The 57,851-nt window shown below is 46.2% G+C and overlaps 2 protein-coding genes across 3 annotated transcripts; both read right to left on the bottom strand.

Moving 5' to 3' along the window:
* Nucleotides 1-1,089: 1,089 nt before the first annotated feature.
* GOSR1 (golgi SNAP receptor complex member 1) lies at nucleotides 1,090-30,114 on the bottom strand. 2 transcript variants are annotated; one of them, XM_058817646.1, is made up of 8 exons: nucleotides 29,923-30,114; nucleotides 28,225-28,312; nucleotides 27,921-28,028; nucleotides 26,757-26,848; nucleotides 26,545-26,619; nucleotides 12,149-12,178; nucleotides 6,523-6,605; nucleotides 1,090-5,003 (listed from the first exon to the last, which is right to left on the bottom strand). In XM_058817646.1, exons 2-8 carry the CDS (start codon nucleotides 28,267-28,269, stop codon nucleotides 4,879-4,881), a joined length of 558 nt encoding a protein of 185 aa, XP_058673629.1. In that variant the 5' UTR covers nucleotides 28,270-28,312; nucleotides 29,923-30,114; the 3' UTR covers nucleotides 1,090-4,878. The 2 variants fall into 2 exon arrangements, with proteins under 2 accessions (XP_058673629.1, XP_058673630.1); XM_058817647.1 differs by having other exon boundaries at nucleotides 29,929-30,033.
* A 656-nt stretch (nucleotides 30,115-30,770) lies between these two features.
* Nucleotides 30,771-56,352, bottom strand: CPD (carboxypeptidase D). The gene is made up of 21 exons (XM_058817632.1): nucleotides 55,667-56,352; nucleotides 53,333-53,580; nucleotides 46,658-46,800; nucleotides 45,754-45,923; nucleotides 44,845-45,212; nucleotides 43,903-44,094; nucleotides 42,900-43,067; nucleotides 41,800-41,909; nucleotides 41,279-41,381; nucleotides 40,702-40,844; nucleotides 40,010-40,179; nucleotides 39,123-39,434; nucleotides 37,768-37,963; nucleotides 37,398-37,533; nucleotides 36,545-36,694; nucleotides 36,047-36,142; nucleotides 35,890-35,954; nucleotides 35,604-35,735; nucleotides 35,100-35,285; nucleotides 34,706-34,805; nucleotides 30,771-33,670 (listed from the first exon to the last, which is right to left on the bottom strand). The coding sequence occupies exons 1-21, from the start codon at nucleotides 56,350-56,352 to the stop codon at nucleotides 33,444-33,446; spliced, it is 4,101 nt and encodes a 1,366-aa protein (XP_058673615.1). The 3' UTR covers nucleotides 30,771-33,443.
* Nucleotides 56,353-57,851: the final 1,499 nt, after the last annotated feature.

The raw sequence follows: 57,851 nt of genomic DNA, 5'->3' as shown, positions 1-57,851 counted from the left end.
AGGAAAGCTGCTGGGGAAAGGCTCATCCATAATGCAGAACAGCCACTGCGCCCAGGCTGTCAGCAAGGACAGCGCTTCCCAACGCCAACAACGCTGCTCTGGGAGGGGGATGGTTAAAAATATATATCCTATGCCTGTGCCACTATAAATTATTGACTGTACAGGGAGCAGGAAAAAAGGATTCAGCGCCATTAATAATTAATTTTCTAATCCAAACGAAGATGGAATTTTATGCACCACTTATTACCAGCGCCGCAACTGGAAAAACTCACTGCACTCCCACTGTCTGGAACCAGAACTGCCTTTCCATTTTCAGAAGTTTTTTTGAAGTTTCTCCCTTTAGCTTGAGCCATACAGTCAAAGCTTTCCCTTGGGAGAGCATCTGGTCACTCTTGAATATTTAGCAGGCATTAAGGATACAGAGATGCATCCCTGCTTTAAGGCAGCGTTTACAGGCACAGCACGACAGCTCTGCAAGGAGAAATCCCTCTCTTCACTCCCAGGTACCACAACAGCAGGCAGCTCTGCTGCTCTGAGAATACAGATTTGGAGTGGCACTGAAAGATTTAGCATTGATTGCAAAAGCAGCAGGCACAAGGTGGATCCTTCAGGCACAATGCTGCCTGGCTGGAACAATGAGGGAGATAGACCAGAGCACAGTGGGGCTGGAAAACCACAGGGTCATAGAGTCCCTCCTGTCCTGAAAACAGAAATTCACAGAGAGAGATCTTCCTTTTAACACTTACCTCTAAAGGAAACCATCCCTGTCCCACCTGGTGAAGAAACCAAAAAAATAAATCCAGGGAAAACCACCACGAGTATAACCAGCCCCCTCCCAGGCAGGAGAAACACAATCATTTTGGGTCAGGAAAGGTTCCACCACGTCTGATATTTGACATAAAACCTGAGAACACAGGTTTTGTGTCAGAACACACTGATTTGTATGTCCAGAGACAATTCCAAAGGGTGAGATGAATCCCCTCTGCATCTTCCCTGAAGTTTAGGTAGGCAGAGATTGTCAAGGGGAGAAAGAAGCAAGCACCTTGCTTAGAATTCTAATTTATTATTAAATTACATATCAAAGCCTTTTTTTAAATTTAATACATACAGAGAATGCACAATAGGTGAGAACAAAAATAATTACAGTTACAATAGAAGTTTCAATAACGTGTATGAAAAAGAAAAAAAAAATATCAGAAAGTGCAATCAGAAACTCATTTACAAGGTATGGGACGTTTTGTGAGAAAGGGCTTTGTTTTGGGTGTAGAGTGTTTATTGAACTGCTTTCCTCACTCAGTACCACACTGACCAACAGCTGCTTCTATACTCAGAATTCAAACATCACCACTCAAATGTGCAGTGCCAGGAGAGGTGCAGGGCACAGAGGGCACTGGAGATGTGACCTGGCTCAGCTGTGGCTCACTGTGCCTCTCACTGCATTCTCCTGTCCTGCACATTCCACAATCCATTCTGCTATAAGGAATTTCAGAACTTCCAGAATTTCCTCCTTCAGCAGTGACAGCTGTTACCCTCTCCTTCCTGTCTCAAATGAAAGCTTTGGGACAAAACCCAGTAAAAATAGGAAAAGGTTATGCCTCAGGTGATCTTGGGAAACAAGTTGCTACATTTAGAGAGTTAAAACTCTCATTTAGTCGTGACTAAATGAGCTGCACCATCAGAAGGGGTGGAGCAGCCCCAGCTCCCTGTGCAGCTCTGGGAAAGCAGCACCTCAGGGGACACAGCAGGACAGCAGTGAACATTGCACCTGACACCTGCACATCACCTAAAAATCTACTTCTGCTCTTTCATTGCCAACATCCAGCAAGGAACTGACTCTTCTCACATTTACCTTAATGCAATGAAAGGACTTGTGAGCTACGAATGAAAATTCTTGTCGATTACTCAGTAATCCAGCAGTAATTTATACCTAACTTTGATATGCAAAACTCCTGAAATCAATACTGGTTAAGAAAAAAGTGTTGCCCAGGAAGGTCAAAGCCCTGGCAGTGCCCTGGGGAGAAGCCACAGCTGTGGACACAGTTCTGGGTGTTGCCCAAATGCTCTGCTGCAGCACCAGAGACTGAGGATCTGGTGAACAGGTGAAAAATAACCTAAAGAACAGGGATAAAAATATTCCCACATGTGTGAAGTGTGGCACCAACATTACCAACACCATCCTTTGTGCTCCAGTGCCTGGCCAGGTTTGGAGAAGCTGCTTATCTGCTGGGAAGGATGAAGCAGAAACTGAAAAAGAGTGTCTGTGTGTGTGAAACACATCCTGTAAAATACCCTGGATTTCCCCCCTTCAATCCAGTGCTCAGCAATGATTTTCTTAGCACACTTCTGTTGGGCTGAGTTAGGAAACCGCCACTTTGGCAGGAATTGCAGGAATGAGGATTCTTTAACCACATCTTTTCTCCTCAGAGCAGGAGGAACCACACAGAATGAAAAACTCCAAGAACACATTTAGCAACAGGAGACACACAAACCTGTATTTTGGGATGTGAAGCAGAATGCTACCAATCCACTGTGTTCATTTCCCAGTCCATTGTCCTGACCAAGGTCCAGGCTGTTAGAGATGAATTGTGAGGCTGATTCTCCTGAATTTGGAAGCCTTTCCCTGGGCCAGATGCAAACACATCCCTCCAGGGAGCACAGCACAACACCCGCTCACTCTGCCAGATGATGATGAAGGGAAAACTCCAAAGATAATTAAATGTATTTTTCAACACAAAACTGACTCAAAACCAGCACAAACAAAAACCATGGAGGGGCTGCCAACACCGAAACCGTTTCCAGTAAAGCTTTATCAGAGATAATTCAGCATATTTCCATTATTTTATACTAAAATATATCAGTTCCTCCAGAACATTTTCATAACATGAAAAATCAATTATGTTTACATATTTATTATAATCTACATATTTTCCATAGCAGCTTTTTCACAATAAGATTAAATATATGCACCAAATAATCAGTTAAGTCCAATAAAAAGACTTGTTATAAGATTAAATAAATGAATTTATTTATGGTACTGAAGATCTTATATTGCCAACTATAGAGCAACCAAATCCTACAAATCCTAAACAGATGCACAAGTGCTGATCAGGGTCCCTCAGGGTGGAGGAGGAATCAAAGAAAAGGCAACAGGGAGAGTTTGATCTCCCAACACACAGACCCATGAATAACCCTCCTTTATCCATCAAGCTTTTTCATAAACCCCCTTAATAAACACTTCATTTTGAAATGAGAACGTTCCCAAATCAACCAAATAATCACCCTTTATTTCAAATTCAAGCCCCACAGTTTTACACATCTTAATTCCAAATGCTTCCAAATCCCAATGGCAGGATGGCTGATTAGAAGCCCTTGTTGACTTTTTAGCACAGGGTTATTAAGTCTGCAAAGAAGCCTTTAAATCCAGACATTTTGGGTGTAACAGCGTGGGTTTGCACACTACACAAGTCTCTATTCCCTCCAGCTCACAGGCACTATAAAATGAAGTAAAAAATTGTGTCCATCCCACTGGACTCTGCTCCAGAGGAGAACATGAGGACTGTGTGACATTTGTGGGAGATGGAACACATGGAATCTGTTAGGAGCACTCTAAGTGGATTGTGAAAAGAGTTAATCAAGTTCTTAGAAAGGTATTTCAGTGCCAAGGCTCGAATTTATTGGGTTATGATATGACAGATGGAAAAGTGTTGTTGAAAGAGCAGAAAAAGCTGTGATCTGGGAAGCTGCAGGACCAAAGCCACTGCAGATGTCAGCTTTGTTTACAGACAAACAACAGGGTTCTTTTTGCCTGTCCAGACCAAGAAAAAGTTTTTCCCCCCCAGAAAATGGTAAATAACACTTGTTTCACTATTCATACAGTCAGCTCTTTGCTAGGAGGAGTTATGTCCAAAACCTTTGTTATAACCATCATCATTTTCATTTCCAATCAACAGTTTAGATCATATCCTTCTTACCTGCACTATCAGAATAACTTCACCTAAATTACAGTATAGGCTTTGTAAACTGCTTATTGTGTCTTTATAAAGATCTTTTATGATGCCAGCCAAAATGAAAGCATTTGCACCCAAAAGATTCCTTCAGGTGAACTCATGTTTGGTCACTTTTCAGATGACTGAACACTTGAGTAAACAGCTGCTGGGACACTGTGCTCCCTTTTTACACAGTGGGACTTTGTCAGTCCCTTTAAAGCCACAAAAAATCTTATGATCTCCCTCAGAGGGTACTTTCATATTCAAGTTCTGTGCAAAAAGTGAACACAAACCCCCTTTTTTTTTTGTTAACTTTGAGGAATTTGTGTGAAGCACAGTTTTCACAGCATGAATTATGCAGAAATAACTAGAATCTCAACCAGGAGTTAAAAAGAATTACAGAACATGTATTTAGTAGTAAAGCAACCTGAAGGCTTAAAGCTGCAATATTCATCTCTCAGGGTGAAATTCAGTACTGGGCTGGGATTAGAGGGAAAAGCCTTCCTGCTGAGCTTCCACACAAGGAAAACTTAATCCTCTCCCACTCCCCAGCCAGCACCAAACCTCCCCAGCACTGCTGAGCACTGGAACTGCTGCCCCAGTCCTGGTTAAGCATCCCACGGGCACTTACCTTGCAGTGAGAAAGGGAATTAAAGACAAACAAATCCCACCAAATTTAACCCAAAGGAAGGTGAACAGGGGAGGAGAAACACTGCAGCTTCAGCCCGAGCCCAGTGCCAGTGGCTACCATCAGAAGCTCCAGACACCCATGCTGACAGCCCCAGCCAGGAGCAGGCTGTGCGAGTCTGATGCTTCCCCCAAGTCCCTTTTCCTTGGCTGGGAGAAGGGAAGGGTGTGATGAGGTTTGGCAGAGTCCAGGGGGGAGCAGCCATCAATGGAAGGCGTAGAGGAGCAGCAGGATGGTGCAGACGCCGATGACGCCGCCCAGGATGAGGGAATCGCGGCGCTTGCGCAGGTTGATCCTTTGGATCAGGCTGTTCACGGCTGGAAAACGGTCTGGGAGGGCTCTGAGTCAAGGGCACAGCACAAACAGGGATTCACCAACAAGCCCCAAAGGCTGGATGGGGCAATGCCAACACCGGGACCATTCCCAAGCTGGGAGAAGCTGGAGCAGTAAAGGCTGCTGGATGGAGAGCAGAATTACAACTGCACTCCACTGACTGCAGACCAGCAGAGAAAAGGGAACAGCCCAGAGCTCACAGTTACACACAATTCACCACCTGACCACCTCTGTCACTCTGAGTTTTTAAGATTTTCTAAGCCTTCTGATGTTTACATTCTTGTAGCAAACTTTCTCACACACTTTCTGTAAATAACTTATTGGTTTGCGTTCTTTTGTGGAGGAGGAGAATTTGATGGACTGTTGGTTTGTCCAGTGTCATTGGAGAGGTGGCACTTTCACCCTCCAATCCACTGTCACTTTTGGAAATCTATAAATGTTGGAGTCAGAAAATAAACTTGCCTTTTCTTTACCTTGAGAGCAACAGTGTGTGCTCGTGTTGTTTCATGTCCTACAGCAGCAACCTCAATCACCATTTTAATCTCCACTATGTGAGGCTTAGTTACTTTTATTAATCATGTTTAAATGAGAATGAAAAAAAACTGGGGTGGTTACATGAAACATCTGTGGAATTTCTTCAATGGGATTCTGTTACTGGTGAAGAGACAACCAAAGGAATTTCTTCAATGGGATTCTGCTACTGGTGAAGAGAACAACCAAAGGCATTTGACTGAGAAAATCCTGCACATTGCATGACCCACACACTGTGCAAGCTCTGTAAAACCACCAGGGTGTAAATCTATCTCTTAATGTACAAAATACAACTGCCAACAGGACAATCAGAGCTTTGTGTCTTTGGAATTGAGAATCTTTTTAAGGTCAAAGCCTACTGAGATTTTATTGGAATGTTCTTGCCAGCTGCTAAGAAACGTAATGAAATTTCTGGGTTACCAAGATGCATCTTTCCAGGATGTCATGTGTCTGACCAAACAGTGCTGACATTGTCTATTGAAGAAGGGAAGGAATAAGTGGGAAAACCACAAACGTGCCTGACTTGACAACGTGGCACAATCTTCAGCCCTGAGACAGAACATGCACAGAAACCAACAAGCCAAAATCTCACAAAAGTGTGACAGACAAGAGGATGCTCAGGCCCTCACTTCTCTTAGCTGCAAACCACAGCAAGCAGTGAGGAACACCAAGCTTCAGCTGTTTTGAAAGCAAAAAGCAGGACCTGAAATGAAATTGCACTTCTAGAACAGCATACAGCAGGGAAGGAAGGCCAGGAAATGCTGTTGCAGGCCTCGACCTGAAATGAAATTCTGTTAATTTATATGCAATGCCCAAATTTGACCAAAACCAACTTACCACATTTCCCATTAAGATGCTTCAGTCAGGTTATCAGGTGAGCCTGATAAAAACCTGACCTGTTTGTCACTGCTGATGACAGAGTGAAACATTGTGCCACAACTCTTCTGAGGCACAGGCAGCACCAATACTCAGGAAAAAGGATACTTGCCAAGGTATTCATCTTGCTTTGTATTGACTTCAACATCCCTCTCTGAGAAGTCATATTTTCTTTTGTTGCCATGGCAATGCTGGGGAAAGAAAGAAGATCAAGTTGTTGGTGCTAAGAATAATCCACAGCTCCCACAAGAGGAGAACAAGCAGGGAATGCTTCTTCAGAGGCCAATGAATGGCGTGAAGCAACATGAATGAAACCACAATTTTCCCATTAATCTCCCTCTTTTACAGTTAAATGATTTCAGTTTTATGTGAACTGTTAACAGTGTGAAACTCTGAGATTTCTTGAAACAGGCAGGGTTTGACTTTTCTCCTCCAGCCCCCATGAAAACTGGTATTACCTTACAAGCAACATAAGAATGATGCTCTCATGGCTTAAGCTTTAAATTTAGAAGTTTCTTTCATCCCAAATAATGCTTCCATCACAGCACAGAAAAAAATCAGTTTCTGAAATCTGGTCCTAATTAAGAATATCCCCCATGGTATATAAGTTTTCATTTTCTTTGTTTCTTTACCAATACAAAACTGAATTTCCCATTTCAAATTTAAACTGTTTTGAAGGTCAGAAAAAAAGCAACCCTGCTCTTAAAAACAAGATATTAAATGAAATTATAAAGAATTGTTCAGTTGACAAAGCTTGAAGACACAGTGCCTGAGAAAGAAAAATATGGCAAATACTGTTCTCCTTGCTGGCACGTGTTTCAAAAATACATAAAGCAGGACAGAAATACAACAAGGCTTCATAATAACTCAGAAAAGTCACCTCTGCTGCTATTGACTTCATCTACAGGAATAATAATGATTAAAATAAGTCCTTGGATGAGTTTATGAGCCTTAAATATGGAGGGGAAATGTTCTGGAGGAGTAAAAGTAAAGTGGAAAAACACAACAGAAAAATATAAAAGGAAACCAAAGCTGTCATTTCAGAGGGAGGAAAATGTGAAATGCTGCTTTTACCTGATACAAACATACAATTTTTCAATGCAGGTATTTTAGTCCTCTAAAGTAAAAAACAACAAACTCACAAAACCACTAAAAATTTGCTGTTAAGAAGAGCACTCAGGGAATTTTGAATTACTAAGAATCAAGTTAGGAAAAAAAAAATCCTATCTGCACACAGGAAAGTTTGTTCAGTAACCTACAGATTCCCATCTCCCACCCCCACACTGACTTGATATTTGTCCAGATGAGTTTTTAATACAGTGTCTCTCAAAGCACTTCTGAATTAAGTCCCATATTTTTGTAAGATGCATCCAATGACTCATTAAAACATCCATTCATTTACAGAAGTGAAAACACAAAATGATTTCCAGTATATAAAGTGCTCCTGAGCCACCTCCAAAATGCCTTTAGAAATAATTATTCAGGGAACACAAGGTTCCTACTTTAATATCTGGGGAGTGAAACTGTCCATTTCATATAAAAAGGCAGTATGTAAAGGGTTAAGAGATTGAAACCAATTTAATTTTTTTTAATCCAATATTTTCAAGATATATATCCAATTTTTTAGCTCAAAGGGCTAGGTTTTACTGGAGAGCTCTGAAGGAAAAAAACCTGGGGTAATTATAATTTTTAATATGATATGGTCTAGTAATGAAATGTAATTGTGATATTCATGAACAAGAGCTTAACTGGATTCCAGCTACTATTAACAAATCAAAATTCAAGCAAAAAGCAATGTTGTTCACGTATAATTTGATTATTCAACCCTTGAGCTGGTTTATCTAAGCCTTCAGATCTGTAAAGGAGATTATTAAATCTAAGAAGCAGCAGAAATCAGAGTTCCTGGGGACCAGTCCAGAGATTGGTTCTGTATCTTGAGCACTGCAGATTCCTCATATCCTCCATCAGACAGTTTTGGTTCCATTCCCATCCCTGACATATGTTCATTGACTTGCTGCTGCCTCACTGACAAATGCAGATTTTAAAAAATGAATCCCATCCTTGCCATTCACAAGATTGGCCCCATTTAGTCACTCCCAGCCCAACCCCAGATCTCAGGACCTGGTTCTGCTGTTCCAGAACTCGTGTGGACCTTTCCCATCAAAAGATGAAACATTTCTGACTGGAACAGGGATGACCCCAATTCCACATTTCACTTGGAAGCCAGCAGGAACTATTCTCAGTGCTGCACTGGCTGGAACTACCAGAGCTGGGTGCAAACCAAGTTTCTAAAACCAGATGGTATCTGGCCTGCTCTCTATATTTAATATTAAAGCCCTGCTCAAGCACAATGCTCAGCATTGCTGCACTTCTGGAGAAATCTCTCCCAGCTAAGCCCAAGGTCACAGCCATAAAAACCCCACCTATCTCCTCCCCAGAGCAGCAGGAGAATCTCAAATTCCTGTGCTTGCAGTCATATTTCCCTCAAAAGTTCTGCCACATTCCAAGTTTGCCCTTGATTGTTCAGCAGTGCCGTGGGTATGAGAGCAGCCAAACCTCCCTCCAAAGCAAACTCAACTGATATTTGTACTCAGTCTGCTCTTTTCACTGGCATAAAACCCCTCAGGGTAATAAACACTTCCAGGCATTATCCCAGATGGACAAGTCTAACATGCAGAAATACACTTTTAATGCTGCCTGAGTTGGAAGCAAAGATTTTTGAGTTAAATTAATGTTTAAGCTGTTATTTCACCCCACGCTGCAGCCACATCCATCCAGCATCACTGAGGGAAATGTAGCAAAAAATCAACTCCTGGCTTCACCCATTGAGACACATCAGTCAAATCTACACTGCTGGAGAACTGAAACAAAAATCTAAAGAAAGAAGTTGTGTTATTAAAAATCAAATAATCCACGTATTACTAGAACTCCTGCTTCATTTTGCATGCCATGAATCATACTTGCTCATTGAAATTCATGACAAGGTCTATGATTAGGGAATGGACTCTGTGACTGTGCATAGAAATGAAAGCTCTAGGTTTAAATTGGTAAAAATTCTGATTGCATCACTTATTCTTTGTCTGGAGATACATTTCTATCTTTGTATCTCTAAATATACACATATGTGTATGCATCAATGCATACCTACACTCACACCCTGGCAAATTCCTTTATTCTTTTATTTATTCCATTGTTTCCTTTGATGAAACCTAAGATAAAAACAGAAGAAACATTTCCCCAGGAATGCAAGTGATTTTGCCTGGACACTCTGGCAAGGTGGTTGTGAAATGAGAGAATTCTCCAAACGTGGCTCATGCCTTTAAGAAGTCAACACTCAGTGCTAGGCTTTTCCCTTTTATTAAATCCTAATTACTACCTAAAGAGATAGACCAAATACATAAGGAGACCATTTTAAAAAATGGAATTTATGGCTTTGGTCTGGCTTCAGTCCAATCTGCCAATATTCAAACATTGATGGATCAGGTCTCAGAAATAGAATTACAATAAAATCCTAAGAACTTGTCACACCGTACAGACAAAACTACAAAAAATATTCCAACTGAGCCAACATAAAAACAGAAATTGTTAGAAAACAATAAGTAAATGGTCTGCTATTTTGGAGGAGTGATAATGTTTGAAAATGAAAACCTGAGAACTCCAAACATATTAAGCAAAATCTCTGCTTATATTTAAATCTGGCCAAGGGAAGCGAAGGCTGCTCCAAAAGAACTGCAGTACAAAGTAGCACATCCCACTCGCTTCTGGAGAGAAATATGCTGCAGTAAGAACCCATGGCACATAATTCATTTAAAAATTGATTAAAAGTTTAGTAATAATGACACATCTGGAGTGACAGCCCTGCTCAGTGCTGTGGTTACTGAATCATTTCAGCTCAGGTGCCCATGCACTCCCTGGCACGGATGTTTGCTCCATGGAGAGCGAGAGTCAGACTCCTCACTTCTCTTAATGACAGAAAATCAGAGCAAGGGCTCACAATTAGTGGCTGCAGCTCGTCAACAAAAGCCTCTGCACACACAAAAATGTGCTTCTCAATGTTTGGAATCAGTGCTTAGTAACAAAGCCTAAGGAAATAAAAGTGTGAAGGAAATAAAACGTGATTTCCTGACTGGCTTAATTAAAAAATGAGTAATGAACTGCAGCAGATGTAAACCTTGAAGACAGAGCAGTAGCCAGAATAAGCTAATTACATCTCAAGGAATCTGTCCTCAAACAGCTTCTTCTGCACAATTCCCTCTTTTATTTGGGTTACAATAGATAAAAACAATTGGTGAATTGGGTAAACTCCCATCTGGTAAATTCACTTGGGAGGCAGCAGGATTTGCCATCAATTAATGTCACACCCAAACACTTGTCATTACTGGGGACCACAAGGAAAAAGAATTCAACAAAAAATTCACCCTGGTTTTAACAGAGGCAGAATTCAACTCAGATTTAAGTGGAATTACATTTCCTACTCCATGTCGTTACCAAACCAGCTCTTTTTGTACCAAAAAACTGTAAAACATTTCTGGCAACAACTCAAGCAAGAATTTACTTCAGATAACAAACTGTGCAAGGTTGAGAGCTCCGAACTCCTCTGATGACACAGAATCCAGAAGCCAGGCCAATGACATAATTACCAGTAATTACATGTAATTTTGCAGGATATTAAGAGTAATAAATCACCATATGCTGCTTAATGTTCTGCTTACTTGAAGTGGCAGCAAAAAAGAAATTCACCCAACACTGAGCATTTCTGAGATGGAAAAGTAAGATTACAAGCATGACAATAAAGGAGAGGAAAGGACTAGAACCCAAAACAAATACAGCTGGGCTAAGCTGGAGAAATATTTTTGTGAGGCTGTGCTGAAATTGCACCACATTTTCAGGTATTACTGCACTGATCTGGCTCATCACTGCACACTGATGTGGTTTAACACATTCTTCCTCCATGTTAATTATCCTGAGCCCACTGTGTGTACTTAAACCAGCCCTTAATGGACACAGCCCTGCTGCAGCTCTAATTATTCTTCTTGATCATTTATGTCAGTACATGCATTGTCTGAAAGCATATCTTACTTGACTTCTTACCTTTTTTTTCTTCTCTTTTGTTTTAAAGCAATAATCTAAAATTTAAAACCATTAAATTGGGCATTATTACAGTTTGAGTTATTGGTCTGCAAAAGGTTGGCTTGGAAAAGGCACAGATAATAAAATTTGTGTTGCTGCAGTTCTGTAATGTCTAGATTAGTTAGAGAAGGTATCATTTAAGTATCCAAACAATGTAAGAAAAGATAAATAAATGTACAACAGCAATAACCTCTCAAGCAGTTGTGGTAAAAGCCCTCACCTCTATCAGCTGCATACTGGGTGCTGCATATTCTGAATACATTGAAAGGCACAGAAATTTTTTTTACAGGAGTGTCACTGTGAGAAGGAACATCCTGACTACAGGAATAGCCCTCAGCAGCTCAGCCTGGGATTCACTCTGCTCCAAAGGTGATTCACCCAAATTTTCTAAGCTAGGGTGAATAAAATATTTAAGCAACATTCCTATGTCAATATTGAATAGAAAAAACCCAAACCAAGCCCAGCAGCAATTCATTGTAGTACTGCCAAGGAGCTGGAAACAATACAGTTACTCTATAAATATAGGGACTGATATATTTAGACACAATTTAATGGAAATGCTGATTGTATGGAAAATAATGAAAATTTTTACATTCATTCCTACCTTATTGTTTCTTCTATCAGTCGATCTGAGCTGAAAGCCAAAAGAAAAAAAACAAGTTAAAGAAAGTAACAAGCACTAAGTACTACTTTAGATCACTAATCAATGATCCCAATCATCATCCTAATAAATTTGCTCTTAGAATGTTTTATTTCTGGATGTTGTCATATTTTGCTGCTACACGGGTTTGGTTTATACAGAGTTTGGAGAAGATGCACTGGAGGAGTGTGACCATGCTCACAGGGGTCTGAGGATGAGGGAAGAGATGAGGATCTGACTCCATGTTTCAGAAAGCTTGATTTATTATTTTATGATATATATTACATTAAAACTATACTAAAATAATAGAAGAAAGGATTTCATCAGAAGGCTGGCTAAGAATAGGAAAAGAAGGAATGATAACAAAGGTTTGTGGCTCGGACACACTGTCCAAGCCAGCTGACTGTGATTGGCCATTAATTAGAAACAACCATGGGCCAATCACAGATGCACCTGTTGCATTCCACAGCAGCAGATAATCAATGTTTGCATTTTGTTCCTGAGGCGCCTCAGCTTCTCAGGAGGAAAAATCTTAAGGAAAGGATTTTTCATAAAAGATGTTTGCAACAGAGGAGCATTTCCTAAGTGTAGCAAGAGCAGCTGCTGAGGAGAACATAAAACACTGAGAAAACAAGAAAAGGGGAAATAGCTCTGTGATTTATGGAGGTCTGTTTAGAAAGGAGTATTAGAGAAAGGAGCAGCTAATTTTATTGCTTTTTAATCCTGCCCACCCCTTCAAAAAATATCATTAACGATGAAAAAGATGAGATTGGGTCCATCTCAGAGCCCTGCTCAGGATCAGCTCCCCAGACCCTGGTTCATGCTGGCAGAGCCCTTCTGTGGAACAGCAGCTGGATGAGAGCTGAGCTGATGGAACTCAGCACAGCCCATGTGTCACACACAGCCCTGGTGACAGTGGCCCTGTCCTGCCTGTCACACATTGATCCAGCCCTGTGCAGAAAGGGCAGCCCCAAGCACAGCCCAGAAGGGACATTTCATTTAAAAACCCAACACACACCACTAAAGAGAGTAACAAGATCCTTGGAGGAGTGCAGCTATTTCCCCTTTTCTGTGCTCAGCTTTCACACAGGGTTTTCATCACTGCTTTGCAGGCAGTTGTGAAATGTCACAAAAACCCCTCTTGTCACAGCAATCAATATCTGCAATGTAACCCTGCCATGGAACAGGTGCCTGCATCATTCCCACAGTGCACCCCTACAACTGCTCTGTTTATCTCACAGATTCACACAAATTCTTGAAGGAAAATGGTAAAAAAAAATTCAGTTTGCAGTTTGAGGAGGAAATCAGCCGGACAGAAAAGCAGTTTGATGTTGTACTGGCTACTGCTTCCAGTAGTAAATCAGAATTGATTGCTTCCAAACTCCAAGATGCCAGCAGGGCATGGCCACCTCCATCCTGCACCCTCCTCATCCCAAGTGTTTTGCCAGCCCCCAGAGCAGCACAGCTCTGCCTCTGACTCAGCCTGAGCTGCCTGATTTGGAACTTTTCTCCTTCCCACAGGAATTCTGGAGATCCCCCCACAGCTCCAGCTGGAGGAACGTGCTGGGCCACGTGTGTGACCTGCTGGGGAGGGGGACAGGCAAACACAATGACTTTATTCCTCCGTGCAGAGATCTGAAAACACCAAGGTTGCTATTTCAGGCTGCCCATGGCTTGAAATACAGACACAGAACAGAGCACTAAAAATATTTTGCTCAATTTTAAGCTGCCAGGGACTTGACTGGGGCAGCAAACAGAGCTGCACTCTAAGATTCACATCAGCTGTGAGCACGCTGGTTTAAGCAAATAAAATCAGTTTTATTCACAGTGTGGTGTTTATTCCACTGGCACAGAGAAGGGAAACACCCTAGCTGTGTACACAGAGCAGTCTCACAGCATCTCCTCATGTCCCCAAGGCAGGCAGAACAGGAAAGCAATGCATTAAAGATTTCTGTAATCACTGAGACTCCCAGAGACACAATCCAGCTGAGAATGTGCCTTTCATAGATAGTCTCTAACAGACAAGTGTGTTATGTGGGCAGGGCATAATCAGAATAAACTGCAAAACCATTAGAAAACAGCCTCAAAAGCAAGAGCAGTGCACAAGAATGAATCAGTTTAGAAAAGGTTCAATTCTTTTTAAAAAATATCAATGAAAAGGTAATAAAAACCTTGCTGGTAACAGGTTACACTTAAAAAAATTCTGCGGAAGAAAATGTTACAACAGCCCTATTAAAAAACCTACCTTAGAAAAATCATTACCAGCTCTTTGTCCATTTAACTGATGAAATGATAGAATTTTTATGCTGATGAACTGAAGATGACAGAGAAGCTGAACACTTTTACAGACCTCAAGTGAACTAGGATGTCCTCCAAGGCTTTTAGAGCACCCAAATTAGGCTTGCCAGTGTGCAGCAGGGACACTCACTGCTTTTTATGCTAGAGAAAGCTGTAGATGGGCAGTTTTATTCCTTACTCAGACACATAAACACAAAAAGTGACTTAAAAGCTTCAGATGACATGACACTGCTTTATTTTTCTATGTGTATGTATGTTTATACACACACAAAAATAAACTCTGGGAATGTGGCTACCTGTAAAATGATGATAGAAAGTCACAAAATGTATAAACCAGTAAAAACCAGTTCTGAACACCAGCACAAACAGGCATGAGCTGCAAATGCCAACACAGGGCATTTAGCAGGCATCTGAAACCTCAGCATCAAATGTTTCTCAATTGATGTGGAGTGACCCCAAATATTTAAAAGGATGAGATGCACAGGAATTTTCCTCAGAATGAAGATGTGTAGGTGAGGGCAGACTAAAGGAAGCACAGATTTATTAGCACAGCTTTCAAGCACAAGAACAATCAGCTCTTGAGAGGATTTCCAAACTCATGCCTCCTTGCAATGTGAACAAAGCCCACAGGAATGGCCATGACAATCCCTGGTAAAGGCAGGCACCCTGAGCAGGAACATTGCAGGGATTCTGCTCTGCAGGTTTGGATTGCTTGGCAAATACAGATTGTAAAGTTCACTCACAGTGACACCCAAACAGAAGCATCTGTTTCATTCATTTCACAGCTCATAACCATAAAAATAAGTCAGATTTGAGGAAGATAAGGAACACAAAGTACAACAGGGCCCAGAGACACAAGGGAAGTTTGCAGATCTCTGACTATTAATAACCTGTTCTCCACAAATAGAAGCTGTTCTCACAATTCAAAATAATGTTCATTTCCCAGAATAAAAAACTAACATTGAACGAGGCAATTGTGCTTAACTTACATATTCAAAACACTACAAAAAAAAAAGCTCTTAAATTAAAATCTATTGACTTTGTTCTTCTGCTGTCCAAGCAAAGACAACAAATCCAGTGGACATTTCCTCATGAACATCCAAGCAAAAAATGGTTCTGGGCATTATTAATCTGACTTGCCATCTGTTTCAATAAACTCTGCATTTTCACCTGTGCAGACAGACAAAGGTTTTTAAAAATCCTACAGGAAAGAAAGGCTGGAAGCTGCTGAGGCAATCAGCTCCTGTAGGAATGGCACAAACCCAGCAGCAGCCATGCATATGGAATAGCCAGGCCCCTGTGCAACTGCTGTCTGCAGAGGGTGGCACAGCTTGTCCCTTAAATATGCAGACAGGTAAATTAATCAGAAGGAGAAATTAAGTGAAATATGCCCCTCATGATAGAAAAAAGCCCTGCTCACAATATCAGGCTTTTAGAATTAAAAGAAAGCATTTTATGTTGTTTGTAAGGCAAATCTGTGTGTCTGTACTTCAATAAAATTCATTAATGGAGATGAATATTTAGCTGAGTAAAACTCATCTGCACACAACTCCTCTCACAACATGCTTTAAACCCTTCAGATGAAATTAAGGGCAATATTATCATATAGACTAATTTAAAAGGGACAGGGAAAACCCTGTAGAATAAACTAATATAGCACCTGATAACTATTTTCGTCCTTTCAGAAAGAATAACTACAGAAATAATTTTACGTTGTTCTTTCTCCAACAGCAAGATAAATCACTAAGTCTCTGCTCTCTCAAACTGCCTCCAATAAATCTTTCGGATTTTCACAGTCCTGGATCACCAGGCAATGTGGAGCTTCCAGGAATGCAAATCCTGCAAAACACACTGTAATACAAATCTACAGGTATAAAGCAAATCTGATTTATACACTCAGTTATTTTCATCACCATAATAACAGAAAAATAATAAAAAACCACTGTGCACACATACACACCAAAAAAAAACCCCCATCTCCAACTCATTTTTTCTGCTTGCCATCAACATTCCTTATAATATTAAAAATTCATAAAGTCATTAAGCTCTTTAAAAACTTAAGTAGAAGAATGTAAAGCAGAACACTTTTTTTCCCCTCCCTGTGATATTCCAGATATTTTAAGACCTGTCCCAAGTTGCTAAAGAAGACAAGAATTGGTGTAAAGTGTATTTATTTATTAAGAGCAATATATCTGACCATGAAGCATACATCTTCCACTTCCAGCATAAGAAAACCTGGCTGGCCAAAAACAAAGGCATGAGGCATTTTCAGGGATGAACACTTTCCCCACAGAAACCACTCCAAAAGCAAAGAAAGGTTCCAATACTGACCCAAACTGCTCTCTTTTGTTGGTTTTCTTTGAGTGCTAATTCAAGCACAAATCAGGATGCTAAGGAAATGCAATTTTGTCACATTGTCTGTTGCAGAAGGCAACAATCAAACACAAAACCCAGCACAAATGTGAGCATTAATCAATGTATAAATTTGCTGAACATCATCACACCTACAATCTCTGAACAGCTCAGTGAGCTTATTTCTGCACATCTCAGAAATCACCTTCAGTAAGAATGAGGAATAGTTGCAAAATTGGAAAAGAAAAAAGCAAAATATCACATTGCTTTTCATCAATGCAAGCAGTTTGTTAAATCTAGAATGAAAGGCACTGGAACAGAATCCATTGCTCTAGGCAAGAGTAAACCAACATTGGCTGGTGCTGAATTTCTTTCCAGATGGAAAGAAATTGTACATGAGGGCAGAAAATACACAGAAGGCATCTCTTTTCACTGTAGGGAAAAATCTGCCAAAGGATTTCCAGGAAAATAATCTGGTGAAACCTCCTCCAACTGCAACCCTGTAACACAAATTCAGCAAAAAATCCAACTTCTAGCTACATCACTAAGTAAATACCTCACCAGCTCATCAATTCCAGCCATTTGGAGTTTAGATACACTAAGAAAAGCACTTTCTTTGCAGCTAACACCTGTAAACACATAACCAATAAAAAAATTAATTGTTCTAACTCAGTTTAAAGGAGGCAAACAGGTACCATGGGATTTTCTCCCTTAAAACAGTGATCCACCTTCACGACATCTGTTTCTCCTGGATGTCCAAAGGGTATAGCCTGGATGTCGAAAGGGTATAGCCTGCACCTCCACTGAACTGCATGGAGTTGTGTGGGAATGGTCAGAGTGGAAGAACTGTTTCTCTAAAAGAGGAGTTAGCCAAGAAAGCTCTTTGGCATGCAGACGACTGGGAAAGTGCCTGAGAGCCCCAAGAGGGTGACCAGCAGCAATACTCCTTCCCTTAGAGCAAATCTATAAGGGAATAAGAGCTTCTCAATAACCTGCAGGGTTCAGTTTACCCAAAGAAGTCAGGTAAAAACTTTAAAAATGAGAGCAGCTCCTGCTCTGCACATGAAGGGCACAAACCAGTGCCAGGGTGGCACCACCAGGGTGGTGGGAGAAGTTCTTGGAGAGCCTGACCCTCCCCTATAATTGCTCCATATTACCCATAGGAACAAAGTGAAATGAAGTGAGCATGGCAGGCCTTACTGTAAGTCATTATCAGCAACCACAACTGTCAGAACAATTCCAGTAACTTCCTAATGGACTCCATCGGCATTTCCTCAAATTTTACATCTGCACGCTCTGCCAGCAGCCAGGGCAGGGCTGCCTGCACCATTCCCCTGGTTTCAAACATGGAATTTGGATGGGACCTTGAACCAAAGGGAAAATCCCTCCAAAGGAAGCAGCACAGGCTCTGCTGTCTGCCATGACGGGCGACAACGGATAGAACAAGAGGACACAGTCTCAAGTTGCGTCAAGCTAGATGTAAGTTAGAAGTAAGAAGGAAATACTTCACAGAAAGAGTGGTCAGAAACTGGAATCATTTACCCAGTGAGGTGGTAGAGGCATCATCCCTTGAAGAATTTAAAAAAAGACTGGATGTGGCACTTGCTGCCATGATCTAGCTGAACAGTTAGAACATCGGCTGGACTAGATGATCTTATAGGTCTCTTCCAGTCTTGAAAATTCTGTGATTCTGTGACCTGGGTGCAATGGAGCTCTCCCAGGATAACCTGGCACGGCTGATTTGTTGGGCACACACACACAGGAGATGCTCAGCTTACAACAAACACAAGCTGTTTGTAATCTGTGCTGTAACAAAATAGATGGGATCACTTTTCTAGCTCAGTGTTTTTTGACTAAAGCTTGGCAAGGCTAAAGAGCCATGCTAGTATTCACACATTCCTAAGTAACAGGAAAACACAAGGTGGAATGTCTTCTGCAAGAGACCCATCACATAAAAACCTTCATAATTAATATCTTTTTAATTTCCAGTCCAGCTAACACAGAAATGAAGTGAGAGTTATCCTTAGGATGACAACCCAACTTTAATGTAGGATGAAACCCTAAAATCCACACTGACAGACACGTGTTCTGCTCCCTAACTGCATTTCCTCCTGCTGTGGTTCTGAGGGTTTTTTTGGGAGAAGCTCTGTGGCTTTCATGCAGGACTTGGCTGAGGTGCCTGATTTACAACTCTCTACCTGCCTGTTAATTAAAGCTGCAGAAAATGATTCTTAAAGCTGCATAGTTAACCATGTAACGTAACAAACACTTGTGGTTCAAAATGTAAAGTGCACACTACATTTCAACCATCCACAAGCCAAACCCAGGATGCAATTCATTAATGGGTAAAGATCTCAGCATTTTTCTCCTGACCCAATTTCCCAGGGTTCTCAGGGCTTTTTATCTGAGACTGAACAAGATGCATTCTTCCAGAAGTGCAACTAGACTTGATATAAACAAGTCTCTCAAGTGAGAGGAAAACACTCAGCATCTTTCAAATTACAACAGGACTGAAGTCCTTAAAAAGTTCTAAACAGAACACTATTATTAGGATAAAATAGGGATGCTTTAAGGGTAATTTGGATCTAGTTCTGCTTAGCATCATGGATTTGATGGAACACAAAGGAATCTGCACAGCAATCATTCAGCAGCCAAGAATGAGAACCTAATTCTGATGCATTAGGAGAGGTTGAAATTAAATAAAAATTCAAGAATGACATTTATGCAGCAGTGTGGTAACTTTCCAGAGATACACTCTGCATATGAGAAAATGGAAATAATCACTATTTAACATATCCATACACATCAAATTGAGTTCAACAGCTTGTTTTTACTGGAGGATCCAATAGCAAATAATGAGCAAGCACTTCTGGCCCTAAGGAATAATGAAGTGCACAGCCACACTGACAAAAAAATGACATGCTGCATTAGAATATAAAAGTGATTCTGAGATTGCACAAAAGGAATTCTATAAAACTCCACAATTGTTGATTCTGTTGAAAAGCTGCACCTGCTTTTCAGAACCATGCAGGAAGGATTTCAGCACTCCTGAAAGCCCTAATTTCAATACAGACCTTCGAGGGGGGAAGCTGTCCTAGTTAAGAAACAACATTGAAAGGAAAGCTAAAAACAAATATAACATGCATCAGTGACTTGTTTATTTCTGAAAGGAACAAAAAAACTTCAGAAGAAACCACAGAGCCCTGAAGTTTGAAGTGTGGTTTTATATCCTTCCCTTTCCCCAGATTAAGACCAAAGTGCTGTTTCTAAGGGGAAGCCCAGAATCAAGAACCAGAGCAGAGTTTTTGTCCCAGACACTTTTTTTCCCCCCATTATATATTCAGGCAATCTTTCACTCTGTGAGGGTTTGCTTTTTAGCTCCTGCAGACATTCATAAAGAGCTACAAGAGTTTCCACGGCCACTTTCCCTGGGTACATGGAATTTCATCCATAAACCTTCAATTTTTAAACAGATGAAAAGCAAACAATGAGCTTGAAGCTTTTAATGTCAATGTGGTCACATCCTTTGCCACCTGGATAATAATAAAATTCAGTTTTGTACTGGAAGTAACACAGGAAACTCCCAAACTAAGTTTTGTGCTGTGTCTGGAGGGTTTGATGGTTTTTTCTCCTCATTTGGTGTCCTAATCACTTTAGACATATTGAGGTATAAAAATGTCACAACAGTCATCAGTGTCAGGGAAATTACTGATTGTTAAAGCAATCCAACAATCAGGAAAGCATGCAAATAAACACTGAGCCACAGAAGCTTTGGTTTAGTGGTTTGGGGTAGAGGTTTTTTCTAAGTCCTAAATACAGCACAGGAAGATTAAAAGAAATAGTTGATTTTACCTTAATGAAGCCCAAACTATTTTTAGAGGAAAAAACCTCTTAAATCCTGAATTGCTTGGCTGATTTTCATGATCTTTTATTAAGTTATTTATAAATAATAATAATACCCAAGAGAGCATCTTCCTTCGTTGCCTGGAAGCTTTGAACCTCCCCAAATTCTCATTAAACTACTTCAATAACTTGCTCATAGAGTCATATAATTATATAGTGAAGTTTCTCCTTTCCCAGAAGACACAAACTGTCTCCCTCTCTGAGCATTATTTACTATTAAATAAGAAAACAGCAAATTATTCTCAGTCTGGGGCAGCAGTTGAGCAGATGCTGTGCCCAAATGTCATTTTCAGTCTGGACTGTGACAGGGGAAGCTGATCCAGCCACTTCCAGAGTGGCCTCTCCCTGTGCCAGGAGTTTTCAGGAGACAGAGGCTCTGCCAGCAGCCTGGGAGATAAAACCCATTCAAGCCCAGACAGAGATAAGGCTAAAGCAAAGAATCACTGATGCAATCAAGAAAACTCTGCAGCCACAGAATAGGAGACAGAGCAGAAAGACAGACTAGAATTGTATTTTGAAACAGGATTACTGGACAAGCTGTTGTGCATCCTTAAGTAAGCCTTTGCAACACCAAAAATCCTCCTTTGCTCAAATCCCTTCTTTGCAAAGCATTTTCTTTGTGCTGCTGCTCAGACAGAGCACAGAGCCCTGCCCCAGAGCTGAGTTATTCAGTGCTCAGGCAGGGAGGTGATTACCACAGCCAAACAGCACTGGCACAGCTTTTAATGCAGCAATTTCTCAAACTTCTTCCAGAAACAAAGAAAACAAGCCAAGAGTGTTTGGGAAAACAGCAGCACACCATTGCCAGAGCTCTTGCAATTAATGGCCAGCAGAGAGATGTTTTAACCTAGATTCCCCAATCCCTCCTTGCACTGTAAATTCCAGTTCAATGGGCAGAGTGCTGCAGCCCCAGATCCAAACCCTCCAAATCAGGGCCATCCAGAGCTCCTCTGTCCTCCCAGGGCAGAGCTGGTTGGGTTTTTTTCATCACAGAACAAAGATTATTCATTCCCAAGTGCTGCTTCAGTTAAAATCTGCATTCAAATTAACAGAATGGAACCACAAGAACACTGCATTCTGCTCTGACATGAACAAAAAATCAGTTTAATTAAGAGGCAAGTTTGGTAATTAAAAAAAAAAAAAAATAAAACCCTTCCTAGGGCTGACTAAAGTGGAGCTCAGCAGTGCTGAGGCTGCAGAGCAGGCAGGCAGCAGCACCCAGGGAAGGGCTGATCACATTCCTCCCTCCCTGCTGCTTCCCCAAGCACCTTGGGATGGAAAAAGGAGCTGGTGAATGAGCTGGTTCTCCTGAACTCTCTGTTTCCAAGAGAAGATGAAGGAGATGCAGATGAACTGTGTCTCAGCTGGAGCAGTCACTGTGTGTGCTCTGCAACTGGAAATTGGGGAGGGGATGGGAAAGGAGGCAAGCACAGCTCTCCGGTCTGAATCCAACCCTGAAGTTCCACTGAAATCCACAGGAATCTGAGCAGCAACAGCACAGTGAATGGAAACCAGGGCATGCAGAGCAGAGAACAGGGAGAACAAAAGAAAAATAAATTCTATTAAGGTAGGAAACTGGCAGCTTCCTCCCAAAAGATCAAATCACCTGTAATCAAAAACCCTGCAAGGTGTCTCTGCATTTTGTTGAGCTGATTTCTCTCTGCAAATCAGTGCTGAAGTGAAAATTTGTCAGGAAACACAATATTTAGAGGAAAAACAGTCACTAATGCACTCCCCCCATTAAGATCTTGCCTGTACCACCACCAAAGTTTGGAAGCAGTTTTCCTGGTGATTATCCTCTAATCAATGTGCCCATTTCTGCCCAAACGACAGCAGGAAATTTGAAATAGCTCTGCTGATAACAAAATCCCATAATGAAAGCAATAAAAGTGTTTACTACTCCAGAGTACTCCACATACATGAAGCACTGCACAAACATTAATTTCTCCTCATCATCTCATTATATTATTATAATATACATTATAATAATAATGTATTATTAATCAGCACCATTACACAACTGCTGCAGGTTCCTGTTATTTCTTTTGCTCACTCCTCTTATTCCTCTTTTCTCTTTCCCATGCAGCACACGTCCCTCTGATTTGTTTACTCTCCTCTTTTTCCTCCTTCAAAAAAAGTTCCTCACCCACCTACTCTGGCACTTTGACCCTCTCTGTGCCAGTTTTGAATATTTTAAGACACACAGAGGTGTCTGAACTCTTGCAGCAGGTTCACCTCATCTACCTGCATCACTCACACACGAGACTCCAACTAAGAGGATTTATAAAAATTTTTACTGGATAGATTCACAGGCTGCATAGCAACACTCAGCAGAAACATGCAGTCACCTGACAACAATTAAAACCACAGCTAATGAGAACTGCACCACACAGGCACCTGCTTCACCACCAGCCACTGCTTTTAGAAAGGGATAAATGACTAATTTCTGAGTGCTGGAGCTGAGTAATAAAGCAATAATCACAGACTTGCCCCACAATGACAGAACTGGTGTGTTTTCACCCAGTTTTACAAGGAATTCATTATGGGTAGTAACACCTGTAATTTCAATCTAAACTTCTGAAGATTTCATCAATTTTTACACAAACTCATCAGTACCCCCTGCTATCACTCACCTACAACACAAGGGAGATTTTCACTTGCATACACAAGCAATATTGCAAATTTAATCAAGGACATTAATTCCTTCTTTGCTGACTTAGACTATAACCCATCAATAACTGCAGAATTTCTCAGGGCAGACTCTAAGTTAACAGAATTGTTTCCTCTGAGGCAGCACTTTTCAGAGCAGTTTTCCAAATGCTAAGCTAGATCTATTCATCAAAATTGTTCTCTTTAGATGGAAAACAGCATTAGAAGAAAAAGGATGACTTGTTTGTACCCCTGGCCAAAAGCACACAAACAGAGAAGATAAAATACCTTTAGGGAATGGCACAGACCCAAGAAAACAGGATTTCAAAAATGATCAGCAAACATGACCACGCTAGATTGGGTATTTCTTTAAGCCAAGAAAATCTGAGGTATCAGGTAAAAATATTAACAGGCCATCAATACTCACCAACATCTGTCTGCCAACCTTATTTTAATTAATAGGAGTTTAAAAAATTACGTGTTATTGTTCACATCTCCAGTGGTTGGCAAAGCTATTCTGGAATTACCTGTCTAGAACTCAGAAACTGAGTGACTTGGACACTTCATGCCTCCTATCCACAGCCAGCAGAACTTGTGGACAAATCTCCTTTCCCAGCAAAAAGCTGATTTATAAAATGGACTGAGCAGCAGTGAAGCTTCTGAAGGGAGAAGAACATGATGTGTTTTGTGTCACCCTCCCTGGTGTGGGGAGCAGAGCACAGGGCCCCCTGTGCCCCCTGCCCAAGGGCTGCCCCAGCTCCAGGGGATTCCAGGGTGGAAATGGCACAGCTGCCAGCAGCACTGACACAGCAGCCAGCCCCTCCCTGGGAAAGGGAGGCCAAATGGATGCAGGATCCTCATGGCTTAATGGAGAGCCAGGCACTGGCAGGGTTTCCTCAGTGCTTTTTGCCATTGCCTGCTGCCTAATGTGTGCTGGAACCTTTGATTCATCAGCATCTGGCACTCACAGATCTTTCACTTCCTCTCCTTTTTTAGGATTACCTACATGTGTAGCACTAAGAGGATCTTCTTTGTGGTGCTCACAACGTGACACAAAAATGAAAGAGGCAGATTTAGGCAAAAAGCAGAAGTTTCTTGTCTCTCCTGTTGCTCCCCAGTGAGACATCCCACAAACAATCCCAGCCTGCAGCTTTTTGAAGAGAATTCATGGAAAACACAGCCCAGGGCAAAGCCCAGTTTGTGTTTATCCTGTCTCACATGTTGTGCATGAAGGAAAAGGCTGACAGAATATCTGGCACTCAGCACTGGGGCAGCAGCTCACACATTCTGTTATCAGCTCATGCAATAAATATGTAATAGGTTGAAATACTTAATATAATAAATTAGGCAGGGTCAAGAACAAGTGAATTCTCCAATATCTGACATGAATATGTAATTCCTGTGGCATTATTACACTGCTTTGGAGAATATAATAATAATACATTGCAAAGTTTATATTCCTGTGTCTGTTTTTCAAGCTCTTTTCATCGATTTCACTCCACTGAAAACATTTGGATTTTTACTCCTGTCTCTTCATGTAAATATATTCATCATCTACTTCTGTCAATTAGTCTGGCACCAGGATTTACTGCACTACAAATATTCAGCATCATGACTCACACAAAGCTTGTCAATTTACCCTAGGAGCATGTTTGGTGTAATTTGCCAGCTCCTGGTGAATTCTTGAGACCTTTTCTTAGCTTTTTGGCATGAATAGCTCATTAACTGCTTCCTCTGAAGACAAATATGTTGAAACTCTCTAATAATTTCCTCTGCCAGTATCTTTTTCTGAGCTTACTGATTCTCAATTCAAAAGTTTTGCAAGCTTTGATTTCTTGCCAATGTTGTCTTCTGCTTTTACACTGGATTTCTTCACAGCCCTTACAGTTATCTCCACTTTGCAGAGCATTCCATGATTAATTTGGCCCTGTTTACTAAAGATCCTCAACTCACACTTATTTCTGGTTTTCTTTTCCTCAGTGTTGTGGTGGGTTTTTTTTCAAGTCTTAACATTTTCAAATAATCACCCAGGTGGTTTTAAACTATTTCTAAAACTGCCTTAACTTTATTTTTTCATGCATTTTAATCCTATAAACATACTGCAGAGCTTAGTGTATTTAAAAAAAAAAATAATCAACGCTTCAATAAATGTTAAGCTCAAATTCTGAAGACATCTGCCAGAAAATGCTTACAAAATGCTGTAACTTTTCTGCTCTTAATTTTTGCAAGCTTTTCAAAGCAATGGACTCAGGACAATATCAGTCTCTTAGAAGGGTATTTTACAACTCCAGAAATATTTTACCATTCTATTTCAAGATCATGCTTAATAGAAGTCCTAATTCAAGCTTTCAGTCAATTAAGTTTTAAGTTTTAAATACATTACAGAAAACTGAGGATGAATTGGTGATAAGCCACAACTGAAAAAAAAATTGATTTAATTTCCTGTAGATGTTTCTTGTGCTGTTTTGGCTATAAACTTAAACATAAGAAAGCCACATGTAATTATTTATTTATTTGTTTTTTTTAAATGCAAGCCTGCCCTCTCGTGTGAGCCTGGGATTTAGCACAACTACAGGCAAGGAGAGAGGCAGGAAGACCAGAGCTATCTCCTGACTCTCCAAAAACCACAAATCCTCCAGCTCTTTGCTCTCACCTGTGCTGTTTTTGCTGAACAAGGACACACAAAGCAGCTGCTCATAACTTAATGCCCTCTCTGCAACAGGAAGAACAACAAAGTGCTTTCTATTTGGCTTATCTGCTAACCTAGAATCAATTTGCAAATATTTAAGTGCATAGGTAATTTAGGAATTAATCTCTTCCTTCATTTTTTGTGTAGAGACAAAAGGAGAAAAGGTTTTTCTCTGTCTGACAAAAAAAAAAAAAAAGGAGAGGGAAACCCAGCCAAATCATGAGAGTTTCTATTTAGTTTCTTAAGCTTTACCCCAGTCAGAAGGAAAGACATCCACTCCCTTGGGAGGAAGAGGTCTGAGTCACAAGTGACTTGCAAAAGCCCCTGAAGACAACACAAAACTGGCACTGACAAAATCCTAAAGCCCCAATCACTGACACTACCAAGCCATGAACATTTAACCAGCTGAGTGAAATTCAGGTGTTTCACCCCCAGAGAAGTCAGGCAGCAAAGAGGAAACAACACCTACTTGCGGAGGTGCTCGTGCTCCTTCAGGAACAGCTCTGTTCTCCTGTTGTTCACGCCAGAGCCGCTTTTATACGACCTGAAATCCAACAGAACAGAACCTCACTGAGAATTGTGACTTCAAGGAACTTCTGCTTTATTCAGAGCACAGACACATGAGCTATGCCAAGCATTCTCTGCACCTTCCCCCACCTTTGCTGTACCAACACAACTTACTCGATGTCTTTCCGTACTGATCCCAACAGGTTCTCCCTTTCTCGTATTGCCAAGAAGTTTGCTTTGGTTTTGTGGAATTCGTGTGTGTAATCCTGTAATGACAAACAGTTATCCCAAAATTAGGGTCCTGAGGTCAACTGAGCAACACAACACACCCACAGGAGATCCAGCCACCTTGAAAATTGTCAGGTGTTCTCTAATAAAAGGTGCAAGATCAACCCAGGAATTTAACAGCAAAATGCTGGGAGTTAATCCAAACTATTCTTAAAACTCACTGCTCTTAGAGTAGCTGCTAAATTGGATGGCTGCAGCTACAGTTGTGGAGGAAAATTCACTGCAATTCCTTCTCCCAGTTTCAGATATCCTCACCTTCCTGATTAATTGGTTTGTGCTGAAATTTCCCATCAGAATCCCTAACAAAATCTACTTCTTTGGTGTGGTGAAGATGTTCTTGAGTCTATTCTGTTGTTACACAAGATTGATAAAAAATAAAGATGACTGCTATTTTTAAGATGCAATTTTACATTTTAAACCATTTCAGGCAGGTGGTACTTCTCAAAACACAATTTAACTGGCAGCTGGTGTGCACTAAAACCACTGTAACCATCCATACAAATGCTATTGCTTTTCACACTGGGCATGGATTGCACAGATACCAAACAGAAATCAAACTGTACACAACCAGCCAAATAAAATATGCATTTTAAGAGTACTACACCGTGAAAACATGGTTAATTTATAGCACTAACTGGTAGCTTTAACCATCACATTTCCTTCATCTCCCTTGAGAAGCTTAGGAGCTTTTACAATCATGTTTTCTGAAGTGGGACATTCCCTTGCACACTGTTACATGACAAGCCACACAGACAAGGTAATTCATTACATTTCCCCTTTTGCTATATAAAACCCACCCACACAAGGCAGCACCCTTTATTGTTCTCTCTCAGCTAAGTTCCAGTCACCAACATGACATAAAAAGCACAATTTTCTTCAACTCAGAGGTCAGCGGGTGCCTGGAGAAAGCGAGATGGAATCAGTGGCATTCACAACTCCTGGTGAGACACTCTGTGATACCAGCAGAGATAATAATAATAATAATAATAATAATAATAATAATTTTAGCCAAAGAAAGAGCACAAAGGCAGGGAGGAGGCCCTTGGTTACCTGCAGGATGTCCCTGTGGCGCTGCAGCGTGTGCATCAGCGCCGCGTTCAGCGACGGCACGCCCGCGCTGTTGGTGTACTCTGCCATCTTGTCATTTATCCCAGTCAGCTGCAGGAGAAAAAGCACCCCAGAAAATGAGAAATGGCTTATTCTTGCAAGAAAACTACAATGCACAAGCTGAAGGAGGCAGCTAGACGTGCACAGCTTGTTTAATACCCACATTGGGATTTCCTAATATCCGTCACAGAATCTGGATTGTGATACTGCCTAAATGCTGAAATCAACCCAAAGTAACTCGAGTTACCTTTCCCAGAAGTTGCTCAATTTCCACAGCCATGGTCTCAAACATTCTGTCCTGGCTCGATCCATTTAGTAGAGGAGTTGTGTCAGAGCTAAGGAGAAGAGGAGGAGCAGTTACTGAAAAGTTGCATCATTTCATGAGCACCAGAAATAAGGAACCACCAGTGACAGGGGCTGGAAAGCTGCACTATACCCAGGTCTGCTAGAGATTAAATAAGCTCTGAAAAATTACATTTTCTTATTGTGCATGCCTTTAACTCTTATCTGAACAGATAACACAGTACCACGTGCAGAAAATAAATATCACTTCTCCTGGGAAGAAATTCCTGACAGCTGTCTGGTACCAGTGTCCTCTTCCCCCCAGCTTTTAATCTTGATTTATTTATTTACTGGCAGGAGAGAGCACTGCACTCTTAGCATGTTACTCCAGCAACACAATCACAGCTTAATAACAGTGTTAGGACAACCTGTGACCTATTAAGCAACGACTGTCCCACAGAGCAACACACACCACACCATTTATCACAATTAGTTTCACACACCTTCCCTGCTTGCTTGTAAACTGAAACCACAAGGAAAAGTAACATCCCAGACCAGTGTGCAGATCTGTGATAACACCCCTCAGAGATTACTCATGGCTCTGGTAATCTGCCTTGAGTAAGAGAAGTAAGTTTGGCACAGGACAGCAAAAATAATGAAAACAATTGGATAACATGGGAAGTAACAGCACAGACGCAGAAACAAAAGTGAAACTAGAGCTGTTCAAGATTATCATTGCTGAGATGCTCTCAGGCTTCCAGAACCGTAAATTGAGGGAGAGGTATAAAATGGATTCAGTTATTAAATTAAATAAAATAGAAAAATATCAACACACATACCTAAAGCAGCAACACCCACAACAGATATAGTTAATAAGCAAAGAAAAGTTTGCAAATGGACAGAGAGGTTGATAATTCCTGCTGTGGAATTGCAGGGAAGAGCTCATCTCTGGCTCACAAGACACACCTGAAGAGTTTTACCACATTAATTCTTCAGTCAAACATAAATGTAATTAAAGCAAACAGAAACCTCCTCTGTATATACACAGAGACCACGTATATACACACACATCTAAAAACACACGTGCAGCTCTTATTATTCTCATTAACACTGTCCCTGTCCATGGCAGAGGGGTTGGAACAAAATGATCTTTGAGGTCCCTTCCAACTCAAGCTGTTCTGTGATTATTACTCACCTCAGCAGAAAGACAGGAAGAAATAGCCACTGGTTTTGAAGAGAGGGCTTGTTCCCTGCACAGCTGCTCAGTGCTCCAGTTCCCTTAAAACTGGGATTACCAACAGCACACCAGCCCACCAGGGAGGTATAAAGCTAAATTCCCCTAATACTGAACTCCCTGAAAACCTCCTGTTAGTTTAATACAAGAAAAATTCAGAATTAAGCCAGTGTAACAAGCATTAAAAAGCTCACTGATCCCACACAGACCAAAATCCAGCTTTCCCCAGTGACCTGTCACCCACAGCCTGACTCACACACCAACATCACATCCAGAGCAGCACCAGCAGCGAGAAGCGCTGAAAGCTCCCCAGGAATCCAAGCCTTGAGAGCCACAGGTGGGACCAGCACTCAGCAAACGACAAAACCGCACCAAGCACCACAGGCAGCGTTTAAAACATAAAAGAAACATAAAGAAACGGGCTAGTACCTATACCTGTCGCGTCTTCCGTCTCGGGAGCTGCTGTAGCTGGTGCAGAGCTTGCTGAAGGAGACCAGCTTCAGGTCCAGCTCGTTCTCCAGCTGCCTCGCCTGCTTCCTGAGATCTGCAGGGCCCGGGGACAGTCACGGACCCGCCCGGGGACCCCGCACCTCCGCGCTCCCGTAAAGAAACCCACAGGGGAGAGGGGGCCCTCGAGGCCGGGGCAGCCCTCACGCCGACGGGAGGGCACGGCTGGGCGCCCCCAGCCCCTCACCCGCAGCCGCGGGCTTCATTCAGCAGACACCGGCGCCTTATGGCTGACAGGCCGGCACCGCCCGCGCCCGCCCCGGAGAGAGCAGAGGGGTTCCGGCGGCCGTCCCGCCCTGCCGTGCCCGGGCCGTGCCCCAGGGGCCCCGCAGCCGCCCCGTGCCCGCCGCCCCCCGCCCCACTCGCCTTCCCAGTAGTTGCTGCTCCCCGCCGCCATCTTTGTTGTCCAACGTCAGCGCGGGCCGGGCGGGGCACAGCGGCCGGGGGGAGCGGGGCGGGCCAAGCCGGGCGGGCCTCCCGCGGCAGCGCCGCGCAGCGGCCGGGCGGGGAAACACCGCTACCGGTCCCCGTCCCAATCCCGTTCTTCCAGCCCCAACGGCGACCGCGATCCCCATCCCAATCCCATGCTTCTAGCCCCGATCCTCATTCCAATGCCTCTCCTCCAGCCCCGACCGCGATTCTCATCCCAATCCCGCTCCTCCAGCCCCTATCCCCACCAAAATCCTGCTCCTCCAGCCCCGATCCCCATCCCAATCCCGCTCCCCCGGTCCCGCCCGCCCCGTTGTAAAGGAAGAACGAGAGAACGCAGGTGGACATCAAAATAGTTTTATACAGATTATTGATCTCGGAATACAGGTAAAAAAACAGGCGGCGGCGGCCGAGGGCAGAGCCAGGCCCAGCCCCGCGCCGCCCCCTCCCCTCCCGCTGCCCGGAACGGCGATTCAAGTCCCTTTGAAAATTACATTTATTTATCTGAAGGCACAAGTGCACGGAGCCGCAGCGACAGGGACGGTGCCCGCGGGGACCGGCTCCTCTCGGCCCGGGGCACGGCTGGATGGACGGACAGACGGACGGACCGAGGGCACGGGAGCCGCTCCTGCCTTCCCAAAGAGCCCAGAACAGCCCCAGGGCTGGGGCCAGAGCCAGGCACCTCCCTTGGTTCTGCTGCGTAGAAAAGTCTCACACGTTTGCAAAATATCTCAAATCCACTCACCTTAAATATACACACCTACTCCCACAGCTAATTCTGAATGCATTCTGAGGGAAAGGGCCAGTTCCTAACAGGATTTATTGCTACAGGGACAAAGCAGGGCCAGCTCTGTCCATTTCCTGCTGCCAGAGCAAAGAAAGCCCAAACACAGCCTCAAGAGCCATTTGCAAACTCGACTTTAAATAAAACCTACTGTGTCTCTTGTTAAAGGAGGAATAGGTCAGAGATGAGGCAGGATTAATGCTACTGTGTGCTGGTGTCCTGCAGCCCATTTCAGGTGGAAAAGGGACAAAAAGGGACGAAAACCCATTCCTTGCTCAGCACAGAGATGTTCATGGCTCCTGCACAAGGCAACCAGAGCAGTTCTGGCACAGCAGATGTGGGACAGGAGCAGGGGAGTGCTCAGCATCATCATCTCCCTGTTCCCAGAACACCTCCCCAGCCACACCCTGTGTTCCCTGCAACGGAATTCCCTGTGGAACAGGGAATGAGGTGCACTGGTGTCTCAGGGTTCTCTCTGTCCCTGCCCAGAACCAGATGAGATGATGACACAGCACAGCTGCAGCCACGTGGCTCTGGAAGGGCATTTCCACAGGTAGGGGAGAAGAACAGCTTGTGCCCCAGGTGACACAGCCCATGGGACTGCAGTGGGGCTGTTCCTCCAGAGGAGATCAGTCTGAGCCCTGCAGAGCAGACCCCATTAGATTTTTGGGTGCAACCCCTCCACCCACAGACACCACGTGCAGGTTTCACCCGTGGACAGCCCCAGAGCAGCTCAGGCCAAACTCGAGGCCTAAGGCTCCTGCACCCCAGAAACCAGGTCAGTGGGGCAAGAATTAAAGAAAATGAGCAAGAAAGTAAGTGCCTATTCTAACCCCAGCCTTCTGCTTCTGCAGAAAGCACAGGAATAACAAAGATAGAGAAAGGCTTTGGAAATCAAACATTTCAACCATTCTTTCCTTCTGGACACCTCTTCTATTCCCCTCAAATCCCTCAAATGTCTTGGGGATGTGTGCTGCAGCTCCTCTTTCCAACCTCCTGCCAAGTGCTGCTCAAGAGGATTTGGCTGCTTTTCCCTTCTCCCTCAGCACAGTTCAGCCCTTCCTCACTCCCTGCACCACAACTGCAGCCACACACACAGGTGGAGCTCCTGCTCCACACTCCAGGAGCAGAACAGAGCCAAGCCAGCAGAAAATCTGCTGCCTGCCATCACCAGAGCCTGGTGATTAGGTGGACAGTGGCAAATGGTGCAGGTTTTCTTCAGAATTTAGCACCAAAGTTGGGCCATGGATACTCCCATGACCTCTCCCTGCTGCTGCAGTAATGCTCAAATACAAAGCAGTGGTCAGATTTCACTGTTCCCTCCTGAATAGCGGTGGATTTGAGCAAAATTGATCAAGTTTTCTACAGATCAGTGAATCAATTTGCTTAGAACAACCTTCCAGCTGCTCTCTCAGGCACTGAGCTATTGGAAGATGAACATCAGACCCCAAAGCCAAGCCTATGACACAAACAACACACAACCAGGGTGATGGGGATAAAGTTTCTTTGCTCCCCAGAAGTGAGGAACAGCAGCATGGCAGAGCTGGCAGGCAGGGGAGCTCTGTCAGGCTCACTGGAGCTCTGACTCTCTCCAGCTCACATCAAGAGCAATGTCACCTCCCCCAGCCTTCAGGAGGGGGAAAGTAGTGAGACATTAGAGGTGCTCCACAACCACTGCAGGCCACAGCAACCCATGGTGGGAAAAGCTCCAAGGGAAGAGCTGAGAATCAAAGGATTTTGGTTTTTTTGGGCTTTTTCTGAGGGCTGCTCTGCAGAATGTGGAGTCACGTGAAGGACCTGTGCTCCCCCAAGCATGTAGTGGAAAACATGAAATCAAAACAGGTAGAGAGACCTTTTTTGGAGTGTTATGACCATGACCCTGTGCAGGTCTTGGGGCACTTCCCCACCATCTGCTCCCTGTGCTGAGATGCTGGGGAAATGCTAAGAGCTCTGCCGGCCGCCCTATTGAAGCTGCCTTTCAAACCACATCATACAAACCTCCAGATCTTGACCCAAAAATGTAACAAACCACGTCCCTACCTCAGAAACAGCCTCCAACACCCACTGAGTGCCTGCACACAGGAACAGAGCAAACAGAGGGAAGCTGGGAGCTGCCACCCACCCCTCTGGAGGACACATCCTGAAGCTAACATTTCAAAACTGACCCACAGGGATCGCCCCCCACCACCAGGTCTGGTCCATGGGAACCTCCTCTCCTGCCCTGGAGGTGTCAGTGTTTGCTGGAGTACAGTGTTTCTTCCTCAGTGTCTGTTTCATCCTGGAACTCGTGGCTCAGAAGGGATTTCTTGGAGCCAGTGGACATCATGCGGATCTCGTCCTCGTAGTCGTCGTGGTGCTGCCGGAGGCGGTGGAAGCCATCCTTGTGCCTGTTGGACTTGATGGAGCACACACACCAGATGATGCAGGCTGTGAGCACCAGGGCAGACATGCTGGCACCTGCCAGAGAGAGGACACCAAAGTTAATGCCACCTTCCCCCTTCCTGTGGCATTCACATTCTCTGAAAAATTCCTTTGCCCAGGGTTTTTCTCCTGAGAAGCTGAAAGGCAGCAAGAGAGGCCTCAGAGAAAAGGGAAACAATTCTTATCTCATTTGCTTCTCCTGTGTTGTGCTCATGTAAAATGTGTTTAGAAATTGTTTACCCAAAGGTGATTGCCTGATTAGATTCCCCATGTGAGTTGTTTTGACTCATTGGCCAATTATGGCCAAGCTGTGTTGGGACTCTTTCTAGAGTCATGAGTTTCATTATTATCTTTCTAGCATTCAGTATCTTTTCTGTATTCTTTATATAGTATTCTTTAATATAATACAGTTTAATAAAGTAATAAATTAGCCTTCTGAGAACATGGAGTCAGATGCATCATTCCTGCCTTCGTCAGGGCTCTTTAATTACAATACCAGGCCAGAGGCTCCCAGGCTGGCCAGCATCTCTCCTCCCTCCTGCAGTCACAACCACTTTCTTCACTTCATTGTGACCCTGCTCCTTCCTCCTAGGCCATGGAGGACAGGAGAGCTGCTCCCAGAACAGGACACACTCCATTTTCTATTTGAAATCTAGGAGATTATCACCAAGCTGCACTACAGACCACTGGGTTAAACTCCCACACACCCCTCCCCAGCAGCTGCCACCTTGAGAAAATAAAATAATCTCTTCATGCTTACCTGATGTCACCTAAACAAGCCTTGAAGAAGCAAGATCTCCCATGCACACAAGCTTTCCCTATTCCAGATATCTCAAAGTACAATTTGGACCTTACAAATCCCTGCAAAACATTTTATTTCCTCCCTCCCTCCTACCAAGCAGAACCAAGGGCTGTTGGATGAGTTTGCAAGGACAAGAGTGTGTTCAGAAGGGAAAGCAGGAGATGGCTTAAGCCTGCAGGCTGCTTTCCCAGTTCAGTGGAGAGTCTCTGTCAGCATGAGCTGGTACAGAAAGCAAAGCTCCAAGCTTTGATAAAAAAATGTCACTGTACCTGCCACAGTTATAACCAGCTCTCTTGGCAGTCCAAAAATCCTGTTTTCTGTGTCAAACACAATGAACACAGAGCTGGGTGCATCATCACGTACAAAGACCTGCAGAAAGACATGAGAGGTTAGATCATCATTGGGGATCCAGACAAGAGAGACATTTGTCATCTGCCTGGTCCTGCCCTGATCAAAGACAAGTGCCATGCAAAGAAAAGGCACTCCCAAAACCACCCTGCTGTGCTGGAAAGTCGTTCTCCATCCATTCTGTCAAGGCAGAAAACAGCTCCTGATGGCACCTAATTAGCAGCTAAACACAGGCACAGCCAGGCAGAGCCCAAACAGGGAAGATTTTATGTGAAAGGGAATGGGGAAACATCTCCAACATGGACATTCACATACCTTGACATGTTTCTGCTGGTACCCACTGGCTGTTGCATCAATGCTGTGAAACCCTGGAGCCAGGAGCACGTGGAAATAGCCACCTTCCTTAGTGTACACCCTCAGGCCTTCATTCAGAACAATGGCAGCTTTAGCAATTGCCCTGCCACTCTTGTCTTGGACAATGCCATGCACTCCCTTGTGGACCTGAAACAAAGCATTTCACACACTTCACATTCAGATCCAAACTTACAGTGCTTTTGTAACTAAAATGAGATCTCTAAAACACAGCCCACTTGCCATCCCTGACCCTCACAATAAATAACAGTGCAAGGCAACACAGCACAGATGTTTAAATCTTGTGCCCTGGTCACTTGCTGCCTTCCTCACACAGCCTAAGCCATGAACATCTGTATTTACACAGCACCAACCAAACCACAAAAACTCCCCATGCTGTTGTCTTCCTTTCCCCCTCCCCACCACTTCAGTCCCTGTCAGAACTTCCTCCCACAGCCTGCAGCTCACCTCCACAAGCATGCTAAGGAGAGATTTCCTGTGGTCTGCCCACAGGCTAGGAAGCTGTCCAGCACTGGGGAAGTAGCAGCAGCTGGTATAAACAGTGATCTCAGGACACTGACCAAACGTCACGCTGAAATCCTGCAAAAAACAAAACTACAGTTACGAGGAAAGAGGTAACAAAAAAAAGCTTTGCAAAGTGCAGCTGGAGGGGGAGAAGCTTTGCCCAGACATCAGGACAAACTGATGCTCTTTTATTAGCAGAGATGAGGAGCCATGTGCCATGCAGCAGTACCTTCATACTACCCAGGTGACTGTGCCATTCTGAGCCACGGATCACTCCACCAGGAATATTCTCATCTGTGAGAGCAAAAACACAGCTGTCAGCCAGAGCCTGCCCAGCAGAGTCTGCCACAAGCTGACAGGGGGTTAAAGGATTCAGCCAAACATACCTGACTTATTTGGACAGCCTGGCTGGCCCAAATGCATCACTGGGTGGTTGTTTGCATACACAGATGCCAAATGCTTTAGTGTTTCTTTGTTCTCCACTGCAACAGGAAAAGAGAGACTTTGAGCATGCAACTCTCGTTCCCTGCATGGGGAAGACTCCCATTTTAACCTCATGATCCTGTACTAAACAGAGACACATTGTTTCAGGAGCATTCCTATTTCCCCTAACAATAAGGGGCAGTATCAAAAGCAGATTTTATACTGGTTCTGCAAAAGGAATGGTTGAAATACTGCTGTAGGCATAGAAATTGTAAATCTTCTGATCCCTAGCTGAACCCTGTGAGGTTTTATAGGTTTACTTACAGACTGTCAACTGCACACACAAAGGGCTGAACACAAAGGAGGCTACAGAACACCACGAGCACAAAAAGCCCTTACAGCACATGGCCACATGAACCTCTGCAGAGCCAGCCTGAGGGGAGCCAGGCAGCTGGTCACACCTGACTGTGTTGGCTTGTCATAGGGGTAAGTGACAAGCAGAGATCCTCCATCCAGAGCAACAGAGAGGCTGAAATCATGCTTCAGGATCAAGTTCTCCACGATGGCTTTGGTCTCAGGCTCCCGTGCCGCTGAGTACCGGGTGTAATTGCCTATAAATCAGAACAACAAATAGAAAAGGGAACTAAGAACAGTTTCCTCTGCTGTTTGAGAGGCCAGAAGTACACCCTTTATGTCAGAAATTAGGTCTGCTGCAGGTATGAAAAGGTCTTTGTTAGATCTCGGCAGATGCAGCTGAACAATCAAGTAAAGCACCCAGCCCACTCTGTGCATGGGGGGATTAATCTGCAAAGCTAAACAAATGTGCAGCACCACAAACTCCCCAAGCTATTTCCTTTTGTGTTGCAGAAGGTATTTCATGTGTGTTTGCTCACAACAATGTCACACAATTGACATTTTCTTAAGGAAGGAGTTAAGATGATCCCAGCCAAACTTGAGCAGAGAACACTTCCTGCTCAGGAAGGGTGGGCTGATACAGTGCTATGGATACAGTTACATGGAAACCAGAAAAACATGGAAAAAGGAGACTCTTTCTGGGCAGCATGAACAGAGGGCATTTTTTCAGAGATGAAAGAAATCCATTAAGAGTAAGAATACATCAGGTATTATCTGACCTCTCCTATTCCTAAATAACTCTGCTTTGTCTCCTGCACATAAGAGACTGCAAATTGCTGTCTGTAAAGAAGATCCAAGCTCTGGAAGCCTCCCAGCAGCTGTGCTGCCTGGAGCACTGCCTTGTTTACAGGCAGATCCTGTAACCCAAGGACTCCAGCCAACCATGGGGCAGTTATTTACTTGTGAAATCTGTGTCCAGATCTCTGCCATGAGCGTTGGTCTGGCCGATCTTGGAGGTGCAGCCTCTCTCCTGCGCGATCTCGCGCCCATCGGGGTTCAGGGAAGGCACAATCACAATCCGGGTCCGGTCTATCAGCTGAGCAAAAGGAGAAACAGTACAAAGTGTAATTAGGAGGGTTCATTTCCCTGCATCTTAAGCTAGGAGCTGCAGTTTGAGGTTCTCATCCTGTGGATCACACACCTCCCCATTACACATGGAACCACAGCAAGCCCCACACCAGTTTTGGCAGAAGGAGTCTCCTCCAGTGAGCACTGTCATTTCAGGCTACAGCTGGAAGGCTCCAAGGAGGTCTTTGGATTGGCCTCTCACCTTTGTGATAGCATCATTCTTCTTGTAGTTCATGCAAAGAAATTCTGCCAGTGTCAGGAGCAGCTCTGTCCCAACGGGAGCGTTCCCGTGAATCCCAGCAACGAAGCGGATCTTGGGCTCCTCAGGCTCGGACTCGTTGGGCTTGTTGGAGATTTCAAGGGACCAGATCTGGCGGAACTCCACACTCTGCCCCAAGCTGCCAAGGGATGGGAAATGGGAGTGTCAGCTCAGCAAGAGAGCTGCAACTCCAGCCTGACCCCATGGAGAAATCCCAGTGTGGAAACAAAGTGCTGCCAGCCTCCAGCGGGAAGCCGCAAAGGCAAGAGAAACACAACCAGATCAGGGGCCAGATTTGCAGCAGCACTGAACAGAATTCACCCTGAACATCAGTTTGAGCACCAGCATCTGGGTATGGGTGTATCCAGGTCCAGATGCACACAATATCCAATGCTCCATACATCTCCATACAGCCTATGAGATCATAATAAATGTGGAATTGCTGGATCCTCTGTGCTGCCAGTGGTGGGTTTTGTTTTGTTTCTTTTTTCCCTTCAGAGCAGGACACATTTGGACATCAAACTAATTTACAAAGCAGGACAAAAGAGGCCTGTTCCCAGTAATGCAAGAGCTGTTGCTACAGCCATGCTGCTAAGTTGGCAAACTGAGTGCAGGGAAAGCAGGGAACAGGCTCAGGGCTGATGCAACTGCAGGAACAATAGAGGCTACAGATCAGCAAAGCAGCCTTGGCACCAGCAGGGACAGCACATGAGCACATTGTGCCTGGTTACAACAAGCAAATGAGACCCTGGGACAAAGGGATTTGTGCTTTCTAAAGCTGACAGAGGGTGAGAGTTACAGGTCACAAAGGAAAGCAGAGGATGGCAGCAGCTGGTCTTCTGCAGGAGGGCACAGACCTTGCCCCAGGGCAAACTCACACAAAAGTGTCTTGCACTACTGAAATAAAATCTGGAGGCAGACAATGAAAAAAAGGCCATCTGAGATTTGTAAGTAAAAGCTGGTCATTTTTGCTGGGGACTCTTCAGCAGGGTGGATGTCAGAAAGGATTTAAAGAACAGACAAAATAGCAAGGAACAGAGATATTTGCAGAAATCTGGGATATCAGTGCTGGGAAGATCACCAGTCCCAAGCATCCCTGGGGAACTAAGTCAGGGAACAACACATGGATGCACCTGTGAGGCCCTGCAGCCATTGCTCTGCTACCATGTCCTTACACATGGGGCTCCCCCCTCCTCAGAGAGCACAGGGAAGGAAGGGGTGAGCTCCCCATCTCTGCACTGTGTTCATGACTAACAACTTCCCAACATCCCCAGCCCAGGCTGCTGCTCTGTGTTCACCTGGTGAGGTTTGTGATGTGGGGGTAGTTGAGGTAGAGGCCTCGGAGGAACTCGGAGAGGTCCTTGTAGGGCCGGTATCTGTAGGGAGTCACATCCCTGGAGGAGGTCAGCAGGAGCTGCTCCAGACCATTCTCAGCAGAGAGATCCTTGATCAGGGTCTCAAACTCCTTCTCGTTGGGGTTGCTGGTGTCTGGGGTGTTCAAGACCAGCCCTTTCCCCTCTTCCACTTTGCTGTCTGTCCGTGAAAGGGTGAAGTTTACCTGCACCCCACCTTTGCTGTCAACTTCCACCACCTTACTGAGTGGATCATACCTGCCCAGGGAAGAGAAGGCACAAGAAAACATCAGGCATTTGAAACCTTGGACAACAAGCCAGTCCTGTTCCTGATTACACACCCACATGGGACTGCTACTGCTGCCCTGTCCACAGTGAGAGGCACAGAAATGAAGAGCAAGAACAGCTCAAAGGGATGTGGGAACGGCAGGAGGACAGGGAACAACTCAGGCCCCAACATGGCATTCAGCTGCTTTTGGCTCAGGTGTTCAGGGTTACATGGCAGACTGGCAAGACAACAAGTCAGGCTGCTTTAACACAGAATTTTGGCAGCACTGAAGTGATCAAGTCACTTTTGTGGGCAGCTGCCTGGAAAAAAATTTCCCCCAAAGACACCAAGTTCTCCACTCCTAACCAGGGAGGATTGGGATTGTTGCCCAGTGCCAGGTGAGCAGTCTGACACCATGGCAGTCTCACACTGCTATCTCTGCACAGGCCTGGGGGCAGAGGAACACCCATGCCCACGTGTGCTGTAGGCAGGCAGAGGTGCTGGAATACTCCTGAGTGGGAAGGCAGTCATGCAGCTGTTTGCTCCTCCTCTGGGGCTTGCTCACCCTCGGGCAGACGCTGTGATTTTGTACGTCCCTGGGACCAGCAGGCGCCAGAAGTCTCCATCCTTGTAGGTGGTCACGGGGTGGTTGATGTCAGCCACGCTGATGGTGGCGTTGAGGATGCCCCTCTTGTCCACAGCATCCAGCACAAAGCCCCAGACACCCTGGTGAACCTGCACAAAGGAGCTCTGCTGAGTGCCAGCCCCAGCTCTGCCTCCCAACCCTCACGTTTTCAGCATTCCCAGAGGAGCAAGATGTTCCAAAAGGGCTCAGGTTGGACTGGCCAGCAGCTGGCGTGAACAAGGATCACCTGATGAGGACAATGAGCAATTGTTTGGCTCAGGGTGTCAGCATGGCACTCTCTACTCCACACCTTTGTTTGCACACCCCAGGTGTGCAGCACCAGCCCCACTTAGATAGGAAGAAAATATGAGGGACATTCCAGCCTCAGGAAACCCAAGGTAGCGGTACATAAAAAGCCCCCACCTGCATCATCTGGATGCTATTTCCATACAGATTTTTGGTATGTTGAGAAGAGAGAGTATTAATATAGGTTCTGATGGGGGTGATTTCTGTAGAGCAGGTAGCCAGGCTGGCCAGAAAGCAGCCAGGAGAGCTGGCCTGACCACCCTGTTCATTCTCACTTGTCTAAAGCAAACACCAGAGGGAGCTGGCCTGAGGTCAGGGCACCTCACCTGTTTGATGAACTGCAGCAGTGAGCGCCGGTTCTGGGCCCAGTACTTGGGCAGCTCCTCAGCCTTGGGGTATTTCACACAGCCCAGCTCAATGGTCACTTCAAAGCAGTTTGTATGTAAGTAATTCCAGTCTTGCATCCCACCTACAACAAGAATGTAAAAGCTTTGACTTCTGAAGTACCACAGCTCAAAAAAAAAAAAAAAATCAGATATCAGAGAAAGATGAAGCACAGACTTGAAGGGAAAAGGCTTTTACACAGGGCAGGATTCAAGCTTCAAAGGGATGCCAAAAGAGCAGACAAATAACCTTCCTTCTTGTAAATACCTTTCATGCTAATAAAGTGCTGTAAAATTTTATGAAGCCGTTTTGCTAATAGTCAGAGAAACTACACTATAAATTCCTTCCCCTGGGAATAACTTTATTAGGGTACATTATTTAAGAGGTTATAAAAGAAACCTGAGTCCCATTAATCTGAGCTGACCAGTGCAGAGTTCCTGACTGAACAGACTAAATTATTTAAGCTGCACATGCATTAAGCTGAAGACAAACAGTGAGGAGATTTCAGGTGTGCTTTACCTGGAACATTGTACCACTGAGCCCCATTAGTGATGCCATGTGGGAAGTACTCAGTGGGGTACATATCCTTACAAGGGCTTCCTTGGTACATCTTTGCATTTTCCTATAAAACAAGATGCAACATTAGAAGGTGAGCCTGCACTCCACAACCACAGGAACTCTTGTTGTACCCTTAGTCACACATTCAGGGTTACCAAACACAGATGTGTGTCTATCACTGCAGCACTGGCTGCACCCACACCCAATCCCAGCCCAGATATCCTTGCTCTCTCCTCCCAGCCCATGAGCAGCATTTTCCACCCCCCTTCAAAGTGCCTGCACAGAGCTCTCCTCCCTCAGTGCCTGCAGACAGAGCAAGCCGGGCATCACTCAAGGAATGGGAGCCTCCTGTAGGATCCTCCCTCACCCACAGTGCCTGCACCCACCTCCACCAGCTGCTCAGGAGGCTCCCTGGGAGCTGAAAAGGAGTTTCCCAGAAGTCAACTTAGCAGGATGTGCCCATTTTCCTGTTAGAGCTTTACCTTGGAGTAGGCAAGTGCCAGCTTCTGGAACACAGCATCATCTGGGGATTTACTGTATATGGCTATTCCTTGTTCATCATCATCGAAGGGGTAATTAACCACCAGGGAACCTGCAGGCAAAGCAAGCTTTGGCTCATACTTGGGTGCTTGCCCAGTGATCCCTTAGCATAACAGTGGAAATTTTTCTCCAGCAAGTGCCAAGCCTTCTGTTTCTCAAGACTTGGCATTAAACAAAGCATTAAGCCCAGTGGATAGAAGAGACAGAAGCACAGGAAGAGATAACACCACACCTAGTCAGGAAGGAGAACCAAAGCCACAACAACATCAAAGCTTTGGCTCTTACATGAAGGAGGGCTGAACACAACCACATAATAATTGCTTTCACAGAAAAGTGGAAGCAAGGGGAAGAATTTCCCAGAATATGCATGGTGCTTTTGACCCAAATGATGCAGTTTTTCAGCTTTCTGGAGTTTATTGCTAAGGGTTTCCCCAAGAAAGCTGTACTAATAGCACCACAAAACCCCAGACACCACTGCAGCCGGAGACCTGCCAGCCCCCTCACACCCACACATGACACTTCTGCTCTACAAACCAAACACAATGGCAACAAAACATCCACCTGCAAGTTACCACAGCTACAAGCCAGCAGACAAACTGTCTAGGGAGTAAGCTATAATACACAGAGATTTAATTTAGAACACTCCAAAAGGACAATTTAATTACTGCCAATTTCGTAGTTCCGCCATGCGATTCAAGGCAGGGAACCCTCAGGATTGCATTCACTCCATAAATGCTGCAAAGCCCTTAACAGCCACAGCTCTATATCCCATTCCCAGACCATCTGCTGAGCAATTGCTGACAAGAGAGTCCATCCCCATCTCCCAGATGCTCCCTTCAGAGAAGTGGTTGGGATCTTCCCAGCAGCCGCCTCAACTCCCTACAAATATGTTTGGGCACACAATTTTCACCCTCTGTTTCCAGTTTCTGCTCCATCTTGCAGCATGAGAGCTCCCCAGCGCACACCTAGAACACCCTGGAGATCTCCCTGCAACTCCCACAGAGCCCAGCACAGAGGAAGGAGCTTGGTTTGGATGTGGTACCTCCGTGCAGGTTTGCTGAGAGCACAAAGGGGTAAGACTGGAGCCAGGCCATGACAGCACGAGTTTCTGGCTGGGGAGGGTCTGTCACATGGAAAAACTGGTCTGGGAAGTTCCTGTTCAGGTCATAGTTGTTGCTGTTGTTTCTGCCAACGGTGCCTCCTTTGTCTCCTGAAAATGAAACACAAGTTCAAGCCCTGTGAAGAGGCTTCAACCTCTTATTATAGAGTTTACAAGTAGTTGTTGGTGAAGAGAGCAGAGGGCACAGCAGTGCTGGCCCCTTGCACCCAGGCCCTGCCCAACAAGTGGCCTGCTCTATGCAGCAATGCCTGGGGACCCTTCCAGAGGGTGTTTGCTCAGGCTCTCAGGGCAGTCAGACCAGCAGCAAGGCACTGAACCATGAACAATCTCTGCAGCCGGATGTCACGACCACAGAAACCTCAGAGCTCACCTTCTCAAACCAGCCAGACAAGTTCTTTGTCAAACCCAAGCAGAGCTCTGCTTCCAGAACGTGATTCTGGACAGGCTCTGTTCTGCCAATCTGCAAGAGCCACGTAGCTCTAAGACTTCCCTGAAGGATGTTTTTGCCAGTTTCAGCCTCATGGTGAAAGTCTGTGTTATCCTTGGACAAGTGCTCTGCAGACAGCCTGGCTCCCACACTGCATTTACTAAGAGAATGGACCAAAGCACAGCAAGCAAGAGCTGTGTCAAAGAAATGTCTTTTTTTCCAAAAAAGCCCTGGATTAGCCACAAACCATCAGGGGACCCAAACAGGGGCAGCTCACAGCACTGCTGAAGTATAAGAGCTCTCCCCAACAGCTTCCAGCATCCATCAATCACGATCCACCCACTCATCCCACAGCACACACCAAGTCCCTTCCCAGCCTCCCTGTCTGGAGAGCACTCCTGCTCCAGCAAGGCTTCCAGATTTCCCAGGGAGTCCATGAACCCAAAGGCTTGTTCTGAGAGCTAGGAACCCCACAGATTTTGGCACAGACAGCAGTACCTTCCTGGGACTTCTCGTAGCCATCAGGGTTCATGGATGGCATGATGTGGATCCGTGTGCTCTGCACCAAGTCAGTCACTTCAGGATCTGTGCCAAAGTTCTTGCAGAGGTACTCGATGAGGTTCAGGAGAAGCTCTCGCCCCACAACTTCATTCCCGTGCATGTTACCGATGTACTTGAACTCTGGCTCACCTGCAGACACATGGTTACACCACAGAAACAATTATAGCCACTATGTTACAGCTTGGAGCCACCTCACCACCCTGAGCATAGCTCTTGCAAGCTTGGCAGGAGGGCATGTACCTAAAACTCACATTTCTGCCCCCACAACCCCAAAAAGAACAATGCCTCATGGAAATCTCTTTGTCCTTCTTCCCCAGAGCTCCATGATCAGAAAAGATGTCCCCAGCCATGCTCTAACACCCCTGCACTCACACTTTTATAAAGGATACCAAAAGGAGCAGCTCAGTCTCTCAGGAGAGGCGCCAGCTCTGCCTCTCCCAAGGGCCACTTGCACTTGTGTCACAGACATCTTTTATGAAAAATCCTTTCCTTAGGATTTTTTCTCCTGAGAAGCTGAGAGGTCTCAGGAACAAAATGTAAACAATGATTATCTGCTGCTGTGGAATGCAACAGGTGCATCTGTGATTGGTGTCATAGAGTTGTTTCTAATTAATGGCCAATCACAGCCCAGCTGGCTCGGACAGAGAGCCTGAGACACAAGCCTTTGTTATCATTCTTTCTTTTTCTATTCTTAGCTAACCTTCTGATGAAATCCTTTCTTCTATTCTTTCAGTATAGTTTTAATGTAATAAATATCATAAAATAATAAATCAAGCCTTCTGAAACATGGAGTCAGATCCTCGTCTCTTCCCTCATCCTAAGACCCCTGTGAACACCATCACACACTTGTGCCTTGCTCAGGAGGATTTCCCACATCACCTGCTTCGTGGACACCAGGGTTGTCAGAGATCTCCATGACATAGAGCTCCCTGAGCTCCACGGACTTGCCCACGGAATAGAGGCGGGTGATGCCCGGGTACTCGTTGGCGTAGCGCCGCAGGAAGATCTCCATGTCCGAGAAGTGGTGGTGCCTGAAGTCCACGGGCTGGATGGGCTCGTGGGCAGGGGTTGGGTTTGGGCCCTCAGCCTGCACAGGGGTGGGGGTGATGGCAGTGACAGGGGCAGGAGCTGCTGTGAGCTGGGTGACGTTAGGAGCTGGTGGCATCACAGCGGGCTGCAAGGAGAAGTTCACTTCTGTTGCATCTCCCTCCTTCACCTCGATGTTCTCTTTGGTCACTGGTGTGTAGCTGTGGAATAAACAACTGGTTTCAGCAAGGAGGCTCTGCAGAACAGAGGCCAAAACTCCCTGCAGTCCCTCCATCACCCCAGCCTGCTCCCCCCAGCCCAAATGCACTGGGATGTTAATGACTGAGAGATTCACAGGGACTCATCCCACTGCCACCAAACCCAGCTCCACTGCTGTCCTTGCAAGAGTCCACAGGCTCAGCAGGGAAAAAGCCCCAGGTGTATCGCAGAAGGCAAGTTACACATCCACACCCAGGCTTGGGACAACACAAACTCCTGTTGCGGTAACCCTACTCCACTTCCCTTTGCACAGAAGTTGCAATTTGATACAGGCAGTGAAACAGAAGTTGACAGGAACTCTGTGCACTCAACAGCACCCTGCTGCAGGAGCAAACACAGCTGCAGCTCTGAGCTGGAACCATTTACTGCTGCAGCTTCCAGCCGAGCCCCTTAAATTCATAAGGTGCTTTGAGGGGGGGGGAATTCAAGAGAAGGAACAGGAGCAGCTGGCAGTGTGGGCACAGGCTGCCACAGAGACATTACCCCATCACAAAAGCAGTCACGTTGTAGGTCCCAGGCACCAGCAGCCGGTGGTAATCACCAAACCTCCCTGCTGTGATGTTGTGAGCAATACCAGCAACAGCAATGGTGGCATTTTCCAGGCCAGCTCCTGTGACTGCATCTCTCACAAAGCCCTTCACACCAATGTGCACCTGAGGAAAACAATGACAGGGCCTGGCTGAAGACAGGCAACATCAGGGGAACCTGAAAGGAAACATCCTAAGGCAGCAATACCCCCTCAAGCTTCCCCAAATGCAGTGCAGCAGGGCAGCTGCCAGGCAAAGGCACCCACGGGCTCAGGACTCAGTGTTCAGCCAGACAGCAAAGACAGGAATTCCAGCATGGACTGGGAAGGCAGCGGGATCTCAGAATTTACCCTCCCTAACTCATCAACTCCTTAAGTCATCAACGTTGGCAAACTGCAACATGAACATAGCAGTGTTACAGGCCAAATTCAGCTGCCTCTGATCCCAGCCTAAACTGTCACCTACTCAACTCATACACAACATCTAGAGACAGCCTGGCAGAGGGCTCTGCAAGCCGGGCTCTCAGCAGTGAGGATGCTTGTGACCATCACTGGAGATTCATGGCACTGAGACCAGCCAGGACTTTGCATGACTTATGGAGACCTGCACCAATCAGTCCCTCTAACACTGCACCCCACAAGAGCAAAGCTCTGTCATTGTGGGGCATGTGGGAGCTGTGGCAGAACCACAGAGAAACACGGCAGCTTTGTAGCCACTGACCTCCAAACAAAGCTGCAGCACCTGCGCTACCTCACACAGCACACAAAGCCAGGAGGGCACCTGAACATGGAGCTCCCAGCCCAGGATGGGCTGCATAGGTTTCACAGCTGCCACCCCACACCCAGCCCAGCCCTCACTACCTTCTCAATGAAAGCCAGAAGAGACTCCCTGTTGTTCTCCCACTCCTTTGGAAGCTCAGAGGTCGGTGGGTATTTGCAGCAGGACAGCTCCAAAGTGATCTCAAAGCAGTTGGCCCACACGTAGTTGTAATCCTGCATCCCACCTGAGGAAAGGAGGCAGAGATGTCCCAAGAGCAATGCACACACGTCCCACCTCAGGATGCTCTTTCTCCTGTCCTTCAGCCCCACACAGCACCCCCCCAGGATGCTGCCTCAGCTCCAGAGACAGCAGCCTAAGGAGAAAAGTCAGGTCACATTATGATGACACCCTGTGCTGTAACTGGAACACTGGGCCATTCAAATCAGCCACAGGCAGCTCAAAGTGACAGTCCTTTTGTCCCACTGCTCCACCAGCTGAACTCACCAGCTCAGCTCTTGGGAATTCACACAGGTTCATTTTACATTTGCAGACATGACAAACCCCGTGTGCAAGGGCAGGCACACCAGATCCTGAGCATTCCAGCTGCCAAGTCCTTCCCTGAGCATTCTAAGCTACCTCAAGATTTGTGAGGTCTGCCTGCAAGAGAGGTTACTTCACTCAAAATGAGTTTGAGGCCTTTGATAGAAAAGAATAGCAGACTATCAACTTGGGAGCTGGCAGCTCAAATCTGCACACTGGAATCAGTTTCAAGGCCAACTGTTCTCCCAAAAGGCTCTTAGCAAAACCACAAGTCTGTGAAACAGGTGTCAGAATCACCCTGCTAAACCCCACCACATGACAGCAGCCAGATGACCACATGAAAGGATTGCTCCCACCACCCAACCAGGCAGTTGTGTCAGTGAGGAAAGACATCACACCGTGTTTATTGCATGCTGACAAACTCTTCTGGCTTACACAAACTTATTTGGTTATAACACAGGCAGACTGGTGGGTCACAGCCTTGGCCACCACTTCCCAGACAGCTCCAACCCAACCTGTACAGCAGCACCTGCAGCCTCCACACTGACAGTGACTCCTGCCAGGGTCACCTGGACACAGGGGCCCACAGGCTCTTCTGCATGAGCTGAGGGACCTGAACTGACCCTCAGAAGTCCCTCTCTCAGAGAACAGCAATGCATTTTCTGCACAGGAGGCAGATGTCAAGTCCAGGAGAAGGAAAGCAGAGAGCTGTGGCAGATATCACAGCAGCAGCCTGCAGAGCCCCAGCAGGAAGGTCTGTTAGAAATGCAGATTTTGTGCACCCCATCCTTTGCTTGGCCCACTGAAACACTGCATCAGTGCTCTGCCAATAGACCTCATTTCCTCTGAGCAGTTACCTAATCATCCACAAGCCCCTTGAAGTGAGGGACCCTCTGTGGCACTGGCCAATGAACAAGGCAGAACGGATCAATATCCTGATGCAAACACACTGCTTGGCACTGGCAGGGGCTGTGTTAATGCCTGGGCAGGAACAGCTGAAAACCAGCAGCACTGACCAAGCAGAGGAGATTTCTAGCAGAAGTGGTGGCCCAGAAGGTCACAGTCCACTGCCCTGAATCCAACAGCCCCACTGCAGCTGGGTAAAGCAGGACTAACACCATAAAGTAGGATTTAGAACAGGCCCCTGGGCAGATGTGTGGGATGGGACCACAAAGATGTCCCAGTTCCTCTCAGTTCTCCTGGGAGTGTGCTGCTAAGGGAACACGGAGCTTTTATTGTAACAAACCAAATGTCCCTTGCAGCCAGAAGAGCACTGCAGCTTGTGCATGGCTGACATCAAAACAGGAAAGAGACTTTCCTGTCCAGCACAGGGGGTCACAACGTGCTGGAAGACTTTCTAACTCTCAAACTCAGTTCAAGGGGTTAGAGAAACAAGGGCTGTGGGTCTGATCTACCCTCAGCTTCATTCAGCTCCTGTGAGCAGGCTCAGAACAGGCAGGCACAGCAGGCTGCTCTCTCACCAGTAAACACCACGCCGAGCCAAATGATTTGCCAGCCCATAACCATCTGCTCCTAGCAGGACGTTAATGCACTTGAAAACACCCAAAAACGTAAACCAGAGCCATTATGAAACATATTTAGTGCTTCATCTGCCATTCAAGCAAATTTAGGACAGATGCTCACCCATAATAGAGCAGCAACGGACTAAATTAGAGCTTGCTACATCAATTCTGGTAAAACTGTCTCTTGGAGAAAGTAGTACACTGCATTCTTGAAAATTTGGATTGTATCCACTGCACATATTTGGCCTTCACACAGCTCTGTTGCAGAGCAGGACAGTTATTTTTACAGCATGTGGAATTACGTATTTTCCCACATACCATCTGCACAGCCTCCCCTGACTATGCAGAGACCCAGAGGGGTAAAGAGAGCTCTGTACTCAGCCTGCCATGAGCAGGGCACTGCATTCATGGAGCAGAGCAGAAAACACACACCTGAGGGAGAAAACTGTCAGGCTACAGTGCTTCTACTCTGTTTGGGTAATGTCTGGGATAACCCCTTGGATTTACTTCAGCATTTTAACCACAGGGTGTCTTTCAGCCCACACTGTGAAAAGTTTCAGCCTCCCCATGAAGCACCACTGCCCTTTTTACCGGTTAGCAGCTTAGTGGCACAGCAAGTCAGCCCCTGGCTGGCAGCAGGTCACAGAAATGCTCAGAACAAATCTCTCTCCTGCTCAGATCCACTCCCTGAGCATCAGGGCTGCACTTCAGGCAGGGATTCCAGGCTCCAGCAGCACAAACACTGCAGAGCTCACGCTGACAGGAGGGCCTCTGCTCCCTGCCAAGCTCAAAGCAGCAGAATGCAGCTCTCCAGAGTCAAGCCTGAGGATCCAGATACCATAAATACTCCACGTGCCAGGAGAAGCCTGCCAGGCCAGCCAAGAAGGGCTCTATTTTCAAACTGCGCTATGGAGAAAACTGATTCCAGCTCTCACTGGAACAGACACCAGCAGATCAGGAACCTGCAGCTAAGTTAAAGCAGGGAAACAATAATGTCTGCTCTGCAGAGAGAGCAGATGGCACCAAGCAAGCTGGAGACATGATTCAATACATGACACAAGTTGCTGACTCTGCTCAGAACTGATTGTCTCATAGCGTGGGACTGAGTGAGCACCAGCAGCAGCACCAAGCAGGCAGAAGAAAGTTCTGGTCCATTAGTCTGCAATCATTAAAACCCAGAGGAGGTGAGGTTAGGGCCTCCAACTGCAGCAGCTGCATGACCCAGAGCAGCCCAGCCCAGCAGCCTTTTCTCAAAGACAAGGGCAGAGTCTCCCCAGGAGCTGCACCAGCACAGCCCTGCCCAGCACCTCATGACAGGTGTGAAAAGAGGCCTTAAGACATTCAACCCACTAAGCCAATACTTCTCTCAAGAAGAAAAATAACTGCAGAAAGACTTTCATGAAAATACAAACACAAATACAGCAAATTGTGAAGAAAGACGTGGCTGAGAGCTTCTGCAAGAGCTCACTCTGTGTGAGTGCCCTCTGCCATGCCCAGGAAACAGAGGCCACCACAGTGATGCCACCCTGTTCTCAGCACTTCTTTTAACTGCACTGAGCTGGATGCCTCTAAAAGCTGGTTGGAAGCTCAGTGTGGCTTGGCTGGTAACCACAATCAAAACAACCCAGTAAGCACACAGGTAACCAAAACCCACTTTAAACCTGAGAAGTGTCTCCCAGTAGACACCAGAAACACCTCAAACACCTGGACATCACAGAGTCAAACTAGCAAGAAAATATATTTTAGGAAGGGACTGCATGTAAAAACAAACCTTCCAAGGCTGCCCACAAAATATGCTCAATGCTGAATTTAGTTTCTGATCTGGATCTCTGAACAACACAAAGGCAAAGCACATCCTGCCCACAGCTGAGAGTGGTTTCTCAACTGCTCTCCATACCCCAGCCCAACTCTGCATGCATTCCCTTGATCTGAACCAGCCACTTGGTAGTTAAAACCCTCAGAGGTTAAAAAGGAAGAGAAAGAGCATGCACACCAGAGATAGCCTCCAAAAACATCCCAGTCACCAATGTGCTTATCTACAGCAGCTGGAATGCAGGAGCCAAATTCAGCTGTCTGGCAGAGATCCATCTTCCTCTGTGCACACTTGACCTCAGCAATTACTCCCATGGTTTGTACTTGCCACCTCGGTCTGACACATGTAAGAGGCTGTTTGCAAACTCTAATGGAAGTTAATGGAGCCTGGCACCAGCATAAAACTGAGCTGGTAACTCTGGGACAATGAATCCCGAGGCAGTTTGCTCTCCAGCATGTTTGATTTCACATGATAAAATGTGGCAGGAAAATTTCCACCTGTTGTAACACTGTGTTCCCATTTCTTTGTTTTTCCTGGCTTTGGTTCACTTGGAACCTGCAGGAATCTCTCCTGGCACAACCTGATCTGGAGGCCTTGAGCACATGCCCTGCACAGCTCACAGAACCAGGAGCTCTGGTTATCCACCTCTAGAGCTCAGCTCAGGGACTGGGGTTTCCCCAGCCTCACTTCACCACACATTTCAATGCTGCAGTCCCTGGGAAAGACCTCCTGATCCAAGCACGAGCCTCTGCAGTCCTTGGCACAGAGCTGAGCAACTCAGATGACTCAAAACAGCCTCTGATGGTTTTGGTGCTTCTGTCACAGCACTTACAACTGACTCCCCTCCGCCTGCTCCGTGTCCACTACTAAAAATAAACATTAAAACCTGCAGCCCCAAAGGGGTGAACTGACACAACATCAAATTACATGCATGGTATTGGTCAGCTCACCCATGCTCTCCCTAGGTTACATGTTACATGAATCCCTTGGCTCTGGGGGAGCTCTGCTGTCACCCTGAGCAATGTTCCACTCTCAGAGCCCAGTCAGTGCATCCTCCCTGCAATCTCTGCCCCTGAGTGCCCTACAGCCATCAGTGCTGAGCCCCAGCCTGTGGCTTGTCACAGAGACAGGGTTTATTTCTGCAGATGCTGGGTGCTGGGGGCTATTGGATAGATGTAAACCACAGTGACAGCAGCACAGAGCAATCTGGTCTCCAGTTCACACCTTTTATTTCCTGTGAAAAGAAAATCATGCCATTTCTTTGTACTGATGGCAAAGCAAAGGCAGCCTGCAAGGTTCACACATCAGTGCCACAGCCACCAACCAGCCCCACAGCCACCCAGGAGGATGAAAAAGTCATCCCTGCAGTGAAAAATGCAGCTCCTTGGGGTCAGGAGAACACAGACACAAAGCTCTGGAATAAGTTTTCTTTCAGAGCACACCCACCCCACTTCATTACGAGGACAGAGCTGCAATAGAGAAACTTCCCATGCAAGGTGTTTGCCCAGGGCAGCCACCACAACAAGGCAGCACAGATCATCCAGGATATCCTGTTCCCTCACAAGCCAAGTCACCAGATTACACAAACTTTCCTCCTGCTGGACTTCTCACAGCAGCAGAATGAACCTTGAGCCTGCAAACAGCAGGGTAGAGGGAAGGAGACAGCTGGTAGAGAAAGAGATCAAACCAATCTTATTTGAACACAACATCTTAATTGCCCAGTGAAACCCTGGGGGATGACTCAACCACTGCTAAAATTCAAGCCTTCCTCTTCCAGCTGAGATGATGTGTTCAGGCCCTATAATGGATCCCTCTCCAGCCTCCCCGAGCAAGCTGGATGCAGAATGAACATAGGACTCTGCTGCAAAGCCATGTTCCAGAAACTCAGTGTCTTACCAGAAATCATTAAGCTGCAAGCTCTGAAGGATAAACAGCATTGCCTATCACTGCCTGCTCAGCACTTCTGCCACCACCCCTCAGCCACAGCAGAAGGGAAAAAAGCAGAGCAGCACAGCAACACAAATTCTGAGATCATTTCTGCAACTTTTTTGCTGTGCTCTCATCACAGAAGTTCCTGCCCTGCCTGTACAACATCCACCAAGGAGCCACAGCAATGGGGTAACCTGGGAGCTCTCCCATGAGAGCTTCTCCTCACATGAATTATTATTTAAATTTTCAACCAAACCACCACACACAGAGCAACTGTGTGGCTGAGCCAGGCCTGTAACCTCCACCTGCACAGGCAGAGTGGTGGCACCAGGAGGTTATTTGCTCCTGTTCAGCTCACTTCCATGTGCAGCTGCACCATGGAGGGATCAGGAGCTCTCCTAGAGGTCCCTGCAGGGCAAATCTCAGATGCCTTCTAGATCTCCCACACAGGTCATGCAGGCTGTCACCTCCCACACAGGTCTACGAGCAGAGCAGCCCATGGAAAAGCTGCCAAGAACTCCTTGGTTAGCTCAGAACACATCTAAATTTCACACAGTTTTACAGCAGGTTATTCTAGAATCACAAAATTACAAGCTCAGAGGTTAAAAGAGCTCACAGAACGTTGGTATTGGTTTAATACCGTTAGGAATCATTTCCTCTTTCCTGTATCAAAATTTAGCAACTGTCGAGAGACCTACAAGAATTCATTTGGCACATGAAGCCTCCCACGTGCAGGACAACTCTCCACTACACAAGAGGGTCAGAAAGAACCCCTCAGTTTGCTGTGATCTCTTCCCTACAAACACCTCCCAGGCTGTTACTCATCAGCTGGTGTTCCCACAATGCCACCTCTCTCCATTTCAAGCCGCTAGAACACATTAAAATCTAAAAATACCACTTAACCCCCAGAGCTTTCCTCTGTGACAATCACCACTGGTGTGGATGGGAGTTCTGAGGTGAGCACAGCTTACCTTCCACGTCATACCACTGGGCACCATTTGTGATGCCATCTGGGAAGGTCTCTGCCTCCTCTCCAGGGCAGTTGGGTTTGCCAGTTCTCATGATGGGGTGGTGTGAAGCATAAGCTTTTGCCAGATATTTGAAGACTTCATCATCAGCTGATTTACTGTAAACTCCTGTGAGCCTGTGCGTGGGCGAGTCATCGTAGGGGTAGCTTGCCACCACAGAGCCCCCGTGGAGATTGCCAGAGAGCAGAAACCTGGGGTTGGGGAGGAAAGGGAAGGGAGAAAAAGTCAGACTGGAAATATTGCAACAGGAAGTTGGCTACAGCCACCCAACCAGTTATTCTGCTGCTTCCCCACCCAAATCACGCTCTCTGGAGCCCCCAAAGTCTGGTGTGGATTAATGAGGCAAGATGCACACACTGGGAGTGGAATCAGTTCTGAACAGGTTTTTTTCTGCAGCCTAAGACCAAGCCCCAAAACTCGGTGACAGACACAGCAATGCGCTCTTGTCAAGCTCTGAGGACACCTGGTATGTGCAGCAGAATTAACTCACAAATAAAATCTGGATGTGAAACAGAGTTGTTAAAATCTCAAGTCATAAAATATAACAGGGCATGGCCCACATTTCCCTTCAGCCTGATCACAGGCTGCACAAGCATTTCAGTGAATCCCAAAGGTAATTTTCTCTGTTCTCTTCCCACCAAACACAGCACTGAGGGGAAAAAGAGCTCTCCTGTGCATTTGCTCAAATGGGATTTGGTTTCCAAGCAGAGGTAATGTGACCAATACCTCTACCTTGCTTAAAATAGTGCACACAAATTGCATTACACCCACTATCTCTCTTTTTAATCAAACAGTTCTGTTTACCCATTCATTTTTCTATCAGCAGTTATGTTAGCCTAACAATTACACCAGTATTAGCTGGTGCTGCCAGGCAGAGGGACACACAAAGCACCACGTTCTTCCTGTTTCACCCTGGCTGAGGGTGATAGCAAATATAGGTGGGAGAGCAAATCCCACCTCACATACTAAAAGAAAAAAAATTAAAAAGCTCAAGGAGTTTCCAAAATTATATAAAGAATGCACATGAGTTTCTCCAGTACCTAATTTTGAGCTGAACCAACCCTGGAGGTATTTCAGTGCAAAGTGCTGCACCAGAGCTGTCCTAAAGGATTCTCAGGACAAGAGTTCTGAAGTTTCTGCAATTCCTCTGCAGCACCATCCCCATGGGCACTGCCATCCACCAGGCGTTACTGAAAATCATTTGTTCACATAAATTTTGTTTCTTAAACATGAGCAAACACTGCAGGATGCTGAATGTTTTGTGTGTTGGTTGGAGTCAACCAACAGCTCTAGAGTGCACTGTCACCCCTCTCTTCACCTCTTTCTATCCCTACTTTGGGAAGAGGGCCACAGTTTGCTGCAGTGCATTGCTGCTTTCTCTGCACAATTTCCCACAGTTGGCTGCATTGACCTTTGTAGTCTGGACCTTACAGAGCTCCCTGAAGAACACATGGCAAGTGAAGAGTCAGTGCCCAGCTTGGGCACTGCATTTTCTGGGGCTGCCCCAGACCCCCACACCAGAGCTGGGCTTTAAAGGCACCATCTCCTCTCCTGGGCTGCTGCACTCCAGGCACAGCAGCTTCTCCCTGGGGTACCCCTTAGGATGGAGAGAGACAAACAGGTCAGCAGGGATGCTCCAGGCTCAGCCCCACGTGCTTCAACTGAACTCATGGGGAAGGCAGCTGCAGAAACAGGGCCTGACTTTGGCAAAGCTGCTGCACAGAGCATTATTGCTAAATCCAGGGAATTTCCCATGCAACACAAAGATGAGGGGAAGAAGCCCTGTCCAACACAATTTGTTAATATGGTCATACGTAAATGCTTAACCCCAAATATTTCCAGCATCCCACAGCTTGTGGAGTAAGCATTATTGGCCCTAAGAGCAAGACCCACTGACAAGCTCACAGCAAAGCAGGTGAGAAGTTTCCAGCCACAAACTCGGCGAGATGGGAGACCTGCAGATGGCCATGGAGGCCTGAACACCTGGGGGTGTGCAGGGCACACGGGCTGTGCCCCGCGGGGCTGCACAAAACCTGGGGCCACCAAATGCTCCCCCAGCGCAGGATGGTCCTGGCTGCAGGGGGACAGGCTGGGGATAACCAGGTGGGGATAAACAGGTAGGGAAATTACTCCTCCTTTTCTCCCCAGGCTTTGCTGGGAAGCACCGGGAAGGGCTGGAAGCTGGAAGACACCGTCGGGGAGTGAATCCGAGGGGAAGCGGGCACAGGGGACGGGGCAGAGGGGGAACCGGGGCAGAAGGGGCCGGGGAGCGCTCACCTGTTGCGGCGCATCCAGTCGATGAGCGCCTTCACCTCGGGCACGGGCTCCAGGTTGGGCTCGGCGTCCCCGAACTGGTCGGGGAAGCTGCGGTTGAGGTCGCGGCCGCGGCTGTTCTCCCGCCCGCTCTCGGCGCCGCCGCCGCGGCAATCGCCTTCGCGGGCGCGCTCGAAGCCGTCGGGGTTGAGGCTGGGCAGCAGGTACAGGTCGGTGGTGTTGAGCAGGCGGACGATGCGCTCGTCGCCGCCGGCCCAGCCCAGCACCAGCTCCCAGGCCAGGCGCAGCAGCAGCGGCCGTGCCAGCGGCTCGTCCCCGTGCATGTTCCCCACGAGCTTCACCTGCGGCCGCCCGGGCAGGGCCGCGCCGCCGGCCGGCTCGTCGGGCCGCTCGGGGCCCAGCCCGGCCGTGAGGCGCAGCACCCACAGCGGCCGCTTCTCCACCGACTGACCGATGCTGAAGAGCCGCACCAGGCCCGGCGGGGCCGTGGCCTCCAGCGCCCGCAGCGCCTCGCCCAGCTCGGCCGAGTGCAGGTACCGCAGCGCCTCGCCGGGCGCCGCCGCCGCGGCCTCCGCTTTCTTGATGTGGGGGGAGCGGGCCGGGCTCTGCAGCGAGGGCGGCAGCAGCAGCGCCCAGAGGAGCGGCAGCAGCCGCGGCATCGCCCGCAGCCCCCGCGCCGCGCTCGCCATGGCCCCGCGCACGCCCCGGTCCCGCGGCGCCGCTCCGGGTCCGGCCCGAGGGGGACGGTGGCGCTGCCCCGGGGGGGCAGGACCTGTCCCGGTGCTCACCAATCAGCGGCGCCCGCGGGGGCGGAGCCGTCCGGGCGGGGCGGTGAGGGACCAATGAGAGACGGCGGTGGCGTTACGTCACGGGGTGGGTGTTGCCGTGCGCTGCGGCGCCCCCTGCGGGCCCCGGGCCGGCCCCGGTGCGGGAGCGGAGCGGGAGCGGAGCGGGGGCACTCGGGCTCCGAGGGGCTCCCAGGGCACGGGGGGGTTCTGCCCTCCCTCAGGATAATGCGGCCTCTCGCTCTTCGCGCTCGCTGTTTACCCTCACGAACGCCCCTGCATGAGCGGTTCCATGGCGCTCACCGCTGCGGGACAGGCGGATCAGCCAGCACAGAGTTAGTGCTGCACAAACAGCAGCACCGGGCGATGCCCCGGTGCCTCCGAGGGGTCACGACAGGCCCCATGTCTCCAGCGGATAAAGCTGGAACACAAACCAGGAGCTGGAGAGGAAGGACGGGACATTGCCTGGGCACGGGGACAAGCTGTGGCTCACGGGGCACAAGGTGTTGCTGCTGGTGCCTCCGTCTTCCCCAGCCCTGAGCCAGCTGCCTGCTCAGATCGGACCTCTGGGGATTAAAGACATTCTAACAGTGCGATGTTTGCATTGCATGTGGCTGTGACTGCACAGCCATGAGTACTTTGGTACTTCTCCATCAAATTCCCTTTCTGAGGCAGGTGAGACGACAAGGACTAAAGGCAGGACACCTTACTCTGCTAGCATCACTTTGCAGTCCATAAAACAATGGAAATGTCCATCTCCAACAGCAGTTTCCTGCCAATTGCTGTTTAACTTTTCAGTAGTATCTCATGTACACATCTGCTTCGCAGCTCTGGCATTTCCTGCTGCAGACACAAGCCCCAAGTCTAGCACATAAAACCGATTTTCAGGGGAACCATCAGTGGTGTGACTCCTTCATCTCATGGCATTCCAGCATCCTTTGTGCAAGAGATCAGATGATGCAAACTCATGTGTGAGCCAAGCATGGTACAGTGTCAGAAGGGCTCCCAGGAAAGGGAGAGTAAATTGGCTTTGCTTTCTTGGGGCTCATCTGGTCTGCACGATCATTAGGAGAGGAACAAGCAGGAAACAGGGGTTATTCATCCAAAAGATACCCCAGATAAAATTAAACTGGAAAAGCCAAAATACCTTGGTCAGCAGGATGTGCTTAAACCAAAAAGGAGAATGAATGCCAAGAGAGAACGTGGCTCTCTTGGAAGTGATCACCATGATATATATATAAGTCCTCAGTCTACAAATGGATTGCTCTGGATTTACCCAGAGTAACTGAGCTCATTTCCCTTTTTAGCTGATAAAAGCCCAGTTGTCTGGAACTCCTGCAGGCCAATTGTAAAAGCAGCATGTGGCAGAGGCTGATGAGTCACCAGCTCATTTGCTCAGCAGC

The sequence above is a fragment of the Ammospiza caudacuta genome, chromosome 20 (genome assembly GCF_027887145.1).
Source record: "Ammospiza caudacuta isolate bAmmCau1 chromosome 20, bAmmCau1.pri, whole genome shotgun sequence".
NCBI lineage: Eukaryota > Metazoa > Chordata > Aves > Passeriformes > Passerellidae > Ammospiza > Ammospiza caudacuta.
Note: the sequence above shows the minus strand (reverse complement) of the source record. Positions and strands in the feature narration are given on the sequence as shown.

Bases quoted from the DNA above. Each gene is read 5' to 3' on its own strand.
- CPD (XM_058817632.1), bottom strand. From the start codon at position 56,352: ATGGCGAGCGCGGCGCGGGGGCTGCGGGCGATGCCGCGGCTGCTGCCG. The intron at 41,382-41,799 runs GTAAAGCTCTAA...CTTGTTTTATAG, and splicing joins TGGCACTTGCCTACTCCAAG to GAAAATGCAAAGATGTACCA. The intron at 40,180-40,701 runs GTGAGGTGCCCT...TCCTTTGTGCAG, and splicing joins TGCTGCAGTTCATCAAACAG to GTTCACCAGGGTGTCTGGGG.
- GOSR1 (XM_058817646.1), bottom strand. From the start codon at position 28,269: ATGTTTGAGACCATGGCTGTGGAAATTGAGCAACTTCTGGGAAAG. The intron at 28,029-28,224 runs GTAACTCGAGTT...TTTCTCCTGCAG, and splicing joins TTGAGCAACTTCTGGGAAAG to CTGACTGGGATAAATGACAA. The intron at 5,004-6,522 runs GTATCCTTTTTC...GAGCCCTCCCAG, and splicing joins CAAGATGAATACCTTGGCAA to ACCGTTTTCCAGCCGTGAAC.